This window comes from Balaenoptera borealis (genome assembly GCF_965194805.1).
Source record: "Balaenoptera borealis genome assembly, chromosome: 8".
NCBI classification, from domain to species: domain Eukaryota; kingdom Metazoa; phylum Chordata; class Mammalia; order Artiodactyla; family Balaenopteridae; genus Balaenoptera; species Balaenoptera borealis.
In genome coordinates this window covers 35564896-35636984 of record NC_138865.1, presented here as the reverse complement: position 1 = coordinate 35636984, position 72089 = coordinate 35564896, and the positions used below count along the sequence as shown (strand labels likewise).

General features: G+C 43.5%; 1 long non-coding RNA gene across 2 annotated transcripts; it reads left to right on the top strand.

Moving 5' to 3' along the window:
* Nucleotides 1-42598: 42598 nt before the first annotated feature.
* Nucleotides 42599-59485, top strand: LOC309633561. Of its 2 annotated transcripts, XR_014247614.1 has the most exons (5): nt 42599-55887; nt 57536-57767; nt 58058-58174; nt 58424-58556; nt 59275-59485. It is a non-coding gene; the product is annotated as an uncharacterized lncRNA (long non-coding RNA). The 2 variants fall into 2 exon arrangements; XR_014247613.1 differs by lacking the exon at nt 58058-58174.
* Nucleotides 59486-72089: the final 12604 nt, after the last annotated feature.

Sequence of the window (72089 nt, the reverse complement as noted above, 5' to 3'; positions counted from 1 at the left end):
CCTTACTCAATAAACAGGAGCTACTATTATATAAAATCTGGAAATTGTAGAAAGAAGATGTGGGAGCAAAGATTGTGCTTAATCTTTCCATCCAGTCATAATCAATTTTAATATTTTAGTGTATTTTCTTTTAGTTTTTTCTCTGTGCATTTTTGTTGTTTGTGTATGATTGAGATCACAGTGTGGGTCTGTGTGTGTGTGTTTATACTGTTTTGTCACAGAACGAGTCATAGCATTTTCTTATATTCTTAGAAACACTTCACAAATGTCATTTTTAATTGCTGCATAGCAGGTATCCTGCGGCTATACAGAGTTTACTTAACCAACCCCCTATTGTTGGCCCTTTGAGTTGTTTCCAGATTTTTTCACAATTATAAATCCCATGCCTACTTTTAACTGCTTACAGGTTGCCAACCCCTTAGCATGCTGTTGTGTGGAAGGAATGCAGGATAATTTATAATTCAAGCACAAGACCAATGTTTAGATTAAGAATTTACCCCCCCAAACAGGCAGGGAATAAATGGCCAGAAAAGACCCCAATCATCCTTATGGTGGTTGACCCAGAAGATGAAATCTTCTAGGTGATAGAACAAAGAACCAAATCAGTGAGGCAGATAGAAATGAGAAGCAGAAATAGGACATTCAGTGCAAACTCTTCAGGGCAATTAATGTCGTGCCAGCAGAGCTCCCACTGGTTGCTGAACAGACTCTTAAGCAAATTAAGCAATCACATGTAGTAAGCACAGACCAAGGGAACAGCCACAGGAAGTTTTTTTCAGGAGTGAGACGGAAGAGACGTTACAGCTCTCACTCGCACCCTTACAGAAAATGGCATTTAAAACAGCTCAAGCACAGCTACCTGAGAGCATGGCCAAGCCTCCAGTCCCTTTCACATCACAGCTACCGCCCCTGGAGTGCCTGCATGCCCGGTGTGTCACAGCAGGTTTCCATACTCCTCCCAGCAGCCCCACCAGTTTGTACGATGTTTTACAGATAAGAAAACTGAGGCTTAAAGAGATTAAACAACACACCCAGAGGGTAAGCGTCTAGTTGGTAACAGGGCTGGGCCTCATCCAATTCAAAGCACCTGCTGCTCCCAGCGTGGCCCTCTCTTCCCAACCCCAGGCCCAGGAGTTCATGCTGGTAGCGTGACATTGGCCATAAGCATAGTAGAATGTGCATATAAATACAAAAAAAAAAACCAGAAGATCTCCAAAAATTGTTAATAGTGGTAATCTCTGAGTGGTGGTATTTTGGTGCTATTTTTCTTTTAACGAAGTTCTATGTTTTCCAAGTTTTCTGAATTGTAATTGGAAAAGAAGTCTGAAGTTGTCCACAGAGGGGATTTACATCATGGGAGGAAATGCTACAAATCAGGGCTTTTGCTGTTGCTGAGAGCCGGCTGTTCACCACTGCACTCCTGCCATCCTACTAATTTGGTGTGTCCATCAAATCAATGCAAGCTTTCTTTTCTTTTTTAATGAGGAAAAGGAATAAGACAGAAATGAAGGCTTTGTCTATCCGGTGGCAAGACACCAACCTGATTACATCAAATCAAACAACTGATATACTCGATTCCTAACCATTAAGATCACTGTCGGGTTGAATTCACTGTCTAGGTCAGTGGTAATCAAAGTGGGGTCTTCAGATCAGCAGCATGACCATCACCATCACCTGGGAGCTGCTTATAAATTATTGATTTTAAAATTTAGATATAGTATCAGGTTAACTGGTTAAATAGTGGGAAATTCGGTTAACCAATTTGGTGTCCACCATACTGAACTACAAGTTTCAGCCACCATGTGGCTAAACTGAAGGGCTGTTATAGCCAAAGCCGAAGGGAGGCTGGAAGAGACAGAACTTCTAGAATCTTCAGATATACTAGTGTATGTGAAGTCCTTGTAAATGATAAAACAGTTGAAATCTATTCAACCACTCCATCAGCACGCATCTATTCAATATTTTATGTCCTGGACTTTGCCCTGAGTGCTGAGGAGCAAAAGTCGGCTTCAAGGTCACCTCTTGAAGCATCAGGAGCTCACAGCTATGTGGTGAGGGCAGCCGTGTTAGAATGTGAGTTGCATAGTTGCAGGATGAATAAAGAACTCCAGGAGCAGAAGAGGAGGCAACTAACTTGTCTGTGTGCAACTGGTGCTGGATGGTGGGATATTATACAAATATCACAAAAACCTGCCCTGGTCTCCTCCATCTTTACATATTTCTCTGTGGATCACAAATACCTGTCATCAACTACTAATAAGGCTGATAGCCAGCACACTGTTTTATTCCGCTCTTGGAAACATTGAAACACACCCAGCAGCACCCCTATTAAAACAGAGAATTCACGTGCAAGATAATGGAGGCAGAGCTGGAGCCACTGATGTTTTTCTTGGAAAGAGCCCTCATTTGGATGGCAGGGTGGGGGAGGTGGAATTTCAGAAGACACATTTTCCAAAGCTAATGTCTACGTCAGGGAGGGGGAGACTGTGTTTCCTTTGTCTTCACGTTGTCATTTTGGGGTGGCAAACCTTTTCCCCATCAGTGAACATAAAGCACACGATCTCTCCACACAGTGCATCACTGCCTTGCTTTTCTCACTCAACCAGGAATGCCTCTGACAAGAGCCCAGAGCTGATGGCAAAATCTTGGGGTAGAAGTAATCAATCTAAGGAATACCACAATAGTATTCCCATGGTTAGTCAAAATATACATATACACACAGCATACATACAATTATGTCATTTAGGTCGTCTGCATTAGTGGCTCCATTTGAGAAAGAATGTAGGGGAAATAACTCCTCTCAGGTTCCATTTGTGGGAAGAAAAATGTTAAACTTCATCTACAGCAGAACATGCTATTCCTCTTAAGTATGTACCATGGAGACAGTAAACATTCATAAACCATTTGTAGCAGAAACCAGAAAAGTGATATAGAGCTCAATCTTAGTTGTTACAATTATTTATAAAGTAGTTTATAAAGTTTATAAAGATAGAGATCGCAGTTAATGAATTTAGCAGAACAATGGAAATAGCATATGCAAATTGTAGTAATACATCAGGGTAGAGCAAAGACTAGAGTCTGTTTAACAAAAATGGTATGGACACAATCAGCAAAGTATCTTTGCGTTTGGCAGTCTGATCATCATCTCAAAAGATCAACTCCCTGGGTGATTCTTCTGTCGCAATGGCTTACTGAGCACACAAATCAAGACTTTTGCTGCTACTGCCATTACTCTCAAGGAATATCACAGTCATGGAATCATGACTCTCTCCATCACACACACACACACACACACACACACACACACTGCTTATTTTTTTCCACCAGTAGATTCCTGGTGATGAAGTAAATCAGGTGTGCCCAACCCCCAGACCACAGACCACTACCGGTAGTGGTCCATGGCCTGTTAGGAAGCAGGCCCCATAGCAGGAGGTGAGTGATGGGCGAGTGAGCAAAGCTTCATCTGTATTTACAGCCGCTCCCCATTACTCACATTACCACCTGAGCTCTGCCTCCTGTCAGATCAGCGGTGGCACTAGATTCTCATAGGAGCGCAAACCCTACTGTGAACTGTGCATGCGAGGGATCTAGGTTGCGCTCCTTATGAGAATCTAATGCCTGATGATCTGAGGTGGAGCTGAGGCGGTGATGCTAGCGCTGGGGAGCGGCTGCAAATACAGATTATCATTAGCAGAGAGATTTGACTGCACAGAGACGATAATAAATCAATTGCTTGCAGACTCATGTCAAAACCCTATCAGTGAGTGGCAAGTGAAAACAAGCTCAGGGCTCCCACTGATTCTGCATTATGGTGAGTTGTATAATTATTTCATTATATATTACAATATAATAATAATAGAAATAAGGTGCACAATAAATGTAATGCGCTTGAATCATCCAGAAACCATCCTCCCCCCGGCCCCCTCCATGGAAAAATTGTCTTCCACAAAACTGGTCCCTGGTGCCAAAAGGGTTGGGGACTGCTGAAGTAAATGACAAAAGAAACAGATGGCTTTCCATAAGCCACATTGAGCTTGCAACTCATAAACATGAAAATTTGAACCAGAAATTACAGAGGAAAAGATAGATGGAAAGTCCTACACTATCTCTTTTCCACAATTCCTTTATTTCTCCACCTCTGGTCTCCTTAAGCTGAGAATTACTCTTCCAAATCTTTCTGAAGTTGATCGTCCACGTGGGTAAATGTGCCCCAGTGGGTGGGCTCTGGGGAGGTGTTTTCACTCATCCATGGTTCCAAGGCACTCATGTATAAATCTCAGGCTCTAGAAGCAGACAGTCCTCAGTTTTAAGTTAGGTTGAACGTAAGTCTGTGCCCAGAATCCTTGTGTGCCATTGCACTTGATCATTCTTGTTGAGGGAGCTTGGATTTGTCCAGAAGTCTGATTTATGCCCACCCAACTTTATTTCATATTTTTTCACTAAATAATTGCAAGCTGTTTATAACAAATTCTTCTTGCTCAATTTTTGCATGAAACCATAAGAATGAACAACACAAAGGCTCTCTATAGACATGTTTCACATTACAAAATGATTTAGGACTCTACAAAGGATGCAAAATATGCAAAGCAACCCCCTGCTCCTTGGGAGGAAAAGGATTATTATTAGATATTCCCTATTGTCATGAAGTATGATAATAGTGCCCAAAGGGAGCCATAGCCCCAGAAAAGCTGACTGCCTCCAGTTGAGCTGTCTATGCCCCAAGCAAAGAGAATGCGCCACCACTAGTCACACCATGGCTTCTTGTACCCCACTACACTGGGAAACTGGGTGACATTTGAAGCCTCCATCTGTACCAATTCCTTAAATGTTAGGTCCCTATTCAGGAGTATCTGCCATTTACTCACTCCAGGCTCCTGTTGGCCCCTAGGAAACAAAATGTCTCAGGGAGGAAATTGCTACCTTTTATGGAACATTCTTTATGTGATGCCATGGGGGTTGGTAATTTATGTCATTTAAATGTCCTAGCAACTCTGTGAGTTGGATATAATCATTTTACGAAAGAAAAAAGTGGCTCAAAGAGGCAAAATTAGGAGCTAGTAAGGAAGAGGAGGAGCGAGGATCCCAATGCAGATCTGCCTGATTCCAAAGGCCCTGCTTGTCTCCTACAACATGAAGACTCTCTCATCTTTGTCACATTCCTTCCCATATCTCTTGCTCCTAAACCTGACACATAGTAGACTCTCAATAAATACTTATTAAAATAAAGCCTGTTAAAAATCAGAAATGAGTAAGCTAAGTGAGATAGAATCATGAACCCAGATTTAACCTATATATCATCTTCAGTCAGAAGATATACATGCCAGTGAATTTTCAGTGAATTTTTAAGTGCTATGAAGGCTTCAAGATCAAACTTTTTTGGTTTCCTGGTTGGGTTTAGATATTTTAAAATGCAGTTTAAAACACTTACTTCCATAGTCTAAGTTAGATCAATCTTCTGAGAACTAAGAGTTGGGTTGCCACAAACAGGTAACAATACCCACTAGGAGCCACACCCAACCACATCTTCAAGACTGGTCACTGTCTGAAATTACCTTGTCTATTTGTTTGATTACTTGTTTATTGTCTCACTCCCAAATGTCATCTGCCAGTCTATACACAGGGCCTAGTGCAGTGCCAGGCACATTACCATTCTACCATAGGTAATGATTGACATTGTACCTGATACAATAACAAATAAGAAGATGGGTGTCTCCGTGCTCAGAGAAGGCACAACCAGACACAGAACAACCCACTACACTCACGCTATGAGGCTAAATCTTTCCTCATCCCACAGGAATGCCATCATCATTCAAAGTGATCAAGCCTGTACCAGTTTGGAAAGACTCTTAACATCTTACTTCTCCTTGTTGGCCATTTTTATTGCCAATGAAGATTGCAAAAAGCAGGCAAAGCCCCATAAGTCTCTCCTATCCTATCTTCTACTCTCCATGTCTTCAGTTTCTTAACTGTGGCTAATTAAGGAAAGAAATTATGTTTATGGAATGGAAGATAAATCTGTCTCTACTTTTCACTCAGCATATATATTATGCATATACTGCGTGCCAGGCACTGTTCTAGGCGTTAGGAATACAGAATTCAGCAAAATCAGGACTCCTGCTCATGATGCTTACATTCCAGTTGACAGGAGATAGACAATAAACAAAAAATAAAGGTATAATATGACAGTGTAACTGAGGAGGACCCTATGGGGGCAGACCCCTTCCCCCCAGATCCTCTGCCTTAATTTCTCTCTGAAGTACCTAGCTGGTAGTATCTGATGCACATTTCCTGAGTTGTTTTGCAGATGTTAAAACCCCCACCAAATGGAAGATGTTAACTACTTGATGACCATGAGCATGTAGCCCCCAGTCCTACTGGAGCCTGAGGATTGACAATGTTAAACCCTGTGACATTACCCTGTTACCTCACCATCAATCAATCAGAAAATTTTGCACAAGCTGATCACATACCCTGCGACTCCCCTTCCTCACCTGGCCTTTAAAAATGCCTCCCTGAAAGCCATTGGAGAGTGAGTTTTTTGAACACTAGTTGCCCTAGAGTCCTTGTCTGGCACCTTACCACAAATGCTGCACTTTCCTTCACCACCAGCCGGTGTCAGTAGGTTGGCTTTACTGTGTGCAGGCAAGTGGACTCAAGTTTGGTTGGTAAAAACAGGAAGTGGTGAGAGGAAAAATCACAAATAGAGGAAGGGGACTGAGAGGGTACTGAGAGGAGTGGGGGAACACTATTTTATCTGGAGGGGTCAGGAAAACAGCTCATTTAGTTGGTTAGGCCTAGGATCTAGACCATTTTGGGGGACCAGGGGGACCTAAGGAAACTCTTGTGGCAGAAACAGTTGAGGGTCCAGGTTTGGCTCAAGAACAATGGGCCAGTGGAAGGGAGGGTGGGTCTGAGCATGCATCATGGTGTCAGCCACTCGGCTGTCCTCAGTGCAGCCCCAGGGACCATTGCTGGGTCCTGGGAGGAGAGGTTGTGATAGTGCCCTAAGCTCAGAGCTTAGGCAACACTGCATATGTGTGTGTGGGGGTGTGGGGGTGGCTGTGGGGCAGGGGTGATGACAGGCCTTTTCCCGGGGGTCCCTGTTGGAGCCATATGTGGCCAACATGTCAAGGGTGTCATGGCGTGGGCATGACAGCCTCTGGGGAGCTTGGGTGGCCTGGGCTTCAGGTACCACCAGGGAGAAATAGAACCTCAGAGGAGGAAGATGTCAAATGTCAGGTGGCACCTGAAAGGGCGACTTGTAGGGGATTCCTCCCAGGGAGACCCTGGCTAACTGGGGTTTAGAGTTCCTCTGGTGGGGGGAGGGCCAGAGAGATACTATAATGTTACTTCTACCCCAGGCTGTTGTGTCCTGGAAAACAAGACCAACTCCAGTGAGAACAATCTGCTTTAAGCTTCAGTTCTGAGGCCACCTGGCTTTGCTGGGGCTTGGAGTATGGGTAAGACTTGCAGCTCCTGGTATCCAGAGGATTCCCCTCCAGCAGGCAGTAGGTCTGATCTAAACTGCCTGCCATGTTAACAATGCCATCATAAGGTGAAAGATTAGGACCTGGGAATTTACATTTAATAAGTAGTAAAATGATCATGAGGAATGCAGTAAAGTAGTATAAATATGTGGCTGGGAGAAACTAATACCCCAAGATAAGTGTGCCACTATCATACTTGCAGAATCCTCATACCCAACCTGTGGACAAAATCTTTAGGCTAAACTATGACCCATGTGGACCTACTTGCCATAACTAGGCCACCAGTCTACAGATTTAATAGGCATCATTTAAAAGAGAGAGCTTGTACCTCATGGCACAGAGGAGTCAGTGCCTTTGATGACTCGCAGGCCAACACCTACCCTGCTCCTTATGCATCAACCCTGTCATTGTGCCAGCTCAAGTCCTTGAAACAAAGCTATTCAAAATTGCTGGGTGGGGACTGGGAAGACATTTTGTGAAATGCAAAAGTAAAATATCACCACGTTCATTCTTTCCGGCCAATGACTGCACTCATGTTTCCTTTGAAAGCCAGGAAGATCTCAAACTCAGAAGCCTGAGGGAGCCAGGCAGAAGCTCTGGATGAGGAGAGCTGGAGGCTCAGGGCCACTCAGAATCCTCTGTCACACGCCATGTGAGCAAGTGGGCCCCTGTTTCCATGTCTCTCCAGTCTCCTCAAGAGGAGTTAGAAAGCCATTTGAAATGTAATTTCTCCCAAGACTTTTTAACTTTTTTTTTTTTTTAAAGCACGGTATGAAACAAGCAAGATAAATATATCTGTGGGCTGGATTTTCCTCTGTAGGCCACTAGTCTGAGGCCTCTGGATGAAAGGATGATTGAGACATCTTTATAGAACACCGTGATCTTTCTGTATTCTTTCCTGGGGCCCCAAGCATCTCCATTAATAATTATTCCAAGATGAAGCAGGAACTCATTTGGCCAGGTTTTGCCTTGGGCCACCATAGGACTTGATCTCCATCTGTGCCATGAATCAGCACAGATCAGGTCAAATTGCAAAACAACTGGACTTTAACTGCAGCTCTTATTCTACATCCTTCAAACTGTGGAGAGTTCCGTGTTCACCAAGGGAGGTAAACATGGCCCCAGGAAGAACAAGAAGTGATGGGACTTCAGCAGCTTGCTCAGACCAGTGATGTCCACCTTTCACCCAATAAGCAACCTGGGAGATGAGAGAAGTACCCCAGTCAGAATTAACTACCTGAATTTGGGCCGCTAGCTCTGTGATCTGGTCCCCCAGTCATCCCAGTGAGGCCCCAGGTATCATGGAGCAAAGATGAGTAGTTCCTGCCAAGCTCTGCCCAAATTGCAGATACATAAGCAAAATAAATGACTTGCTGTTTGAAGCCACTAAGTGTTGGGGTGGTTTCTTACACAACAATAGAGAGCCAGAATAGTCCTTATGACTACGGACCATGAAGGACTCAGGAGCTCTGAGAATCCAGGCACGTACGGCCCCCCAAGCTGGGGGCTTCTCCACCGGGCCCTCTGCCCCCATCTCATGTGGTTCCGACTTGGCCCTGGCCCTTTATGGCTGGGACTCTGCCCTCTGGCTCCTCTCTTTCTAGGTTACCTCGCCTCTTTCTCTCTTTTCTAACAGCATGGCTTTCTTCATGTCCCCAGTTCAAATCCCTCCGAAAGAGGACCTCTGATTGGCTCAGTTCATCATCTTGTGCAAGGCCACCAATGTTGGCTCATCTATAGATTGGTTATTGTCAAATCAGATGCCACCCCTGGTCCAGTCAGCTGTGGTGGGTGCCGCTGTGACCACACAATCGCAGGGGATGCCATTTCAGAAGGGGACATTTTCCTGGAAAGTGGTTTGAAATTGATTGATATGATCCACGTGTCTAGAACAGAAATGAAGGAAAGAACAAATAGTAGTAGAATTTTGTGCAGTGGACAGCAGGTTTCAAATTGGTTACACATATTTTCCAAAGGGCACTCTAACTCTAGATCTGTGATCCAGACCTGGACGGTTTTCAAAGAATCAGCTTGCAATTGCACTCTTTCTAAAATTGATCAGGAGGCATTATGATGGTTTCCTTTCTCATCTTTACTTTTAAAATCGGCCTTCTCCCACTTTACAAAAGCAAGGTATATCCTTACCCTTCCTGAATATTCTCAAGTGAACTGCTTCAAGATGTGAAAAACTTTCAGAGTGCCTAACAAGAGCATAATTCAAATATTGGTGTCCCTTAATGTTCATCCTACATTCTGGGGACCCTAAAATAGCCCCTTCAATCACAGTTAGAGATATATTTCCAGAAAAATGACTTTTTCCTTTTAAAAATGATCAAAATCAATGTGAATAATTCTTTTGATCAATTGTAATAACAATGAAATGACACCTCAATCCAGAATACATTTTTAATTGCTTGAAACCTTATGGTACTAAGGAATGTTTAAAATAAATTTAGATTTATGTTTTGCCACAAAGGAATATGAAAATCATTTTACTTTGAAATGACATTATAGGTTGGGTCTCTGGAAAGGGGATTGTGACATGGGGTTTTGTGTGTACAATGTTCATAGGGGGTGCCCTTGGGAGGGATTCCTGTGGAAAGAAGAGGGAGGAAGCAGGAGTGGCAGAGTGATGCAGACCATGGCAGATTTGGTGACCCCATGGAAGCTCTGCCACTCTAAGGGTTTGTCAGAGTTGCCTGCCCCTGCCCTGTGGGATGTGGGCTGCCTGAGAAAAGACGTGACCTGGGAGAAGGCAGGTCTGCAACTGAGGCAGACCTGACAGGGCTGCAGCCTGGAGTTGGCAGCACTCTGGCAGCAGGTGGCTGGGAGACAGCAAGTCTTTCTTCGGAGGAGGATCTTGGTGGTGTGTCATCACCACCATCACGAATATAGATATTTATAATATGACAGAAATTATATTTTTTCATAACTATTTATACTTATGATGAAAAATTTCAGGTGTAAACTTTAAAAAGCAAGGGGGTACACAGTTTGCAAAAACAATTTTAGAGGGATGTGGGTACAAACTTCTGGAGACCATGGCAGCAGGACTCTCCCGACCCTGGTCATAGTTGGCAATCTTTGTTTGGAACACTTTGTGAACACTGACATCTTTGGTATGTTAAATGTTTGTTAGTCTCTGCCTTTTTCTTTTCCTTTTGGGCACCCAGCTAGACTTTATTTCCCAGACTCCCCTGCAGATATTCAGGGCCATGTGACTGAACTCTGATCAGAGAATGTGGCAGAAGTGATGCATACTACATCCAAGTCTAGACCATGAAACCACCTGTGGACTTCCTGGGTCCCCGAATGACTGCATGGAGCAGAGCCCTCTCCAACCTACTTTGGACTGTGACATGACCAAGAAATAAACCTTTATCATGATATGTCACTGAGAGCTTGGGATCGTTTGTTACAGCACTTATCCTGTGCTGACTAATAGAAAATCTGTTGAAAAGAAAAAAACTCAGTGAACTCAGATGTTCAGTGATGTTTTTGATATCATGCATGGAGGAAAAAAAATGCTGCTTAATTTCCAGGCAGCTTAGTAAAAATCAAAGTGGGAAAGATTTCCTCTGGGTAACTTTCACTGAGAAGGAACCCATCCTGAACTGAATCAGAGGGAGCTGGTCACAGTGAAAACATTGGCTTATTAATGGTGCCTGTGTAGCTGATTCTGGTGAGTGTGGCTTGTGCTAGAGATATGTATCAGTTAGGATTGAGTTCAGCTCTATTTAAAAAGAAACCTAATGACTGAGGCTTAAATAATATGAGGGTTTATTTTCCTCTCATGTAACAAGCTCAGAAGTTTTATGGTCCAAGGCTTTATTAGCTCCATGGTGACATGGAGCTAGAACGTATAGCTTCTTCTAGCTCTCCGTTCAGCCCTTCTTAGGGTGTGGACCTCCTTCATGCTCACAGCTACTAGATTTCCAGCTGTCATGTCTTCACTCTGGGCAGAAGGAAGGAGGAAAAGTGGAGTACACACGGGGACGAGCTGGCTCTGGTAGAGGCTGTGATGCTCTGGCCACGTTCCCTTGAGCTCTCCATTTCAGCCAGCCTCATACAGACTTCCATGCACATTATGAGCATCACATACCAACCATAGTGCAGCATCTCTTTGCTTTGCTGGAGTCACAGAAGACCATCATTCACAAGCCAGAACAACCAGTTAGTGTACTGGAGTTAACAGCCCCAAGATGATCCCAACCAATGGTGAATAGGAGACCCAACCTTCTTGTCCTCCAGTGAGACAGTCATGAGGCACATTCTGCACAGCTCCTTAGTGGGTCCTGAGTAGCACTGAGGCCCCCATTGTAACTGGCTTGTTACTGCCTTCTTCATATGCTCTTCTCCCTTCCTCTTCCCACTCTCCCCTCCATTTGTGTTTCCTGTGATCACCTCCAGAGTAAACCACCTTCAACCAAAGTCTTGTCTCAGGATCTTCTTTTGGAACCAGCTGAGTCTGCCCCCATTTAAGGGGCTTTCCTAAGGAACCCCTTTAACAAACTCCATCTAATCTCATTGGTCAGAATTAGGTTACATGGCTATTCTAAGCTGAAAGGGAAATTGGGAAATATATGTTTTTTAGATGAGCACTTTGGTACCTCCAACTAAGCTGAGATTCTGTTCATATGGAATAAAAGGATGCGTATTTGACAGGCAGCTAGCCAGTCCTGCCACAGACACAGACATCTGTAACAGTGAAGGTGAACATATTGATCTTTTGGTGATTTTTAAGCATTAAATTCGTGAAAAGAAAAATTGGGGAAATGGAATACATAGAAGTACAAACAGGTATAAACAGTACAAAAAGTATAAAAATAGGAACTTTGGAACTCAACCTTTGGTCATTAAGGATCCATTTAACCTGGGAGTGTTCTATATGATAAGAAAAACTGTGCCGTGTTTCAGTCAAACCATTCTCCACGATGGCCCCTTTGATTCACCATTGTGATGATGTCAGCCTTTGACTTCGCTTTGATTAAATGTGTTGAAATAGCAACACATTATTTCTCTCTTCCTTAGCTACCGTTTGCCCCTTTTCCACAGAAAATTTGAGGTGGGTTACAACAGAACACAGTCAACAAAGCAATAGCAAAATGAAAACCAGATCAGGGAGAACAAGAAGATAAATAGGCCTCCCCTGAGGCCATACCCCATGACAGCTATGTTCCGAAGCTGGATCAGTGGTTCCTGGTACCCAAAGCTAAGTGGAAGGTATCATGCTTTACATTATTTGCATTACCAGGAAGAAGACAGCATCTAGACAAACCCTAGAGCAAGTGAATCAATCCCAGCGTGGAATTCAAAAAAAAAAACAAACAAAAAAAACTCTTAGGGGTTACTTTTGGGAGTAGGGAGCAATGCATGGAAATTGTTTTTAAGAACATTTTTACAGCAAAGCCCAATAATGCTTCTCATGGGCTTTGGGTCCTGCTGTGTAAGAGATTCCATAAACGTTTAAGATGCAGCACTAATATTCAACTGGCAGTGATTCTACAAAGGGCAAAAATGCCTCTAGTGATGCAGCAAGTTTCAAGGATAGATCTCAGAGTTTCTAGAGGAGCGGAGAGAATTCCTGACCCTCATATAAGCTAGATGGGATATTAGTAGCAGACAGCCTGAGGCAGTTCTCAGATGAGGCCAGGAAGTACTTGCAATTGGTTTGCTTGTTGAGGTAGTCACTCATAGTTTGGCTAACTCAATGGCTATTCCCAAATTCATTTCTCTTGCCTGTCTTTTTCTATAAAAGCCTCTTCCCCCTTGTTCCTCTTTTGAACATAGATGTGATACCTGGTGCAGTGGCAGCTATCATGAGGCCAAAAGTGTGAGACTGAAAAGCCAACTATTTGAGGACAGTCTTGAGAAAAGAGAAAGAGTGCCTGGGTCTTAGCTGATATTGAACTCTGAGTCCAATCTTGAGACAGTCTACCTACAGATTCTTAAGTAAACAATAAAATAATAATAATAATAATATAATAAATAATAAATATGGTCTCTCCTACTAGTGGTGTGGTTTTCTATTTCTTGCTGTTGAAAGCAGTTCTACCTTTTACCTTTGTGAAGAGGTAGTCTGTGTACTTTAAAAAACAGAGAAGCAGTTGATGAAATTAGTACAACATATGAAAATAAGGAGTCCAATCAGGGATACCAACTCATATGCAAACAAAGGTGGGACTTACATAGAGTCAGAATTTTGCTCAGGAAATAATTTTGGGCCAAACACATTATGGGAATTATTGCTTAATTGAGTTCTCAATGTATGATGCCCTAAAATATGACAAAGGTGGTTTTTATCACTAAAAATTTTAAAACAGAAATAATTAGTCACCCATTAGAGCCATATAGACCCTCAGTATAACTATCTTGGATCAACTGATTTGAAAAAACATTGCTTCTCAGTGAACCTACTGGGATAATTGAGCTGGAACGTATATCCCTGGATTATTGAATTAATTCATCTGCAGCTTGAAATTAGTCAATATAAATAGATTTAATTCTGGAGACTGTATGATTTTAGCTTCCAAAAAAGTTAATACAATTCTAAAGTCATTCTTTCTTTTTTTTTTTTAACATCTTTATTGAAGTATAATTGCTTTACAATGGTGTGTTAGTTTCTGCTGTATAACAGAGTGAATCAGCTATACATATACATATATCCCTATATCTCCTCCCTCTTGCGTCTCCCTCCCACCCTCCCTATCCCACCCCTCTATGTGGACACAGAGCACGGAGCTGATTTCCCTGTGCTATGTGGCTGCTTCCCACTAGCTATGGGGAAGGGTAAAGTTATTATTTCTGAAAAATAGAAATCAGTGCTGGTTCTTAACAGTAAAAGTATCTGTCTCATTGACAAGGTGACATGCATGTAGTTACTTTCAAAGCAGTTTTAAATAATTGAAAAATAATTCAAAGGAAAGGGAGGATGCAGAACATCATAAGCTTGTTTAAAACCAATTAGAGAGAGTTATTCTTTGATGTGCTGATGTCCTGTGAGTATTTTCATACCGATCTTGCTTTTTATGATGATTTTGTGTGAACATCAATGACCAGAAGTTCATGTCATCCTCATGCAACTTGGCCACACACTTGCTGTTATTACTGATGGAGTGTGGAAAGCATTTCCAGCCCTGCTTTCTTCTTTTATATGACCTTGCAGACTAGGTTAATACTTCAATAGAATGCTTTGAAATGCAAAGGACAGCTGCGCTTGTGTGTGCATATCTAGGAATGCTATTGTACTTGTTTCATTTGTTTCAATAACATGATATTGGTCATTTGTGAAAACTGAAATAACAAGGGAATGAGAGGAAAAGGTATAGTAACATTCCCCATGTAAAATTAAGCCATAAATATGCAGTTTGAGGAGACAAAGTGCTTGCTCCAAATGTTTCCAATTATAAGAGGAAAATGAAATTGTTTTTACTATTCTTGGACCTTTTTTGTTTCAAGTACATTGTTTTTTGAAAATGCGGGAGACAGACATGCAAATAACTGTTTTCCTTACAATCATCTGCTATAAAACTCCAAGTTTCTCTTTTGTTTTTGTTGGGTGTAATTTATCATTTCTTAAGTTGTGTCAAAAATCATTGCTGTGAAACACATGGTGGAATGTCTCCTACAGTAAATGAAATAGTAATTCAACTTGTCGTTGTTTAGGTCATGGCGTGTTGTAAGAGACCACTTTTTCTGGATCACCAGCAACATAAACAAAGGGTTTATCACAAAATAAATAAATGTAATCTACAGTTTTCCATTTAACTGTATCAGAAACATTTGGAGGACATAGCCACATGCTCATTCAATTTAGTCTCAATAACGTTATTGGCATGACAAGGCCAACAAATATTGCCAAAGTCAATACAGTAGGCTGGGATGTGCTGGGTGGGTTTCACAAGGGTGGTGAGATTTTATGTCAAGAGCCTCAATGTTCATCCAGATGCGGTCCTGTTTCTGGGCCTCCCAAATAAGGGATCCCCTGTTTCCAAATTAGATAAGGCTTTGGGGATGTTTGAAAGACTGATAGGTTTGGCGGAGATGGGGAGAGAAGGAATGACTGAAGTCAGGGATACATTGAGCAAACACATGTGAAAATTTGGGCCTGAAAAATCAAAGAAATGCCAATAAAACAATGCAGATTTAACTCCCATTAATTTTTTTTCATTTATTACATGGAAAACTCCAGTAATTTTTTAAACCTTTTTTAGACTTAGATTTCTTAATTTCTGGAATAGCTAATGCATGATAATGGCACGAAGTTAAAAGTTAAAAAATGTATATGCAATGAAACAAATCTTCCTACGCCTGCCTTCAGCCATACATTTCCCCTGCCCCCAGAACCACTGTGACAAGTCTATTACAGACACTCTCAGAAATATCCTGTGCACCTACAAATGTACACATACACAGTAGCAATTCTTTCACTTAATGATATAATAATCTTTGAGATCATTCCTTATCAGTATATACAAACCCACCTCATTTTTACTGGCTGCAGAGTATTCCATGGCTTGGAATTTTCATTACATTATTAATTAGTCTCCTGTCATTGGACATTTTGGTTGTTTCAATAGTTCATTGTTATGTAAGATGCTACAGTAAACACCACTGAACACAGATTATTTCATGAATGTGCAAACATATAGAGAGAATATATTTCTGAGAGTGGAATTATAGGGTCAAAAGGTATGTGAATTTTGTAATCTTCAAAGCTTTTGCCAAATTGTCCTCCAAAGAGGTCTAGCAGTTCCCTCTAGAACTGTAGAGGAATGACTCCCCACACCTCACCAACACAGTACATTGTCAAACTCAGTCCAAAATCTGAATGGTCTCTTTTATTCAGACATTAACAGTAAGTCAGAGTCACACTATTTTAACAGCTTCTTTTGCTTTTAGGGACTATAACAGACCCAACAACCATCCATTCATCCATGTAACAAATAGGCATTGAGCTCTTATTAATTCATTCAAGAACACCTTTTATGTACCAGGCATTTTGCCAGGCCTGGGGATATAGTGGTGATACAATGATCCCGGATTTTATTGACAAAGAGAGAGAGAGAGACAAATAATCACATACAAGAGCTCGGAAGGAAAAACAGAGAGTCTGTGAGGGTGTAAAACAGGACAGCCTGTTCTGGTCTAGAGTGGCTACAAAAGCTTCCTTGAGAAATGCTGTCTGAGCTGAAGGATGAACAGGAAATCACGGGGAGTGTGGGGTGTGTGTGTGCACGCACACACAGAACTTTCCAGATAGTAGAGAAAAAGCATGTCACCTTCTTCAAAGATACAGAAGATGGGCAGGATGTGGAAGAAGGCAGGGGAAGAGAGTGCGAGAAAGCTGGGATGGAGAACACTATGGAATAAAAGTTCCTCAGCCTCCAGGGACTTGCAGTAGAAAGGAGTGGAGGATACCCAACCACAAGTGAGTCTGAAAAAGGACTGAGTGATAAGGGCCATCACAGAGGTAAAGCGGTTTCAGTTCCATTGTGCAACTTGCTTGCTTGATTTGCTTATTATGTTTATTTGGTTTTGATAAAATAAATACTGTGATACTTCTTAACTCTTCAGTCTACTTTAATAGGTCAATTGTGTTTGCCTGGTATCCTCTTCTTACCATTTTGTCCTAAAGGAAGGGCCAAGAGATTTAGAAATTTCAAACTCCAGGAGTTTCTACATGTTCTCATCATTGTAGTGAGAGCTGAGCTAAGACAGATGCACAGTCCATCTCAGGTGGGTCTCTAACCTCTCCAGGTCTGTGTTACAGTGCTTGGAATATTGAGACAGATGAGGTGGTAAGACATTCCAGTATTTTGGAATGAATGAGAGGAGAGGTTAAGACGGAGGAGCTCTGAAATTATTTTTAAATGAGTTGGAACCTCAAACTTGGTTTATATTAACATGATATACATACCAGAAAGAAAGTATAAATGAATAAATGACTAACCCTTTGGCTGTTGATATAGTATACTTTTCAAAAAAGTTTAAAACATGACTTTCATACAAATATAAATTATATACACAACAAAAATTGTATGTAACTCATTAATTGATGAGGGAACCAGTAAAATGTTAAGACTGGTTCAATGGAGATTTTTTAGAACAGATGTATATAGTCAGACAATCAAAGGAATGCTGAAATAAACTTGCTAATCGATGCAAAACTGTTTAATATTCCACAAAGTAATATACTGTAATGTCTGGGGGTGTTTGGGGCTATCTTTTCCATCAGATGGAAACCAAATGCATCTCTGTTGGACAAAATTAACTTGTGTTGTAATGAGCAGGAATAGTTTGCATTATTCTCAAAAAAGAATCATTTCTCATTGCTGTCAGTTTTCTACAAGTTCTCATTGCTATCAGTTTTCTACAAGTTAACCTTATCTCTACAGTGCTGTAAATATTTTAGTCAATAGGAAGACAACAGGAACTGCCCAGAAGTACTGCACTGACAGAACATCCTGTAATCCCCTCTGCCTTTAAAAACATCGTATTACAGGGCACTAACTCTGATGAAGTCAGAGCACTCATTTACCCCCAACGATTTTATGACCACATTATAATCCACAAAATGATGTTTAGAAACTAGTATCCTGTCATTGCACCAAGACTGAAGAGAAGTATTCATAACATCACATATTATTAAGAGCTAGAAATTAACACCTGAAGCAGGCTAAACTACAACCTATAATTAATTATTCTCACAGCCCTAGCTAGAAAGATAACTGCTCTTTGAACCACATTTTATATCTCTATTTCTACTACAAACTCCTGACTTTGAGTTTTCAGTCACAGAAAGTAAAACCTTTAAAATGCCTTTAAATACTTTAGTAGCACGAATGTAACATGCAGTTACCAGCTTTCTTTTTGACTAGAGACCTTTGTCAAACATTGGTGAGAAGGTGACAGAGTAAATCTTGTGGTAGGAAGCAGTACCCAAAGATGCCATTTCCAGGACTGGAGGTCCAACGCAAAAGTGAAGGATGAGCAGAAACACTATCTGGTCCATGAAAGAAAAACAGAGTAAGGTGCAACCAGAATCTGATATTAGGGCATCCCAATAGGAAACATCAAAATCTGGCAGAAGAACAAAAGACAGCGTTCAGGGATATATAAATCAGGGCTCAGAGAAGCTGAACCATGATCAATATTATGGAATGAAGAATTTAATATAGAGATTGTACCTTACATGATTGTGGGCAGAGATGGGGGAAGCAAGGATCTGAGAATGGGGGTTGAAATTTGGCAAAAAGGCCCTGGTTTTGGTGTCTGAGTCAGAGTTTGCAGGAAATCTTGCAGGGAAGCACATCCAGCTCCTGCATTGGGGCTGAGACTGGGAGGGTCATTGGCTCTTCAAGGTTACCACTTCCGTGAGTCCACAGCAGTGCATCTGGTGGTGGGCCTGGTGTTGCCACTGAGCACAAGGGCTGGCAGTTGGGAAGGGCAGGTGGATATGTAGTGGGGAGGCACTTCTCGCCCCACACTCTATAATGACCTTCAGGACCTTTCACTTCCATCTCCCAAGTCTTGTATAGTGTCCTTTTCAATCAACTCTAACTTGGAACCATAAAGGGAAGGGGATTCAGGGACATGCAGTTGACAATGGAACAGTCCAGCACACAGCAGGCAAATCTGAAATCATCTGGTAGGAATTAATTCAAATGAAAGGCATAAAATGCCAGACCACATGGCATTTTTAATCTCCAAGAATTCTCTCGGAGAGTACTTATGGTAGACAGACTTCCTTTGAAGAACACAGACCCCACCACTAAAGACATGCCAAGAGTACTGAAGGATCCAGCAGTGACATATATGTCTGTGTCTATAGTCTCCTTGTAAACTGAGGAAATGAATGTTTCATGTCCATCAGTCTTGGGGAAGAGTTTGGACTGATTGAACCATGTGCTAGTGGTCTGATGTGAATCCTCACCGGGACCAATTCACAGTGGCTCATTGCTTGAGAAGGAAAACATCTAAGAAATGCTGGTCTCCATTTGGTTAATTTACTTCCAAGTTCCTACCTCCAAATTGATACAAAGTTTTCATTTCACCTTCTCCTCTCTTTTCTCTCCTTTATTTTTTCTTTCTTTTCTTTTATTCTTGCTTTTTTTTCTCCTTCACACTTCTGCATTTATTTATAGAGCACAAACTAGTGGATGGGTTGATGGATAAGATCAGAATTGATAATAATGGGAAAGAGAAATGGATTGAGAATCAGGAGGCATGGGCACTTCTGTAAGTATGATGACTAAGGATGAAATTCTTAACAGCTCTGAGGCTCCATAGATCAGATTTCCCCAAGATTAAAAAAATAAATAAAAAGTGTATGTGTGTGTGTGTTCTGCAATAAATTTGCTTTAGATATCTACAAGGCATCTTAATTTAATAGAAACTCTGAGACCTCCTACAGTAAAGAAATCTTTCCAACTTTGCTCAATCCAGTGTTTCCCAAACTAGTTTGACTCTGGAACCCTTTTTTCATAATTTCTATTAATATTCTGCAGATGAAATACACTTCGGGAAAATTTCTAGATGATGTCTAAGGTAGTTCTTTCACCTCTACAAAACCCTGAACTTTCCCACCTTTCTCATAAAACTCAGACCACTCTATAAACTGATTTGCTAGTTGAACATTGATCAACCTGAACAGGGACACCTCTTTTTTTTTTTTTTTACTTAAATAAAGATTTCACTGAGGGCTAGTTCAAGTGTCAATATATAAGATGTAATTGGTAAGTTCAAGTGGCAATATATAAGATGTAATTGGTAAAGTGAAAAATGGACCATCTGGATGTGTCTCCAGTCAAGAGACCCAAAGTAAGTTTTCAGTGTTTTTCAAACCCTCACAGAGAATAATCCCATTCAGAAATGTTGTTTTTGAATTCCAACAGCAGTGATATGCAGGAAAATATTACCCTCCCAGTTTGCATTGGACTACATCAGACCTTCTAAATCAGGATGGCCAGCTAGGATTCTAATCTTCCAAGTGCTTGAGATCTTGGATAGATCAACTGGCGGAGGGTTGGACAGCTGTTGGTTCTCAGTGGAAATCAAAACTTCAGTCATCGTGTTATAGAGATCTTTTGGGTTTACCACTAGGGGTCACTAAAGAGAGATGGGAGATAGTCAATCTTTTCTAAGTAATTCCAGACTAGCCGTGGGCTTTGGACAAGATGCAGGTTAGTGCTTCTCTAACTTTAATTTGCATGTGGATAACCTGGGGATTTTGTGCAGATTCTGATCAAGGAGGTCTGGGGTGGGACCTGGGACTTCTATATTTCCATCAAGCTCCCAGGTGATATCCATGCTCTTGGTGCTAGAGCAGCGATCCCCAAACTTTTTGGCACCAGGGACCAGTTTCGTGGAAGACAATTTTTCCACAGACGGGTGTGTATGGGGTGGGTGGTTCAGGTGGGGATGGGAGCGACGGGGAGCGGCAGATGAAGCTTTGCTTGCTCGCCCGCTGCTCACCTTCGGCTGTGCAGCCCGGCTCCTAACAGGCTGCGGACCAGTATGGGTCCACGGCCTGGGGGTTGGGAACCCCTGTGCTAGAGTACATGCTGTTGGGAAGAACTCAAGGTCTCAAGATGGAACATCGCCTCAATCCAGCTCCCTTGAAAGAAATAGAAATGATGTCTCATCCAGGCTGGGTCCATATTTCCTCTTATCCTCCCCTCTTCCTCTACCTCCTCCTCCTGTTCTTCCTCCTTCTCCCTCCTCCTTATCACCCTTATCCCCTCCCCTTCCTCGTCCCTTTTCTGCACCAGTTGTACTTTGAGCTCAGTCATCTTAAAGGACACCTTTCCAAATATTTGTTAAATCTTTTCCTCATGAAATCTAGCTTGGTGGCATTAATACCTATTTATGCAATAAACATTAAAGAACCAGAGGCAATGCAAACAGTTGAATGCTTATTTCTTCTGAATATTTTTGTGTATATATTACATTTTGTGTAAATGGATTAAGCTAGTCTTGAGTAACTCTGGTTCTGGTTGAGCTAGGCCAGAATAGGTGGGTACCTTATATGTCTTTGGTGTTAGAGGCTATTTGATTTTATTCTTCAACCCCAACTATAAAGTTATTTTAACCAATAAGAAATCTATTTGATTTTTTTTCAGAGCTGAGAAAAAAAGACAAATGCCTACATAGAATCCAGTGAGTCTCATCTTCCATTCAGTGCGATAACTTGAAGGAAGTAAAAGTGAGTAATACAACAAATTCCTTTTGGTGTGAGAAATTTGAGAATGGACCTCTATGTAGACAAATATAAAAAAAAAATTTTGTAGACCTTTTTTCCTATTATAATTCAGAAAACTTGGAAAACATAGAACTTCATTTTTAAATAGTACCAAAATACCATCACTTAACCATTGTTAACAATTTTTGGAGATCTTCCAGGGTTTTTATTTTTTAATATTTATATGCACATTCTCCCATGATTATGGAATACAGTTTTATAACCTGATGCTTTCACTTCATGATATAAAGTAAACATTATCCCATTTCCATAACTATTTTTATTTATTTATTTATTTATTCATGGCTGCATTAGGTCTTCCTTACTGCATGTAGGCTTTCTCCAGTTGCGGCAAGCGGGGCTCCTCTTTGCTGTGGTGTGCGGGCTTCTCATTGCAGTGACTTCTCATTGCAGAGCACGGGCTCTAGTCGCGCAGGCTTCAGTAGTTGTGGCACGCGGTCTCAGTAGTTGTGGCTCGCAGGCTCTAGAGCACAAGCTCAGTAGTTGTGGTGCACAGGCTCCACGGCATGTGGGCTCTTCCTGGACCAGGGCTCGAACCTGTGTTCCCTGCATTGGCAGGAGGATTCTTAACCACTGCGCCACCAGGGAAGTCTCCATAACTATTTTTCTACACCATAATTATTAAGGCTTTTGTGATAATCTATCAATCACAAATATTCCACAGTTTACTTAATTAAGTCCCTATTGCTGGTTATTCAGGTTGTTCCTAATTTTTCACACTAATAAAAAAATGCTTACAAACATTGTTATACAGACATATGTGCCCATACATTTCATTATTTGGTTTGGAAAAGTTCCAAGGTGTAGAACCTTCAGGTCAAAGGTTTTAGACATGTGCTACTAAAGAACTACTTGGGAAAGTTGTACGATTATTTGCTGGCGGCACTAGCTGGGTAGGGGACTCTGTGAACGCAAGAGCAGTGCAGAGGGTTACACATAGAATTTGCAGTCAGACTGCTCACATTTGAGTCAATCTTGGAAGATTGTTTAAGCTCAGTGCCTCTGTAAAGTAGGGGTGATACTAACTCCTACACCATGAAGTTGTTTTACAGGCCAAGTGACAGAATATATGTAAAGCTTGACATGGGAAGCAATTAACAAATGCCAGCTGTTTTATTATTATTTTTTTAATTTTTAATTTATTTATTTTATTTATTTATTTTTTGGCTGCATTGGATCTTCGTTGCTGGGCTTGGGCTTTCTCCAGTTGTGGCGAGTCGGGGCTGCTCTTCGTTGCGGTGCACGGGCTTCTCATTGTCATGGAATCTCTTGTTGTGGAGCACGGGCTCTAGGCGTGCAGGCTTCAGTAGTTGTGGCACGCGGGCTCAGTAGCTGTGGCTTGCGGACTCTAGGGCGCAGACTTAGTAGTTGTGGCTCACGGGCTTAGTTGCTCCGCGGCATGTGGGATCTTCCCGGACCAGGGATCGAACCCGTGTCCCTTGCATTGGCAGGTGGATTCTTAACCACTGTGCCACCAGGGAAGCCCTGTTTTATTATTGTTGTTGTTATTATTGGCCAAAAAGTTCGTTCGGATTTTTCCATAAGTTAGTATGGAAAAACCCAAATGAAATTTTTGGCCAACCCAATATTATTATTATTTTCCTTCATGCTCAGCAGTAATCCCAGAGTCTTTAAATGACAACTGATCCATAAACTTGGCTTCTACATTTCTGCCAGGGCCATCTGTTAAGGTCAAGGAGACTGGCAGTGGCTGGGAAGAAATTTGTGATGAGTGGACTTCAGAAGAGGGAGGTGTAATACTGCTCTTCTCCCCTGAAACCTGGGAAGGGGCATTGCAAACCTTTCCCAGAAATGAAGGCTCAAAAGAAATGGGCCAAATGAAAACTTTCAGGGATGCCAGTGCTACCCTTTCACTTCATACAGCATCCTCTGAGGATAAAATACACCAAAAAACAAAGAGAGTAGTTTCTGTGGGAGTGACAAACTCAAGCTACCTTGAAGAGGAGGGTAGTTCCCTGCGGCAGGAAGAACCTGGGAGGAGAAGTAAAGGTGCCTCTGGTTTCCAGTTACTGTGGGGAAGCTTCAGGGTGTCTCTCAGGACAGGAGGGAGTGAAAATTCCTTACGATAACAAGGTGCTACTTCAAAGATACGTTAAAGGGAGAAATACAAATATCTTACGAATTTGTACTGGTACGGTGGGTGGACACACTTAGAAGGAAATTAAACTTCACGGTGATGAAGTATGTCTGATTTCAGGCACTTTAGGAGAGGAGCAGTTGCAGGCTGAATTGGAGCTCTCCCTGCCCCACGTCCCGGCCTCAGGCACTGGGGCCAGAACTCACTCCTCCTTTCTGAAGAGGGAGAGGGAAGGAGGACCCCGGATGGGGGAGAGTTCACAGGAGACATATGTTGGGAGTGAGGAGACGGAAGACCATGGAGAAGAAGAGGGTCCACAGGTAACTCCCCAGGCTTGGGTGCTGGTACTCGGGGTCACTGCAGGGAAGAGAGGAGCCTCACAGCTGGAGAGGGACTCTGTCCCTGAGAGCGCCCTCAAGGGGTTCACATAGCCTCATCGGTCAGCAAAGAACTTCCACCTTCACGGGGCCCCGGGGGGAGGGGGGAGGTGGTTCTCAGGGGAGGTGGGGAGAAGCTCCGGCTCCCGGCACATCAGCAGCCCCTCACTGTGGAGCGTGGATGGTGAGGACCCAGTCTGAAAAGTACTGAGGCCAACTTGCCTACGTCTTTGCACAGAGGTGCTAGAGATGGGCCAGATGCAGCAAAGGCAGAGGCTCCCACAGAGCAGAGCTCAAAAATCCAAAAGTGCACACTTAAGAACAGACACAGCAGGCATGGTAGGACCTTAGAAGTTCACATGGGAAAATGAGGTGGACTTCTTAGAGAACATTTTATTTTTTCACAATTAGAGCAATACAAAAGGTAGCTGAGAAAGATGTGTCCCTATCACATAAGCCAGAGCTCGACAAAATGTTCCTGTAAAGGGCTAGGTAGCAAATGATTTTGGCTTTGTGAGCCATGTGGTCTCTGTTGCAGCTATTTGCATTAAAGTCCCAAAGAGGCCACAGACAATATATAAACAAGTCGGTGTGACTGTGTTCCAATAAAACTTTATTTACAAATATAAGGAGCTGCCTGGATTTGGTCCATAGGTCACAGTTTGCTGACCCCTCCTGTAACCTTCTAAAACATAAGTTCCTTTTTGTATTGGTTTCAGGAATTAATTTAAGAAGCCCGTGTGTGGCACTATGTTATACTGACTTCAGATTGACCTTAAGCATTCATTTCTGAGCTAATATGAGCCTCTTGGATGCCAGTTTCCTCACTGGGGATGTCAGGATCTTACTGAGACATGTGATCTGCAGGGCACATTTCACATGATGTGTTCTTTCTACAAATTCACTTATTCATGTAATGAAGTTATATTTGAAGCATACTCACATATAACCTAGATCTGAGCATCTTAACTCACATGAATTTTAAAAAGCTGGCTCCATAAATTTTGTGACCTAATTGACAAGCAGGGTATGGTAAGAAACAAAGCAAAATTTCAGGTTTTCAAAGAAATAAATGAAATCTTTGCCAAAGATATGGGAGACTATAATAAAATGATAAACAGATTCAAAATCCATGCCACGTGAAAGACCCAAAACTGAAGAACTTGAACCTTGCCTGTGCTCCCCCTTCTTTCCCCAGAGAAGATATGAGATGGGCTCACTTATTGTTTTTTTTTTTTTGTCTTTTTTTTTTTTTTCACACACACACACTGTATTTTATTTTTACAAGAGATAAATAGACTGACACCAAGCATTGTACATGGATGACCACAACAAAAGCAACAATGATTGCAATTACCAAACATGAAACACACTCATACTATGTCATAATATTGACATTCAGAGATGGACTCACTTATTATTCTCTTCTTTAAAATGAAGATGCATTCATTTTTCTATAAATATGCATTCAATACAGATCAAAAACAGCAAAAATAGCTTAAACAAAATGGAAGTTTATTTCTCTCATATTGAAGGAGTTTGAAATTTGACAAGCCAAGGCTGCTATGGAAGTTATTTTGCTATCACCAGGGACCCAGGCTCCTTTCTTTCTGTTGCAACTTTCTAAGCCTGTGGCTTCCACCTCATGGTCCAAGATGGCTACCCAAACTTCAGCCGTCACATCTCCATTTCAGTCAGCAAAAAGGAAGATGGAAGGGGAAGGGTAAAAGTCACTGACCAGAACTTAGTTACCTGGCCACATCTAGCCACAGGGGAGAGTGGGAAATGTAGACATTTTAGGTGGGTAAAAATGTGCCCAGATAAAAGTCGGGGTTCTTTTTTAAATTAGAGGATGATGGATATTGAGAAGCATCCATCCACAGGGGGGAGACAGGTATTAACCTAATAATGATGAAAAAGTATAAATGATTAGTTGTGAGAAGAGCTATGAAAGAGATAAAGAACTACAGGAGTGGATAAAATCTGTGTTTGAGAGAGCGGGAAGTGTTTAAAAAATGCTACTCTTAAGAAGTGACTCTCAGCTGGAACCTGATTGATGGGTAGGTGTCATCCAAGCATAGAAATAGGAGGAAGAGCCTTCCCAGTGGAAAGCACAGCGTATGTAAATCCATGCGTCCAGGAGAGCTTGGCTCTGCCATGGTCCAGCAACTGAATACAGGTCAGCATTGTCGGCCTGGAGTGTGGGCAGGGGAGAGAGGCCCATGGCTGAGCTGGGAAGGTGGGGAGGACCCAGATTACCAGGCGCTTTAGGAGTCATATTGAAAACTGTGAGTTTTGTTTTAGGTACAACTGAAAGCCATTAAAAGATTCTAAGTGGAGGGCTGGCTCCATCTGATTTATGTTTCAGAAAGATCCTTCTGGCTGCCTGCTGCATGGGGAAGGCTGGTTTGGGGCCAGAAGGGAAGCAGGGAGAGAAGGTTCCCAGTGCAGGAGGCAGATGGTGGACGGGGACAGACAGTGGAGGTAGAACGGAGGGGTCTTGGTAAGGACTGGGTGTTGGGGATGGGCAGAGGGTTGCATTCTGGGTACAATGGTTAATGCGGAGCACCGCTGGCCAAGAAGACCCTGTTCTTGGGGGCGTTATTAGCCATCAGAGCCTCAGCCCTTAGGGGACAAGGGGTTCTGGCTGCTAATGAGGTTTCAATCTTCCTGTCTGGAATCAAAGTGAAGAATTACAAAACAATAAGATGGGTTTCTCCAGCCAGGTTTTTTTAGCATTTGTTCCTTAATCACGTTAACAAGGGTCCACGCCACTCGATCATCATCTGGTTGGCTCAGAGTCACCAGGGTAAGACTGGAAATGGCAGAGTGAAGGGAATGGAGTTGTTACGATGTGAAGAGAGGAGATTCATTCCTCAGGTTCACACCCACCTCAGGTGGTGTGCTATCTTGGGGTTCAGGGGACTGAACGACTTATTCCAAACCCAGATTACAACTTATAATCAACTGCATCAGCCTCTGAACTTCCAGCCTGGAAGTTTGGGCCCATCCAAGCAGCCTATGTTACTGTTTGGAAATGAAGCTGTTTTTCTGAGTCCCTGATTACAAGAAGTTGGCCTGTGTCTTTGAGGTCATTGCCGGACTTGGGTGAAAATTACAAGCTTAAGACAGAAACAAACTGTCACTTCCTTGTAAATCAAACAACACTGATGGAGCAAAGCACAAGTTCAAAGGTCAGCACTGACATTACCAAAATGTTTTCTTTGCTCTGTATTTTAATCATGCAAGTATAACTGGAGATGAATAATAAACACACTGTAGTTAAGAGCTTTGTTTTTAGAGAGTTCTGGACGCATGAAATGAGCAACCCCATCATATTTATTGCAAGCCTTGTCAAGAATTGCTGTTAGGGGCAAAAGTGCTAAAGAACGTGAACTGAAGCACATTGTACAGATGGAACATGTGAAAAGTCCAGATCTGTTATTGATATCCTCTCATCACCCCTGGTCAACGTGCACAACTAGATTTATCTTCTTGCAACAGACATATGAAAATATCACATTCCTTTACCATCGAAATGTTGCAACAGCATTAACAGAACTCCTTGGGGGCCTGGTTATCTTGGTAGAGGAATTACTGACACCCAACTCTGTGCTCAAGGCTGCAGGGATGTAATTATCCCATGATAACCCGGCGTACTTTGTTCTCTGGATGTCTCTCATCTATGGCGCATTTTCTGGATGCCTTCCTCTTCCATTAAAGCATTTATGCCCATAGAAGTGCTTTAGAAGTCACCGGGGCTCTAAAAATTAAAGGGAATGAATTTAAAACCACAACTATTTTACCTACTTCTTGAAAACAAAAAATAAAAGCTGACATCTGGTAAGTAAGAAACTTCCCCTGGAACCCAAGTAACTTAACTTTTATTTTCTCATCATGAAAGGGACGGATCTCCATTGGTGGCCTTTCTTATTTACACCACACACATGGCGATGGCTCCGACATCCAGTTCCTTTAGTATAAACAGAAAGGATGGCCTTTTTCTGTGGAAGTTAATGAATTGAAAAACAAAGCTGTTCTGTATACCCACTCCTTCCAAATGAATAAAAGAACTACAGTGTTCTGAGACTTGGGCAAAATAGTTGCATTCAAATTAATTTTGCCCCTTCTACTCTCCCCCTCCCCACTTCCCACCACTCCCCCCACCCCTTTTTAAGGAGAAAAAGAACCATTTAATCACCTTATAAGGGCAGAGAGCATTAAGGGAATAGAGCAAGTCATGAGGCCCAGATCTTATTCTTGGCTCAGACAGGGGCTCGCTGGGCGATCCCAGGCCGTCCCTTAACCACGAGCCTCTGTTGATGCAGCTGTAATATGGGGACACAGATGCATGTGTGTGGTGCTGATGTGGGGCCTTGGGGAGAGGTCCAAAGCTAAATGTGGGGTCCATTTTGCTGGTTGTATGCTGTTTCCAATTTGAAATGGCTGTCTGCCGCTCAGGAATTGCAAAGTAACATGGTAGGTCTTAGAAAGATAACTGGTATATAGATGAACAAAAAAAAAAAAAGGAAAAAGCCCTAGGGTGTCCTTTTGTCCTAGGGCAAAAAGTGCTGCTAGTATCTGACTTTATAAGGAGCTCATCACAATGTTGGACGTTTCTTATCAGTAATGTACGGTTCACAGTTTTCCTCTGAAAAATCTGCGTGATGTTTCCTATAGTGTATTTGAAGAATAAAGGAGTAGGCGTGTTCAAGTTCCACCAGGCAGCACCTGGGATCCCCTCTTATCGTGGGGATCCAGCCAAACTCTGCACCCAGGCAGGGGCCTCCAGGATTTTGCCCCTTCCTCTGGGATTTGGTCGCGTTCACCCACCAGTCACTTGCAGTTCCCTTTTGCAGGCTTCCTTGTGAGCTCAGCAGAGAGAACAGAACCCAGCTGAGGCCACTTTCTACAAACAAACATGCTGCTCTTTGCTTGTTTAGACTTCATGGAAGCCCAGCAGACCTGCCTTTTCATGGCTTTCCCTGCTGCCCCAAGCTTCCCCCCAACCCCGCTCCTCCATGGCTGCCCAGACCTCAGCTGATTATTCAGCAACTCATAATAAATGGTCTTGCAGGAACAGTGGAAAAGATTTGCATTCAGTAGCCCAGAGCCTAAAGCTGAGAAAGGAAACCTGAGAGTTTGTCTTACTTACTGCTGTTGTGGTGGGTGTCTTTGAACTTGGGTTGGGTTAATCATCACCTGATTGCAGGATACTTGGAAATCATGAGTGGTAATGGAGCTTCAGACTGAAGCAAGGTTGTGGAATGAAGGCCTCAGCCCATCCTTCTCTACTCCTCCTTCAGACACTTCCCTTAACTCTATCTGTCCAAAGAGGATTCTTATTCACAAGAGACACAGAGAAGTTCACATTTGATCGGCTTCCAAACATCCCTTTAAAAAGTTCTATGCTCCTCTACATATGTACTTCAGGTGTGCTGGTATTGGGTCGTTTTTGCACACCATACTTTCTTTTTCTTGCCCTCCTCTCCTGCTTCAGTCACTTCCAGAGTGAAACAAGAAATTGGCCATGTTCCCTTTAAAAACCTCAGCCACCGCCCCCTCCCCCGCCCCCTGACGCTGCTTGCAAATGGGGTCCAAATTTCTTTGCACTGCCTAGGAGGCCCTTCTTGATCTGGCTGTGACCCAACTTCATCTCCTCCCTCTCCTCACTCCACCTCTCCCCCTACCTCTTTCCAAACAGCTGCAGGTCTGGGAACACACTGTTCCTTCTCCTGCAGTGCATTGCCTTCCTTTCCACCCTCCTATTTTTCTGGTGAACTCCTATGCATCCTTCAAGACCCAGTTCAAATGTGATATATTAAAGCTTGAGGCTGCTCCCACCTCTGTCTGCAGGCACGGTTAATCGCTCTTTCCTCTGAGCTATCACTGCCCTTTGAGAGTTTCTCTTCCAGATGAAGTATCACATTGTAGGGGAACTACTGCTCACATGCCCATTTCTCTCCCTAAACTATACATTCATTATGGTCAGGGGTAAGATCTTATTCATCTTTATGATACTAATTCCTAGATCAAGGCCAACAGACGCTCAATAAACAGGCCAAGAATACATGTATTCAACTCTAGGGTCTGATAAATATATGTCTTTGCTTTAGATTTTAAAGACATCTAGAAATTGAAATCAACAATACCTTAGATAAGTTTTCTGAATTTTGGAGGGCAGATATTAATGTAAGCTCTCCTTTAGAACTACTGCAAAGATGAAGACACATCTTAGTGTACAGAGCTCCAGGTAAATGAAAAAGTCCTGTTTTAGATAGACTGCATTAGGAGAGAGGTTCACATACACTAACCTGAGTAGTAATAACAGTTCAGCTTTCCTCAGTGTCTACTGTGCACTGGGCACCGCTCAGTCCTCCCTATGCATGTGTATTGGGCTCCTCCAACAACTTTTCAAGGTGGGCATTAGCATTATTATTCCAATTTCACAGGTGGGGGAACTGAAAATGAGGTAAGTTGCCAAGTCATGCAGCTGGTAAAAGGGATATGAACCTGGAGGGTTGATGTTGAAGCTGCTCTGTTCCACGACTGCCCACTGTCCCCACCACCGCCCACTGGCCCCCCTCCCACTGCCACCTAATGAGCAAGGGGAGTCTGGTGGGTTGTGAAAGTAATACAAAAAACAATTTTAGGAAACACTTACCATGCGTCAACCACTGTTCTATGTATTAACTCATTTAATACTGACAAAGACCTTGAGAGAGAGGTATAATTACTATCCTCATTTTACAGATGAGAAAACAGAGACAGAGAAGCTAGCTGTTTGCCCAGAGGCCACGTAGCTAATAAGTGGCAAATCTGGGATAGAAACCCAGACAGGCTGGCTCCAGAGACCTTGCTCTTAACGACCCTGCTGGGCAATCTCCCAGGAACCCTGGGACGAGGATAGCTGTTCAGACAGGATCCAAAGCTGTGGAAGCACGAGGAATTGGGGGTTCTCAGGGACCATCCCCAGGGCCCACCAGAAAGCCCATCAGCTCCTCTCAAGCTACTCTAAAGATAACCTCTAGGTAAAAAAAAATGTTCTTACCATGCAAACACAGGCTTCCCGACATGTAGTCCAAAGGACCACCCCTGCTTCTTCTGGACAGACATTCTGAGATGCATGCTCAGAAGGCTGTGTTCTGGAGGGTTCTGCTATTGCCTGGCTCAGTGGAGTCACTCTGTTTCCTGCAGTTTCCCTCACGCACATCCTCTTCCCCTAGTATAATAGCTTCCCTCTCCCTCCTAGCATCTGCTTATCACAGCCCCAAATTTCCTTGTAACCTCGACTTGGCAGGACCCCTGGTGGCCCCCTTTACGTGTCAACTTGATTCTGTCTGATGAATCTCTGTTCACCTCTCCACTTCAAGCGCAGCTACTAATCACTTTATTCTTCTCAACTTTTCCTGATTCACTTTTTGGAAGGAAGACACTGATAGGTCTGGTCCGTCTTTTCAAACTAGGATGGCACAGGTGGCTGGTCAACCTATGAACTTATTGGCCTTGGCCCAGATATGAGGACTTGAGCCAGCTTTGGGGAGACAGATGGGGACAAGAGGGTAGGGTGCAAGGCAGAGACACGTGGGGAAAGAAATGGCCATGCAAGGCTGCCTCTTCATCAAGGGCTGAGGGCAAGGTTCTTCCCTCTGAAGAAGCTACAAATATGGCAGCCCCTGGGATGGATATGGTGGGTAAAATACCATGGAGTGTGAACAGTCTCTATTCCACATCATAACCAACTCACTCCAGATCCAAGAAATGTTACTCTATAACTAGAGGCAGAAGGGTGCTCCTACCACTTAATATCTGTAAAACTAACTGCTTCAGTCAGGTCCCAGCAGAAAATGGATGGCACAGGCAAGCAGGATAAGTAGAGCGAGTTTGGTGAAGGAACTATTTACAAAGCTGTGGGTGGGCAGGATGAAGGGAAGCCAACAAAGGATGGTGACACATTGGAGAGCCATGACCATCTCTAGGCCTAAAGGGCAGGACAGGGAGTGGTCACTGGGGCCCAGAGACAGCTGTAACCATCACTGTAGCTGTGTCTGCAGGAGACGGCCACCCAACAGCCCTATGGCTTTCAGGAAAGGAATGCAGTCTCTGCCCACCTGTGACTCAGAAGGAAAGGAGCCAGGAAGATCAACACCCCCTCCCTCTCCTCCTGCCCTTTGATCTACTGCCAGGGCCTCTCTCTGGCTGCACCAGGCTGGAGCCAGAGGGCAAAAAGGCCCATGTGAAGATTCTGTAGAGTCTCCTAGTCACCATAGAGCATGGTGGAGAAGGATGGAGAGTGATGCAGGAGGGGCGGGAGAGAACACTCAGTACCCTGAATTCCTTGTCCTAAGGCCTTTGTTGTCCCGAGGTAACCGCACTGACTTGGTGCCCGAGAAAGTAGCATATTCCCTGCTTATTACATTTCACATATTTTCAAGGAAATCAGACTGTTAGAGTACCACATCCTGGAGATTCAAATATGTTTTCCTGGGATCTCATGAGAATTTCCACTTCAATGGACAGTAGCTGAATATTCCCATAACATCAAAAGGGGACAGATGTTGGAGAAAGTGGGACACAACAGACCTCCAAGGACTCATGGTTTAGCTGAGGGCATGTAGCAGTGATGGCAGTGTGGCCTGTCCAGCCAGAGGCAGGTGGGCATGTCCACACTCAGGGGAAGGCAGGATATGATCATTGACAGCCAGGAATCAAATGCAAGTCCTCCAGAACGTAAGGTTCAATTTAGGAGAGAAATGGGAAGATAGAAAATGCTGAAAGGGATTTATTCTGAATTTATTAAGGTTAAGCTTCTGCCATGTGGTGGAATGGGGGCTTCAAACAGAAATAAACCTTAATGTAAAAAAAAAAAAACCTTTTTTTTTTTTTGCACACTTGCCTCTGGGGGTGGCATATTCTATACCCACAGCAAATTCTATTGTTGCTGTTTTGGGTAGACGATTGCACTTCAATCCAGAACTACAGTATAACTTTGGTCCTTCCCATATCTGCATTTCCTTTAGGATAGAACTGTTCCCAGAGGAGGAGTTTGTCCTGAGTTAAAAGGTGTTAATTGATGTAGTGTTCAAGTCTATAAAAAGTTGATGATAGAATAAGATATGGCACTCAGGGAAAGTTGCTTCATTATTTCATCTTTGAAGGCCCAAATGAAGGCATGTTTAGATAAAAAATACCTCCCAGGGAGTTAAAAATGTACTGGCCTCAAGTATATCTCTTTCCCATCACTCATGCATGTTCACACAAAGAGGAAACCACTAAGGGATGCTTGATGTTTAGTTGTTCTAGAAGTTGGTGGGAGGCAGGAGGGTTGAAGGTCCTGGCATGTGCCTCTAATTTATTTCCTTCAACTTTCCCAAGAGTGGGAGAAAAAATATTTGTGAACTTTGTGTTATTAAAAAGTTCATGCTGTCTGCTTAGCTCTTACCTATAATCCTTTCATTTCTCTAGACCAAGAATGAGCCTTGATCTCCAGATTAATTCACTTAGCAGATTCTGATTTTGTGATTCACAAGAAGGTATGAGTAATTTCTTTTTCAGAAAGGCTCTTTTAACATTCTGCTGTGTCTTTTATGTCTTCCTCCTACTGCATTAGCCACTCCACTCATGATAGCCCAAGGGCAAAGGCACATTTTGAAATGGCCTTTCCACTTCCCAAGCACACGCTTGCGTGCTCTCTCTCTCCCTCTTAATCTTTCTGTCTCTTCCCAACACACAATTAATACTTAACAGGTTATGGCTGGCGTTTTCTTAACAACTGAGGACTCTAAGCCTTTGTCACCTACTTAAGATTAATGGTGATTGGACACATGACAGTCCTCCTGGCTAATAACCTCACTTTTGGCAGCTAAGCATTCCTCTTCTAATCTCAAGAAATTAAGATACTCTCCTTCCTTCAGTTATCCTTGGGCAGTAATTTTCACACTGTAGGTCCTGAAATCAATGCAATGGGTCATGACCAGAATTTTTTTAAAACACAGTGAATTAGAATAGAATTTAAAATATCAGACTATGCTGCATACATTAAAACAAATATGAGAACATTGTTTTAGTTATGCCTGTTTGTATATGCTTGTGTTGGCTTGCAGTGTAAAATGTATTTCCTATTGTGGTTCACTGCAAAGTTCTGAAGTCACTGAATTAAGATTACTGAAGGGCAAAGTCTTCAATTCACAGCCAAATTTTTGAAGGCTTGGCCTCGTGGCCTGGTGTCCAGGTGCTCTGCTAGACTTCAGGGTCTTTGCCTATCTCCATGTTTCCAATTTCTCAAAAACATTTCCATTCCTAATTCTATGCCCCCAAGTGCTGCTCTCCTTCTACCAGACCACCCTTCCTCCAACTGAGATTCCAGGCCTCAGAAAAGACATTACCTAGAGAGCTACTATGGTCCCTTCTGGAGTAGACTTTGCATTCTTATGTCTAGGAAACTTGCAAAGGTGGACCTGGGATCCATCTCACAGAAAGACTTTTGTTCTTTCCTTTTCCTTCTGGCACACCCTCTCATACCTCCAGTCCTAGATCCACCAAACCATGGCTAGGGAATCTCTAAAATGGCAGGTGCGAGGGGATTATTATTGGGGTCCTGGGCCAGAGAACTCTCTAGAGAATCGTTATAATCTTGTCTGTTCTGTACATTCTTAGATAACAGTCTACTGATTTTTTAAAAAATAGATCTTTATTGGAGTATAATTGCTTCACAATACTGTGTTAGTTTCTATTGTATACCATAGTGAATCAGCCATATGCATACATATGTCCCCATATCCCCTCCCTCTTGAGCCTCCCTCCCATCCTCCCTAACCCACCACTCTAGGTCATCACAAAGCAACGAGCTGATCTCCCTGTGCTATGCTGCTGTGTCCCACTAGCTAACTATTTTACATTCAGTAGTGTATATGTGTCAATGCTATTCTCACTTCACCCCAGCTTCCCCCTCCCACCCCGTTCTGAGTCTATAAGTGTTTCCTTTTCTGTGGTATACCCAGCCTAGTGCCTGCCTCCTGGTATAGTGCCTGACACAGAAAAATATTGGCTCAGTAAATGTTTGTTGAGAGAATGTATGATTATTTGGTGGAATTTTGTTGAGTCACTGATCTTTTCAATTTAAGTTTAAATTCTCTCTTGGGTTTGAAATGATGGGATTTCAAGCACTTTTTAAAAAGTCAAGTCCATCATTTCAAGCCCAAGAAAGAATTTAAACTTAAATTTAAAAGATCGGTGACTCAACAAAATTCCACCAAATAATCATACATTCTCTCAACAAACATTTACTGAGCCACTATTTTTCTGTGTCAGGCACTATACCAGGAGGCAGGCACTAGGCTGGGTATACAACAGGAAAGGAAACACTTATAGGCTCAGAACCCTGACTCTAGGGCAAGAAATAGCTACCCTGAAAAATAATTATCATATGTCACTTGTTTTCATAGATGTGGTGATAAAATGCTGTAGTTTCTCAGAGCAAGGAAATGTCACTTGACCTGGGGAAAGATGGGGAAGGTTTTACAAAGGAGGGGCTGCTTGAGCTGAGTCTTGAGGACCTGGGGGCATGGAGCTGGCTTGAGAGAAGGCTCTAAAGTAGACTAGGGCTGGATTATAAAGAGCTTCATATGCCAGATTTAAGAGGATGGATTTTCTGAAGGGCAACAGGGAGCCAGTAATAGTTTTAAAGCATTGGATTGATATGATTCAATTTATAAACAAAAATGTTTAATCCAGTTCTGTTTGAGATAACAAAACATTAGAAAAATAATCAACTGATCGTAATTAGAGGGTATGTTCAGTAAATCATTGAGTATCTATACAATAAAATGTCTCCCCTCCACAAAAAATATGATAGTGCACTTATATTCATTAGCATAAAAAGAATTCTTGTTGGAATTTACTGAGTTTTTTTTTTTTACATTTACTACTGTAATACTTTCTCTTAAACTCAGATTTTAAATTCTGACTTTGAATAGTTTTCAAGATTGCCTAATAAAAGTCCTGTGCAAAATAAGAGTCTAAAATAAAAGGAATAATAGGAAACTCCAGATCAAAATCTTCTAAGTCCATACCTAGGGTCATTCTTTGAGCCTTACATTGATGGTAATAAAAAGATACAATTTTTCCTTCCTTTTCCCAAATTTCGGCCCCAGGTGATGTCCCTGAGGCTTCTGTCTGTACTGCCATCCTGTTGTCACAGCCTTTTGCTCCTCAGTGTTCAGTATTCTGCCCCCTGCTCACAGAAACCTCCTTCCCACCCCAATAGAGATGCTTCTGGGAGGCCTGGCTGAGCTGACAGCCAGGCATCTCTGTCACCACAGCATCTACTGTTCTACTCAGACCAACATGGTAACAAGGAGGAAAGAGTTCCTCTGCTCTTACCTGGCAAGTCAGCTATTCCTTTCCAGCTGTGATTCTCATACAGCATTTTGCTGAGGGTTAGATTCTATCATAATCTAGATTTTTCATTCACAGCTAACATATTCCTTTCATGGGTTGGACTAGAGAAACTGAAAAATGATGAGAATTTGTGTACTATTCCAAGTGGGTAAGAACTAGTACAAAGATAGAACAGAATATAAACTTCAGAACAAGATTCTAGTATATGTAAGAATTTAGTAATACACTCTAAGGAAAAAAAATATGTAAGTAGTGTATTTACAAATGAGGTACCATCCCAAAGGTAATGCAAATATATATCCCATGCTGTACAGTTTTTGCACAGTCACATTCAAAGAAAAAATACTCAATTTAATACACTTTGCAGAATGATAGAAGTTTTACTACAGATTTTCTTAAAGAAATTCATCCTTAGAAAACTTCCCAAAGATCTTCTCTAGAAGTATTTCCCCTTCCCAAAGTTCAATGCTCATAGTAGCTACCAAATATCTCTCCTTCCTGTCAGCCATGCAGCTTCCTCATTGCGTCTGCATTCTCTTCTTTAGCAGCTCTGTTCCCTTCTACCCTGTACTACAATGGGCTACATCACTGGCCACTAGGACTTCTGTTTTCCCCTGGCCCCTATCCTAGACCTCTCTGGGACAGCCACAACCCAGAATGTCTACACTTCCTTATCATCCCTTGCTCCCTGTGGACAAAAGCCCATGGTCATACTTTGGAAATGGAGCTGTTTTCTCACATCAATGAAAAATCCATGGGCATTTGGGGGAATAAAATTCTCTACCTTGTTAACAAATCATAAAGGAAGGGTTATTCAGTAATTGATGGCTGACACTACTAGCTAACTATTTGTGGAAAACTGTTAAACTTTCTACCTCACACCAAAATACATTCCAGAAGGTTTGAAGAGTTAAATGTGTAAAATAAAAACCTAAATGAACTAGAAAAATAAAGGTGGATATTCATCTAGTCACATAAAAAACATAAAACTAAAGACCTTGGCTATCACTTCATAAAAATACAAAATTCTGCATGTCATGAAATGCCATAGAAATGTTTAGAAATGAAAAGAATATTTGCAACAATTACGACAGATCAATGTTTCTTCTCGCTAACTTCTAAAAACTACTCTTACAAATCAATGTGAAGAGACAAGCATATCAACAGGAAATGGGCAAAAATTGTAAACAGGCAATTCACAGAAGTCTGGAAAGCCAAAAAATATTGGAAAAAAAAAAAAAAGATGTCCAGCCTTCATAAGTTAACATCCCTTTGAAGGGATGGTCTTGCTCTGGTAGAAGGGGCAAGGAAAGCTATGGCTTATGGCCAGTGAGTTGGGTGATAACAAAATCTGTCCTGCTGACATTTGTTGCTGACTTGGACCCAGGAAGTTGTGAGAACAGGTTTCTGGAGGTGTATCCTTGCAGGCTTTTTCCTTGTGAGGCTTTGGAAGCTGAGTATGTGTCAGAACAATCACCTCGACCATTGCTGCTGCTGCAAAATGCCTCTGCTCAAGCACTCTGAGCAGCTCCCCCAGGATTTTCTGGCTCCCGCCTTCCACCTCACCAGCACAGGCATCTCCTCCCCTCCTGTATCCCACAGCTTCTGCAGGACAAAGTCTACTGTGGCCTCAGGTCTCAGCTCCTCTTGTCCCTGGGCAAGCACTGGCACAGAGGATTCCTTGCCTGCCCCACCACCAGCAGCTGCCCACCTCTGCAGCCTCTCAGTTCTGCTGGAGCCCCTCCATTGTGCCTGAGTAATGGCAGTCCACCCCAAAGAATCACTCTTGATAAGAACAAAGCAACAGGACACCCTTCAGGACTCTGACCTGCATTAGCTCTCTGGACAGGCCTCTTGAGCCAGCCGGGTCCATCCAGTGCCCTTTCCTGCACTGACCGCCTTTTCCCACACAACCTCTGATATGCAAAAGGGGAGGGACCTGGAGAAGGAGGATGGTGTTGGATCTCCAGCCACTACCAGCAGGCGGGATGCTCCAGCTTTCAGGCTGAATGGGTGATGTTAGTTGAACCTCAAATACTCTAAAGGTTTCCCCCACAAGATATTATCTTGTTGTCTAAATTAATAAGGAACTGAAATTGGCAACTTATTTGGCATTCAGAGCCATTTGGTCCTTGTGAAGGAAAAACTCTGTTTTCCTTTACACTGTACACAATATGCTGAAGACTTCTGCATTCCAAATAAGTGGGGTTTTCCCCACAGTAAGCAATTCTGCAACACCAGCTCATTGTCCTACAATTTAACCCAATAATTCTGATACAATCTACCTGGAGATGGCATCAGATCCCACAGGTTAACGGCTCAGTTCCACAAGACAGCTCCCATCCCACTTCAGATGCCAATCCCAAGTCCAGGTTGTCATCTGTGCTTCTGACTGACTGGCTATAAATCAGAGGTTCCCATGACCGCTCCCCCCCGCACCCCCCCCCGCCACCTTGGATTTCATTAATTTGCTAGGGAAGCTTACAGAACTCAGGAAAATATTTATTAACTAGATTATTGGAACAGCCAGATGGAAGACATGCATACGGCAAGGTATGTGAGAAAGGGTACAAAACTTCCTTGCCCTCTCTGGGTTACCACTCTCCCTGAATCTCCACATGTTCGCCAACCCAGAAACTCTTCGAATTTGGGTTTTTTTTTTGAGGCTTCCATACGTAGACATGATTGATTAAAACATCAGCTATTGGTGGTTGAATTCAATCTCAAGCTCCTCTCCCTACTCTGGAGGTGGAAAATGAGACTGAATGTTCCATTCCTGTAATGCAGGGGTCCCCAACCCCCGGGCCTTGGACTGGTACCAGTCTGCAGCCTGTTAGGAACCGGGCCACACAGCAGGAGGTGAGCAGTGGGAAAGCGAGGAAAGCTTCATCTGCCACTCTCCATCACTCCCATTACCGCCTGAACCATCCCCTCACCCCCGCACCGGTCCGTGGAAAAATTTTCTTCCACAAAACCGGTCCCTGGTGCCAAAAAGGTTGGGGACCACTGCTCTAATGATTGTTGCTTCCCCTGACCACCAGCCTCCATCCTTAGGTTACCCAGGGCCTTTGCAGTAGTCACCTCATTAACATAAACTTGGATGTCATTGAAAGGGGGTCTACGAGTACCTGGACACCCCATTCACCATTATTGTTCTGAAGCAATTTCAGGAACTGAGGACAAAAGTTCAAATATTATAACAAAAGATTCTCCAATTGTTCTTGTCTCTTAGGAAATTCCAAGAGTTTTAGGAGCTGTGAGCCAGGAATGGGACAAAGACCAAATATATATTTCTTATTATAAATCACAATATCACAGTGCTGCAAACGAACTTCTGTGTGTGTGAGTGTGTATGAGTTTGTGTGTGTGTGTGTTTCCCAATAATTAACATGATTCTGAGGTTCACATTTATATGTTCACCTCTCTATGTGGACTGATTATTTTTTTCCCTTATAGCTAACTCTAGGTGGATTTGTGCAATTTCTAGAATGATAAGAAAGTGTGAATTCATGGAATTTGTTCAGTCTTTCAGATATCTACAAATTAGAGTCAAAAGTCAGCCTTGTTGGGCTTCCCTGGTGGCGCAGTGGTTGAGAATCTGCCTGCCAATGCAGGGTACACGGGTTCGAGCCCTGGTCTGGGAAGATCCCACATGCCGCAGAGCAACTAGGTCCGTGAGCCACAACTACTGAGCCTGCGCGTCTGGAGCCTGTGCTCCACAACAAGAGAGGCCTGCGCACCACGATGAAGAGTGGCCCCCACTTGCCGCAACTAGAGAAAGCCCTCGCACAGAAACGAAGACCCAACCCAGCCATAAATAAATAAATAAATAAATAAATAAATAAATAAATAAATAAACCCAAAAAGTTAAAAAAAAAAAAAAGTCAGTCTTGTTACCCATGAAATCTGCTTCTATATTTACAGGTATTTTTTGCTTGCTAAATCCTTTTATCATTTCATGGCAATTCCTCTCTATCCACTGGGCTGCATTTTAATGCTTCTATTGCTAATTAGCACAAATGGTAGTCATTCTAGCTTTTGGTCCGTATCCTAGAAGAAGATTTTGCCATTGTGCATAGTAAATGAAGTGATGTTTTCTCCTTTCATTAACCATGAAAAGAAAATACATGTTGTTTCTAATAAAACAGATGTTGAAGCTATATAATTGAAAATGCTTGTAGCAATTTAGGAAGTATATTACATAAGAACGTTTTTAGCTCTGGTTACAAAATGATCTTAAATTGAGTCTATAGGGGCCAAAAATGGCAACAATTCCTTGGATCTACGAAAACTCCCTCTGGTCTTGAGAAACCTCATTGGCTTGGCCCCTGGATGAACCAAACCTTCCCAAAGGCTATAGGTATCCCAGGGGGCGCTCATTTTGGGCTTTTGCATTACTGTGACTATCACATTTGATCTGATGCTTTTGGTGTCTCACTGGTAACTCGCATCCCCTTTGTACTCAGCTTTCTCCACTGCACCAATTGCACCTGTGGCTCTGCCTGAGGGTTTTCTCAGCTGCAAGAAAGTGCTCTTTGTGCATTGCAACCCAGGTGATGTCCCCTAGGTTAACATGAATTTCTTGGTCTATCAAACACACAGGTGACTTAATTCCATGTCAATGAATAGAAGAACCTCATAATTATAGCTAGTTTCAGATCCCCGCAGCTAACAGAGCTGAATTAGGTGAACATGAAAAAGAACACCCAATGGTCACAACCAAGACAGGACCCGGACATAACCCCCTGAACTCTTGTCTCCTCCCCGCCAAAATCTCTGCTCCCCCTGGAGCTTTTCCATCCCAGTAAAGAGCAACCCAACGCTCATTGCAAGCTCCACCCTGGGTATCTCTCTTGACTCCTTCTTTCCTTCACACACTCCGTGGGATTTATCACTGAGTCTTGCTGCCTCCATCATCAAAATACAACAGCAGTCCAACCACTTCTCATCACCGCCTCTGCTGAACTCTGGTCAAACTCACCATCATCTCTACCTGGATCATTGCAAGAGCCTCCTACTGGCCTCCCTGCTTGCACCCTCAGCCCTCTGTGGTCCAAGACAGGCATCAGCAAACTTTTTCTGTAAAGAGCCAAATGGTAGATATTTTAGGCTTTGCCAGTTTTACAGTTCCTGTCACAATTATTCAACTTTGCCCTTGTAGCATGTAAAGAGCCACAGATAATATACAAGCAAATGGACACTGAAATTTGAATTTCAAATAATTTTCACATGCCACAAAATATTACTCTTTTTTGACTTTTTTCAAATGTTTAAAATATAAAAACCATTCTTATCTCTTAGGCTGTACAAAAACAGGTGGAAGACCAGATTTGTCCCACAGGTTTGCTGACCTCCTGTGCTCTAATCACGTAACAACAGCCCAATCTGTACGACCTGCCAGATCATGTCCTTCCTCAGCAAGTAGCCTTCCCTGTGCTTCTCACCTCCCTGAGCTCAACAGGAGACGCCCATCACTGGCACAAGGCCATCGGACCCTACTCCTTCTCCAGCACCCTTCCCTGCCTCTTCCCCTCTTGTGACTTCTCTCCACCCCCTCTTGGTTCTCAGGCACTCTGAGAATGCTCCTACCTCAAAGCTGGGGCACTTTCAGGCCAGCCCTTGAATTCCCTTTCCCTAAAGGTCTGCATGCATCCCTGCCTCACCTCCCTTGAGTCTCTGCTCAGGTGTCACCTTCTTAAGGTGAGGCCTCCCCCAGCCACTATATTTAAACAAGCACACCAACTCCTACTCCAGGTGGCGTCCTTGTCCCCTTCCTTGTTTTGCTTGTGCCCATGGCACTCACCACATTTTGACCTACTGTGTATTTTTCCTGTTTCTTAATTGTCAGATTCCCTGCACCACTCCCCCAAACACTAGAATGAAAGTTCCATGAAGCTAGAGATTTTATGTCCCCCAGAAAAGTGTCTGATATGTAGGCACTCCATGAAGACTTGTTAAATGAATGAATGAATGGATGAGTGAATAAGTGGATGAATGAGTGAATAGTTCCCCTTCTGCTATTCTTTGATTGGAAATCAGTACATGCACTGCTGAATGTCTCAGTTTAAACAGCATGGAAATGTTCAGTTCAGCCAATTAACTCTCCACTGGGGTTCAGACCCGTCTGAGACCTGAAGAAGCACACTGCCGTCTCCTAAGATCTGCTCTTCCAAGTGTGATATTAGTCATGGCGACCGAGAGAAATAAACATCGTCTCACCATCGGTGGTGTATTTGACTCCAGGAACAGGACCAATTATTTAATACTCTCCTCTGCACACTAATATCATTTTCAGTAATAATCATTCCTCATCCAGGTTTTCTTAATTTGTTCTTTAGTTCTAAACCAGTAATTTAAAAAGAACAATCAATTTCAATTTAAAGGTATGATTCATGCTCAGTAAGTTATTTCATGTATGAAGTAAAATCTACAGTTAATGAAAAGACATTACTCCTCACAATTTGTACCAGGAGTTGTAAATTTTAAACACAAAAACTCCAAGTGATCAGCTGGAGTAACGTAATTAAGGTAAAAAGTTCTGGTCCTTCATCTTTATAATCGCAGGCCTACCACTGTTTGCTGCAGGTCTGCTGCTTATACGCAGGAATATGGAATAGCGTGGGGGCCACACACGTGAGCTTCTCTGGACAGGATGCTGTCCAAAGGATCGTGAAGGAAAGACGAGGGCTGAGCCCACACGTGTTGGAGGTCTGCTGTGTAGGTGGGCGTGCTGCAAAGTGACCTCAGGTACAATATAATGTTATCAAAGGATGAGTGCTAACAATGTGCTGATTTGAAGCTTTCATCTATATTATTAAAGCTCAATGGTAATCACAGCAATAGCTTAGAAAGACCTTCCAAATTTCCCCCTTCCCCGTACCCCAGGAGGAGTATTTTATCACTGGCGATGTTTAGAATGCTAGCACATGACGAAAATAAAAAGCCAACCAGAACTGTGGTGGGTTTTATGGTTGTTTTTAATTTCTCTCAAGCAATCTATCCCATTGTGTGCTGGGCTGGACCACTCCCACCGCCGCGCCCTTGATATGCTACCGCTTATCATTTCTCCCTGTTTGGGTAAAATCTCTAATCCTCAGTTGTCACAAACAGCTGCCAAAGGCACATAGCATGTTCCTGCATGCCTCAGCTTCAAACTGCAGTGCTGATCTGTCTAGTAAGAACTGAAAAGGACCTAAGAGAGAATCTACTTAAAACCTTTCATTTTACAATGAAAAATTTTATTTACCTGATTTTTAAAAAAATTTCAAATGCTTTCGCTTATTTTGTTTCTCAACCAAACCTTTTAAGTGGGCAGGATAAGCATTATTGCTGATTTGGATGAGGGACATTTGAGGCTCTGGAAGTTAAATGACAAGCCCAAGGTTACACAACCTAGTAAATCCCAAAGTCTAGTCTTAAACCCTCAAGGGCCTGTAGGGCCTATTTTGCTTTTTATAATTATGTTGAATTCAAGGCCATTTGTTTACACAACCAGGATTAGAAGTCATTACTCTTAGGGAACTCTGAGCTACAATTTCAAAATGCACAGTGTAGCTGTGGAAACTGCAGTTTTTTGCAGGAAGCAGCTAGGTTTGATACATATTTGTGTTTCCAGGGCACATATGGGCACTGGGTACATGTTTGTTTCATGGAGGAATGAAATCTTAGGAGAGCCTCAATATCCAGTGCAGACCAGTCCACACTGAACCCTAGTGGGGTTGGTGGTCATGATGGGATGACTCGAAGATCATGTCAACAAAAAGAAGTGTAAAGACCTATGTGCTTTTATTCTTTTTTTATTTTTATTTTTTATAAATTTATTTATTTTGTTTATTTATTTATTTTTGGCTGTGTTGGGTCTTCATTGCTGCACGCAGGCTTTCTCTAGTTGTGGCGAGCAGAGGCTACTCTTTGTTGCGGTGCGCGGGCTTCTCATTGCTGTGGCTTCTCAGGTTGTGTAGCACGGGCTCTAGGTGTGTGGGCTTCAGTAGTTGTGGCACCTGGGCTCAGTAGTTGTGGCTCACAGGCTCCAGAGCGCAGGCTCAGTAGTTGTGGCGCACGGGCTTAACTGCTCCGTGGCATGTGGGCTCTTCCTGGACCAGAGCTCGAACCCGTGTCCTCTGCATTGGCAGGCGGATTCTTAACCAATGGGCCACCAGGGAAGCCCGACCTGTGTGCTTTTAAAGAAGAAAAACCTGAAAACAGCCTCTAAAGCTATCCGTAATAGTAATAATTGCCATTTTTGAGTACCTTCCATGGACAGGCAGTTTCCCTTCCACACTGTGGAAAACTCTGCCAGGTTGTGAGCAGTGTGTACAAACATGTTCTGCCTACAACTGAGGCTGTGTGTGCACGGTTAGCATAACGTCTGGAGGTCAGGATGCTAAGCTAGATGGGTTGGGTGAGGAAGGGGAGAGTGGGGGGCACCAACCATGTGGGTCACAGGATGAGGTGCAGGGCGAAGGTGCCAAGGAAAGTGGTGTGTTTACTGAAACCCATCGAGAGGAGGATGAGTATATACAACGGCGCTATCAGGGCCGTGAGCAGCTCTGCTCACTGGGTGGGGAGTGACAGGATGGGCAGTCAAGGGAAGACTATATTAATTATGAAAAATTATTTTCCATCTTTCCAAATTGTGCCGCCAACCTGTTAATTCTTTTGGATGTGCCAAAAAAAGTATAGTCTTTCCAGATGTGCTGCAGATAAAGACAGGTCGAGAATGACCACGTTGGGTATTTCACACATGTAATTTGTAATTCCTACAATGACTCTACAGATACGAACTCTCATGGGGTTTAAGAGCTCACCCCAGTTCACGGTGTGGGTGGCTGGGAATTGTATTCAGTTTAGGTAAGTCTCCAAAACCCGTGTGTTTCCCTCCTTGCCTGTTCCCTCACACCTATGGGACAGACTGTCTTGGGAAGAAGAAAGTGGTAGCATTTTGAATGGCAAAACTTGGACCAGTGGCGGGCTTCAGGGAGGCAGCTCTCCAGCCAACCTAAGGGGAGGAGTGCTCTGACAAGCAGAGCTGCCCGCGAGTTGCATGGGCCTCCGAAGAAGGCTGCAGGATCCTCAGAGGGGGAGAGTCCAAGCAGAGGCATGGGGACCCGCGCGGTCAGGATCTCCCCGAAGAGGGCATTCGGAGGGTCTGTCAGCCTGCCTCTGGGATGGAGAGTCAAGATCTTACACGGAGACTGATCAGGCCACTACCAAGGTCAGGCCACAAGCCACGTGCCGCTCACACAGGGGCTAACTCAGCTGCCCCTCGAGGAGTAGTCCAGGCAAATACGACAGGGACCCAATGAATATCAGACCCAATGACACAGGCCAAAGATGGTCAGTGCTTATTGCCCTAGCTGGTAACGGAAGTCATGAAACGGAGAAGGGGGTGGGGAGAATGGAGGACAACAGGGATGAGGGAGGAGACGGCCACGGGCACTGTGCCGGAGGGTGTGGGGTCCCTGATTTTGGCCAAGGAGGAGTCAGAGAGACTGCAGGTCATCTTGGGCGGAGACGGGCAGCCCCGCCACCCTGTCACCTACGGAAGGCCAGAGCAGCACCCTGCCACGTGGTGGCAGGCGTTACTGGAGCAGGAGAATCCGGGTCAGAAGGGTTGAAATCCGGCTCTGCTGTGAAACCTCCGGAGAGACAGGACTTTAAGCTCTCAGTTTCCTCGCCTGTGAAAGGGGTTCTGCCTCCTTCGGGACAATCAAGAGGGAGTGTTTGCAACATGCTTAACGGGAGGCCTGCCTCCCACTGAGCAATCACTAAACAGCAGCTGTTATTATTATTTTTCATTACTGTTGTTTTGAGTTTAGGACTTACAAAAGCCTATTCTACAAAGCCAAATGCATTCCAACTCTTCAACTCATTTTTGGAATCAGGGAATGGGAAATGATTTGTAGTCAGAGAACATTCTGGAAAGTACTTTGGGAAACAGTCTTCCTTGTTCAGGCTGAGATCCTCTGTAAAACGGGCATGATAACACATTTTAGCACGGTGCCTGTCCCATAGAGAATCCTCAAAAATGTTAGCAATTATCTTCATTATTTTAACTAATCACATCATCGTCGTAGCTCCTTTTTAACTTTTGGAGCGTGATGTTAGCTTTGTTTTGCTTTTCAAATTTATTATCAAGAATTGCCTGGTTCTTGGTTTACTCACTGATTACCATTTTTCCCAATGAGACAATCTAATCAGAATTTGGTTACTGAACTAATAAATGTTTCTGAGGGTCTATCTGACACTGCTTTAGTATTGTGAAAGCGCTCCTGTTCTTATTAGGGTAGTTCATGCATGGCTCTTCAGTTAATTTATATTTATCACAGAATACAGTGGGTCTTCACTGGGGATGGTTTTGCCCCCAAGCCATATCCGGAGGCAGTTTTGTTTGTTACAACTGAAGTTGGGGTTGCTACTGGCATCTCATGGGTGAAGGTAAGGGATGCTGTTAAATATCCTAAAGTGCAAAGGCCAGGCCTCCACAACAGACATACCCAGCCCCAAATGTCAGTAGTTTCGAGGCTGAGAAACGCTGGTCCGACATCTATCTTTCCTCCTCTCTTTGCTTGAGAAATGCCAAGAGGACCAGGGGCAGATGACTTTGTGGTGCGTTGCGCCAGGCACTGTTTTTGAGAAAAGTTGTGGGGACTTGCAAAGCCTTTTTTTTAGCAAAGAGCAAAGTCACAGATAGCCAAAGCACTAAGAGCATGCCCTCCTGCTGGCTAGGTGTCCCCCCTCTGGCTTCCCTGCCCTGGCCAGGGTGTGAGCATCGCCTCAGCCAGAGGAACATTTTCAGTGTGAATCAAACCTCCTAAGGAATCCATAGAACATGAGCACTGCGGACTGTTTGCCCAAGACTAAGAGGGGGAAGGGATTGTGTTTGGGGGGCTGATGATGCTGAACTTTCAACCCTTCTTAGCAATGTTTGCTGGCCAGAAAGCAAAGCCAGCTGTATTTGGACAGCACTTTATACAAACAGACAACACAGACTGTTATCTCCTAAATTGGAGGCTTTCTACAATGTCTTCTCATGTGGGCACTGGACTCAGGCGGGAAGACCACCCACAGGCAAGCACGCAGCACCTCCCAGGGAGGCCCTCTAATCACTCACCGTTCTCACCACCTGTTCTGGGCTGTGTTATCAGATGTGAAGGAGCCAGCTAATAACCGTTTATAAGCTATAAATGGAAGTGGCTATGGCAGGGAGCTGATAAACATTTTGAGGGCAAATTATTTGTGTAGCTGACTGTCATTTGCACCCCTCTCAACTGCTTAAAAGGACGTGTTTCAGGTTACAGGATGTCTAAATGGCTGTTTGCAGGGCGGATGCCTATTGCAGTGCTGGGTCTGTGGTCTCGATCCAGGCCACAGGTAATGACAACAGCCCTGGATATTTTCAGCCTTCCTGGGCACCAGGTCTTTTTTCTTAACCCTGTTTGGGGGTGAAAAGGAAATTCCAAAGCTAGAACCCCTTAAAGTATCTCATGTGCTTTGAAATCTCAAATCTCAGGGTGGGGTTGAAATGCATGGACAGAGTTGTTTAGGAAGTGAGCTTTTACACACTCCATTAGTTTGCGTTGGGTTTTTTTTCGTTTCTGCTAAAAGAAAGCAAGGATGGGAATGCTGTATGTAAATGGACATCTGACTGTCTGAGGCAATTACAGCTCCTGAATTGTGTTTGTAGGGCTTAGCACAAAAGAAGCGTTTCAGCAACGCAATACGGTCACAGCCGAGCCACTATCGTGCCTTGGGTTGGTGGGTTGGTAGCTATTGGATTAAAAGGCTGAAGGGGGAGTTTTGGAAATGAAAATGGTGTGAGGAATAGGGAAGAAGGGCCCTGGACTTTTAAATAACAAAGTGACACCCTGTTTTTTCACCAGGGGCATGGGGGAGTGGGCAGAACTTGCTGCCCAAGCCCAACTTCTACTTTTATCTTCCCAGGGGAGCCACAGACTAGAGTCTGTGTGTGACCAGAGTTTCCAGAGGCTCTGAGCCACTAGTGCAGGACCTAGGGATCACTAATTTCATGCTGTCTTAGGATGTGGGAAGGGTGCCAGGGGGCTGCCTGCAGAGCCGGGTTCCAGACCCCTCTGCTCTTGCTGGGCTGGGGGATCTTCAGCAAGTGTCTTGCCTTCTCTGCACCCATGTGTTTATTTGCCACAAGGGATGCTTATGGCTGAGGGTGCTGCTGGAAGCTACAGAAGTTTGACTAGAAACCATCATCAGGGAATCCATAATTGGGCTGGAGACAAGACCTTTTACGGAGAGATCTTCAACCGTCCAAGGCCACAGAGAACTGGCAGCAGTGCCCCAGGGGAAACGGAGAGCAGGGAGACTCTAAGGAGGACGTCTGGCTTGCGTTGGCCTCCAGGGGTGGTTGGGTTCGGTCGGGGACTGAGGGAGGGAATGCCATGGCCAGAGGCGCAGTGGAGGGCATCCACGCTGTCCGTCAAAGGCACAGTTTATCTGTCCCAAAGGAGCAGACTGGAGCCTTGCAGGTTGACATTAGGGAAGCAGGTTAGGGCCACATTGTGAAGGCAGAGGTCAGTCTTTTCCTGGTAACACCTGAGCAGGAAGGGCTGGAAAGCAGTGATCTGAGGCAGGTGGGTCTCGTAAAAAGGTAAGACACCTGAGGGAGAGACAGCGGCAGCCCAGCATCAGGGGTGGGCAGCTCACAGGCAGCTGGAAAGGAGAGACGGGGAGGGAAGAGACCCCAGAGAAAGAGCCCGCTGGACTCAGGAGGAGAATTAGCAAGACCCTGCTGGGGGTGAGGCTGAGCCTGAGTCACCAGGAAAGTGACATACCTTCCACAGAAACTAGCACATCCTAGAGACTGAAAGGAGAGCTTTGTTTCCTACACTTTGAATTTGGGGGAAAAGCATCCAAGTAGAAACACCCCGCAGGTAGTTGGAAATACAGACCTGGGGTTGGAAAGGGTGCATTTGCTTCTCTAGATCCCAACTCGGTTGTTATCACTTCAAGGGCAGCAGTGCCATCCCAGGACAGTGGACATTGTATTGGGGAACAACTATGTACTGAATTATCAGCTGAAGGCATGTTCTTGTCAAGCCACAGCCCTACAAAAGCGGGATTATGATGATTGTTATATTCAGAAACAAAGGTTCAGAGAAGTTAAGAAATTTATCCAAGATCACACAGCTTGTAAGCAGCTGAATTGGGATTCACACTCAGGTCTGGCTGATGGAAAAGGCCATACTCTCCCCATTCTCCCTCATGACCCCCTTGACTTCTTAATGTTGGAACTCTTTCATGTGGAACTTCTGCTTCTCTACAACTAATGCAATGCCTTGGGCACAATGGTTAATTTTTTGATATGTGTTAAATATTAATCTTTCTTTCTGCTACCACATTTCTTACAAATAAATATCAAAATTTTATTAGTCCACGAGTTTGAAAAATAAAACAAAAACAAGAACAAAAAAATCTTGGCCTCTTTCTCTTAAAAGCATCCAGTTTAGAGACATCAAATTAATCACAGTTATTTGCTGAGTCAAAAATTATATACTCCCTTTTTCTTTTTTTGCAAAGTGAAGGAAATTTCTGAAAGGCAAAGGAGACAATATAAATTTATCCTTAACTTTATTACAAAGCATTTATCTAGAAGTTTTTGTTAATAAAATTCTTTGGCAAAACTTTAATAATTTTCTAAAAGTAAAACTTAGCTGCGTCTCTTCCAGGTACCTATCAGGCCAAATTCATCCATATCCATGTTAAAATATCATTTATATATTTGGGGAAGGAAAGTACACAGATTGTGCAAGGTCTCACAGTGACTAGAAGTTGGAATGTAAGATGACTATTTACCACTTCTACTCTTAAAGTCATGCCAAAGCCAGGCTACCTCCCATATAGTTTCAAGGAAAAATGAAATCAGAAACCTAGCTATGGTGATTTTTACTGCGTTGAAGTTTTTGCCAAATTTGGGTTCTTAAAGGAACCAGAGTGTTTTGGCAGGGACCTTGCATTTTTTTCAACTGTCACCTGGAGCACTTAGCTGGGATCCTCTACTGTACAATGAGTTTGCCTCAACCCTGCCTGCCCTCTTCTTTAATTTAAATCAGAGTAAACAGTATATGAGAGTATGTTACAGTATATATTCGCTACTGACTACATGTTTCTTCCTCCATAACCCACTGGCAGGCAGGAAATGGACAGTCTTCATCAATTTCCTGGAGAATTAGCATTTTCTGTCAAGTTGCATTGCTCTTTCACCCAAGGAATTTCTGAACACCAGAGAGAAACCCTAGGCAAAGTGGCCCATTGGTGGTTTGGTGAAACCATTGTTTCTGTATTAATGATCCTTTTACTCCATGAGCCTAATCATAAAAATCTATATGTCCACAGAGGTCTAAAGCAAATTAAGTTAAACTGTAGAGAAATGGAAAAATATTACTTTTCCATTTTGTTTTATTTCATTTTTAAATCAAAATGATTACACTTTTTCATATGGTTGTTACAGACAAGGCTTTATGTCTCTGTACACCAGCAAGGGAAAAAAAAGCGAGAGAAAAACAATGAAAAATGTTTGTTTGGATAATACAAATTTTGCAACACAGGGAGAAAGTTGTGGAGCTTCATTTTATTTTTCAGCCTATGTATTAAGCTATAGGAGTCCATTGTAGAAGCAATACGCACTATTTCTTAGACAAAGAAAAATTAATAATTGATTTTGATGCTGAAATCAAAATCTACTTTGTAATCTTCAATCCTGGAATGGTGGCGAAACCAAAAAACTGAGCATGTGCAGGCCAACATCCCCACACTGCCCTCTGGTGGTGGCCTGCCTCTTGGCATCTTTGCATTGATACTAGGGGTCAGGCAGCTGGGAGCCTTTTGGGCAGTCGAGGTTTGACTGTGAAGAAGGAGGTCATTGCAAATATTTTACAGTTTTATCTTTTTGTGTGTACTTCACCTTTATCACATGTCCTAGTTTTCAGTCATCTCCTGTTCATCTCCCCACTGGCCTGCTAGCTACTTGGTGACAGGACACTGTCATCTTCATCTCGTGCACCCACTTAATAGAACCCAGTGCCTGTTGAATGCATGTTAAATGTGTGAAGAAAGGGATACCTCATTAAACTAGAGTGTGGCTAAATGATTGTCCCCACCTCACCCCCAAAGAAGGGGACTGTACTGTTCTTAGTTGTATTTACCATGTGCCCACAGAACTGAGCTGGAGTGAGGGCACCTGATTATTTGGGACCTGACATGTGGGCACCTGCACCTTGGGGAGCTAGTGTGTGGGCATGTGCATCTTGGGACCCACTTTAATTTCAGCCTCAGACCCTGGCCTGGCTATGTAGCTGACATCACTCTCTCTCCATCACTGATACAGCTGAAGTGACAGAGCCAGCAGGGCTCAGACACAACATTTGGAAAAACATTTGGAACACCAATTTTCTCTTCTCATTTCAAATGCAGGGATACTACAATGCAAATGTGGAAAGACATAACAACTGTTAGCAACAGTTTGACCTACATAGCTTGTTCACAGTGTTACCAACCTCTCAGAAACAGTACTTCCTGATGAAATAACTTAGTCCATTTTTTTTTTCTTTCTTCTTTCTGCTCTTCTTTCTGCCCTTTCTGAAGGGCAAATCACTTCACAGGGCCTCAACTATGAAATTAGAGCGTTGATTAGCTAGAGCCTTCCAGCTCAGATATTTCCTTAAATCTAGTCTCTTATAACTTTTCTTTATTTTATTTGAATTCATTAAAATTTAAAAAGTGATAACTTAGACATGTTTATCTCTTTGCAGAGAGCTCCCTACTCTGCCCTGCTTGTCCCTTATTCCCACCAGAATCTCTAACCAGTCCATCCTTGACACTTGCCTTCACTGGAGATGGCCTTTATAAAGATGGGCTTCTGCTTTTTAGATCTTTTAAAGAAAGCTCACATGTAGAAAAATGTTCATAGTAGCATTGTTCATAGTTACCCAAAGCTGCAACCAACCTGGATGTTACTGTATATATTCTGGAATACTATACAGCCATGAAAATGAGTGGGTTACACAGAGGCATATGAATGTGTGGTGTGATGACATGCCTGCTCAAATACCCAGGATTGGGGAGTTAAACAAAACATACAACAACAAGAAAATAGGGCAAACACTTTACATTGTAGATTTCCATTTTTTTCTTAAATGGGAAATTTTGCAGAAGCACACGTGAGAGGAACCTGAATTGACATCTCAGGGCAGAGCTTCTCACAGTGTGATTGCAAAGCCCGTCAGGATCATCTGAGGGCCTTGTCAGAAACAAAGATGCCTGACTCCACATTGGCTCTCCTGCATCAGAATCTCCAGGTGGGACTGGGGAAGCATAATAAAGTCCCCAGCTGATTCTTATGCACAGTAAACTATGAAAACTTGTTCTAAAGCTTGGTTAAATCTCAAGGAGGATGGTTCTTCGTTAACCTCCGAGGTTTCTTATTGTCTCAAATATCACCAATGTCCCCTGACAGTCTAAGGCAAGGACCAAGCCCAGTAACATTCAGAATTGAGGGGGATACATGCCGCCCCCATTTTCATGGGCTGTTTGAGAATCAGATTTACGAAGACCAGCTGGCCAAAGAGAGAGTGCCAAGCAGCCCAATACCCCTGAGCAGATTTTAGCCAAGATTTTGGGGGTCAGAGAGAGGCCAAGAATGCCACTCTTATATTAAGAAAAAGCCAGTAAGCCAGGGGATGTGGTTGCATATTTATGATGAGGTTAATATATATTGAGCAAAAGACAAATAACAATAATCAAGCTTAGCTGGGGTGCTTTTTTTCCTCCCCTTAAAGACATTAAACTCAGTCCAAAAGCTGACCTCAAGTTCCTATTTTATTATTCTAAGCCATATCATTAGCTACAGGAAATATCCTGTTGGTTGGAGGAAATACTTAAGGAGCAGTTTTCTTTAGGCTTTGCCAAGTATGTGATGTAGCGGGGAAGCTAAATGCAAGGCACGCTTTATGTTCACCTGGTATTAACATGCGAAATAATTGATTCATCATCTTAGAGATGGAGACACCTGCTGGATCAAGATCATAAAATGAGTGACTAGGTCTTTATGGTCCATGACAAGGGGGGCGGATTAAGGCATAATGTGGATAATTTTAGGTAAAGGGGAAATAGCGGTTTTATTTCCTCTGCAATCCCTATGGTTTTGGTGTCGACCCACCCTCTTTTTGTCATTGAAAGTAAGATTCATTTCAGAATATCTCCCTGAAATTGATTAATTGATGGGTTGAGTTGTCCTTGGTTACTGTATGTTGTTTTCCATAGCAGTTAAGAGTATGGACTCCGGAGTCCACTGACTAGGATCAAATTCCAGCTCTGCTACTTAGAAGCAGGGTGATCTGGGCTGGGTAACCAACTGTCCTGATTTGCCAGGGACCAAGAAGTTTGCTGAGATATGGCACATTCGATGCTGAAACCAGGCAAGTCCCAGGCAAACTGGGACAGGCTGGCCATCCTAGAGCTGGAGCAAGTTATTTCACCTTTCTGTGACTTCAGTTTCCTCATCCGTGAAGTGGAGGTGCTAGCACAGCAGCCCACCCTGTGGAGTGGTTGGGGAATTCCCGGAGGCAATCAGCACTTGGAACTGTGCCAGGTGCACAGCAAGCACCAGTGTGTTTTGTCACTTTTAACTAGAAATGCCCTGTTCCACCTCCTCCCGGCACAGAGAACTAATGTGGTATGATGACAGATCTAGACCGGGACCCAGACCACGCACGTCACTTATGGATATTGTGAACCTTCCTTCGCTGTGTGGTTGGCTGGTTGAGATGCTCACGAAACAGGTATTTGGTATCTTCCACGCAGTAACAGGCATGACATTTGGGGCCTGAATATCCTCTACGCTTCTCTGGGTGATTGTGACTCCACTCGTAGGGTGTTGTGACCACACACTCGCCTGTGAGCCATGGAAGCAGGAGGCCATGGCTCGTTTCAGGAAGCAGGCAAGATGGTCACTGCCCCAGGGCGTGGATTGAGATGGGAGAGGAGTGGGGACCAGGGCTTGGGGGAGGGGAGATCAAGCTTGGACTTGGAACCTTGAGGGGTCAGGGACCTTAAAGGCCACCTGGATGTAGGAGTCACATCAGAGAAGGAGAAGAGGCCAGGTCTGTTCTCTGATTTCCTCAAAAGTTCCTGGGAAAAAAAGAAAAGGATGGCAGGAAGGGCAATCAATAAGGAAAAGCAGGTTGAGGAAATATATACCTGCATGGGCCAGTTTACAGTAAATATTCTATTCATTCAAAACATATTTATTGAACACCTACTATGCACCAGGTGCCGTGTGCCACCTGCACTAGAGGTGTGTCTCTGAACACAACAGGCAGCGACCTTCTATCCTAGTAGGGCCACCCCTTCTTTCAACATGCAGTTACTGAGCACCTACTATGTGCTGTGCAGTGTTCTAGGCACCTGCCTTGTGACATTCACAGACTAATAAACAAACACATATATAGGAAAACATCAGGGTAATGAGAGAGAATAATAACAGCTAATGCTCACTGAATGCCTGCTCAGCAGAGAATTGACCAGCCCAAGATGTCAGTAGAGCTGGTGTGGAGAAGCTCTGCTCTAGAATGCCTGGGGAGAGAGAGACATTAGGCAGGGGTCACAGAAGCCTCTGTGATCTTCTGTATTTGAGCTGAGTCCATGACCAGAAAGCCAACAGCTATGCACACACCTGGGAATAGCCCATGCAAAGGCCCTGAGAAGGACAGGCCCAGGCTTGTGCAGGGAAGCCAGCGGGCTGGGAGTAAGGGAGTGAGGAGATGAATGAGAGAGATGAGGGCAGAATAGGTAGGGAATTGCAGCTGAAGTAAGAGGCCTGGAATTTATGCTAAGCACAACCAGAAGCCACTGGAAGGCCAAAAATTCTGAGATTATATGAGCCTTTTTAATCTTCTTTTTGCTTATCTGTATTTTATGACTGTTATGGGCTGAAAAGTGCCCCCCCGAAAACTCATATGTTGACATCCAAACCCCAGGACCACAGAACATGACTATATTTGGAGATGGGGCCTTTAGAGAGGTGATTAAGTTAAAATGAGGTCATAGGATGGGCCCCAATCCAGTAGGACTGCTGTCCTTATAAGAAGAAGAGATTAGGACACAGACATTTGCATGGAGGGAAGACCATGTGAAGACACAGGAGGAGACAGTCATCCCCAAGCCAAGGAACGAGGCCTCAGAAGAAACCAATCCTGCTGACACTTGGATCTCGGACTTCTGGCCTCCAGAACTGTAAGAAATGAATTTCTGTTGTTTAAGCCACCCAGTCTGTGGTACTTTGTTATGGCAGTCCTGGTAAACTAACACAATGACTATGCTCCAATGAGAGAAAAATGTGTACACAAACACATAATTAAAGAAAAAAAAAGTAAAATTTCTTTAAAAAGAATAGCTAAAGGAGACATTATCAACATGTTTGAGACTCCAAGTAGAAATGAAAGCTTTCTTCAAAAACTAGCTGTAAGGATAAGAGGAGAAATAAATTTAAAGAAACATGGGTACCTCAAGAAGAATAGAAGTAGGAGGTGTCAGTGGCATCCTCCCCTAAGAAGCCAGATGCCTTAATCTTGTGGTGGAGGCCACACAATCTCAGGACGTCCAGGCTTCAAGGGATTCAGTTTGGTGAGAAGCACACAGGGCTGTGGGGAATGCACTGTAGCCACCACCTGCCTCCCTCTGATGAGTTTTGTAAAACTGCTTTGGAAAAGTCAGCTGAGTTTACAAAGAGCATTCAAGGTTATGAGAGGGGTGGCATCATAGCAAAAAGGAAGGAAGGAAGGAAGGGAGGGAGGGAGGGAGGCAAGGGAGACAAAAGACATAAGTGATTCAAATGTTTAGCAGACAGAGTTTCAAAATGGCCACTACGGTTGGATGCCAAAATAGAAAAGGGGAGTTTTAAAGAAAACATATAATAAAATATGCAAAATGCACTAAAGAGGAGGGACCAGGAGGTGTATGTCAGCACATCTTACTTTTCATTTGGATGCTTTCAGAATAGTGTTAGTTTGTAGACCACAGACATAACACCATTCAGTTTATCTGTATGTCCCATTATGAATGGAATGTGACACAGACCACAGCCATCCCCCAATTCCATGCCCTATCAATTGTGGAATTGCCTTATTTGGATCTCAGAAGGAAAGCTCAGTTGTATCTTATTCTTTGCAATGCAATTTGACTTGCATAGACCGGGCTGGAACGGGGCTGTTAGAATACTCTTTATTGAGAATCATCCATTATCACCATTTATCTGAGAGCTTGTAAGAAACCGTCCTCTCAGCAAATGCCCCATAGCAGTGAACACTGACCAAGCGTTTCCACTCATCTTCCCTGTCGGGGCCTCACTTCTCAGTTCGACAAATGCTTCCTGTTCCAAATTCCCTGTAGTGAAAGCTTCCCCTCCCCAAGTCTCAGTGGGTTTGGTAGGTGTTGGGTCTGGCTGGGGCTAGGAGATTTGAAATGGAGTTGTAAACAGTAGGGTAAGTGACAGCTGTGTGATCATGTGGACCCGACTGTGGACCCAATGCGGACCCTCCAAGGGAGGGTGAGTGATGGGGATCTCCTTGGTTAACTTCACTAAGAGAAGAGAAACCTGGAGGAGCAGAAGGAGGGAGAGAATGAAAGAGCGCCCTGGTGTTCACAACTAAGGGAATCACAGGGTGGAAATGGGCTGTATTGTCACTTAGTAGAAAACAGAGTGCCAGGAACCCAGGCAGCAAGACTCAGAGAAATCCTGAACGCAGAGTCCAGGGTCCTCAGGGTAGGCTGACTTTGAGGACGGCTCACAACAATTCCCACCTCCTGGTAGACACACCCTGATGCCATCCTTGCCCTGGGCGCAGGCTGGGTCTGCTGACTTGCTCTATGTTTGGGTTACAAGATTGCAACTTCCATCTTCCTGGCACACACTCTCTCTCACCGGCTTTGATGAAGAAGTCGCCACGTTGGAGAGGCCCACGTAGCAAGGGTCTGTGGGTGGCTTCTGGGCAACAGCCGGTAAGGGGCTGAGGCCCTCACTCTAACGGGCCTGGAGGAACTGAGCCCTGTGGACAACCACCAGTGAACTTGGAAGTGGATCCTGCCTCAGTTGAACCTCTGTTACAGGTTTGCAGGTGAGTGGAGCCAATAACTCCATCACAGCCTGTGCATGACCCTGAAGGAGAGGACCCCTCTAAACCATGCCCATGCCTGACCCACAGGAACTGCGAGATTTGAAAAGTCACTGTTTTAAGCTACTGAATGTTGGGATAGTTTATCATGCAGTTAGAGATAACCAGTACAGCCCCCAGCTGAGACTTGTGTGCCCTCACACAAGAGCCCCAGTCAGAGGCGAGCCTGGTGCCACCCTCATCCACTGCACAAGCTGGAGGAGGGAGACTTTAACCTTGAATGTCCCTTCCAGGTCTGAAGTGTGAGAGAACATGTTGGCATTTCCACTTTGGTATTTGACATTAGCTGTACTTCTGTGCAAAAGCCTTGGCCTTCCTTGCCATTGCAGACCCAGGCTCAGAGCGTCCAGGTATGCTCTGATGCCCAGAGCTGGACACTGAAACACTTTGTAAAGGGGGTGAACCATTCTTAAGTCTCCTGAAATTTGTAGACTCAAACTACTGGAGGCAGAGGCATTTCAAGAATCCTTCTTGAAATAACCTTTTTCCCTTGCTCTACTTTTTCTGTCTTTCTCTAACACTTACCACCTTCTAATACATTTTATAATTTACTGATTTATTATGTTTATTGCTTATTGTCTGTCTCTACTGACCTACAGGTATTTGAAAGAAACACAGCCAGACGAAGATCTTTGTTTTATTCACTGATGTATTCCAAGGGCCTAAAACAGCACTTGACACACATCATGTGTTCAGTTAATAATTGCTCAATGAACGATTGCCTTTTTGGAGGTGAGGTGGGGTGTGGTGAGGAGGGGAAGGTATTAGGATACAGGTCACAATAAACTTTGAACTATGCTGTCATATATTTTTTAAATTACTAAATGGCCACTTTGGGCCTTAAGTACCAGTATTATGCCCTAAACATAGAGATTCCCGAGATCTGACCCCAACACAAGTTATTGCTTCTCGCAGAACTTGGGACATTTGGAGTCCCTGGCCAATCAATCCTACAGCAGCCTCTGCCGGGATCCCAAATTCCTCCCCCACCCTTCCGCTTACCCCAGGCTGCCTACGCACATTATAATTCTTATATGTGAATTAAGATATACAAAAGTTGCAAAGCACTGGTCCCGTTAATCAACCTGAATTATGAAGTTCAAAATAGACCAGTTGTGAATATTAGTCTGTTGATAATTATATGCTGAATTGGGCACAATTGTTTTCCTGCCTAGGGTTTATTCTCCCTTCTTTTAATCATATAGTCCATATTTTTCTAGAAAAGCTCTTACTTCTCTGCTCTTAAATCTCTGACTACCTTCATGTCTGGATCCAGCGCTGGGCACCTGCCCCAGGCCTGGAGGAATGGACCAATGCCCCCCCCCACCACCACCATGTCCCAGTGACTGGTCCAGATTCGTGTATGTGATCCAAGTCCAGCTCAGAAGACTCAAATAGGGGATGTTTGTTTAAACTGTTATGACAGAGACTTCTTTTTCTGGGGTTTCAGGGAGGGTGAAGAATAAGCCTGAACCTCCTAGCATCTGCCCCCAGTCGTGAGCCTGCCTGATAAAAGAGCCAACGTGGAGGAGAGCTGAACTGAGAGGGAAAGAATGAGGCTAAGTTCTGATAGCATCAATGGAGTGCCTGGATCCAGCTATGCCTGAAGATAGATAAACTTTTCAGTTACATAATTCAATAAATTCCCATTTTCTTATTAATACTGGTTTGAATTGAAAGTGTCCTGACTAATCAAATAATACATAGAGGAGATAGCACACAAGCCAGCCCATCTCATTTTCCTTCTCCTTGAAGCAAGACAACAAAAAGATGTTAATGTGCATATTATAGATGATTAAGTTAATATTCTTGTATCTACAGCAGCATTTTGAATGATGCAAGTTCTCTGTGATTCCATAGAAGAGGAACATTTGGGGCAGTGATGCTTCTGACTGTTATCCCACCGACAGGACTCACCAAGATGCCAGTTTATCTAGTATTTTTAATTGTGCCACTTTGTAAACCTCTAAAATCTAAAGTCTGAGGGTCCTGTTTGTTTACCTGCCTCAGCTTGCCCAACGTCTTTAAGATAGTGACAAGGTCATCACCAATTCTTTGTTTCTCAATCAGATATACAAAAGTGAGCTGCGGGGTGGTTTCTTTAGCGCTAACACAAAGTATGAGCAGTGAATGGCTCCACTCTCAATAAGCATATAAAACTTGGGTTTTACTAGTTGCGAGCATACAATACAGTATGTTTGTACTCTGCCACTGCAGGCCATGGCAGACCTAGCCACATGCAGGCCTAGATCTGAATGACAGTAAAGTGCAAAGTCTGCGCAGGCGGCTGCAGTGGTGGTTCTCTGCCCTGGGGAACCACGCGGTGTGTGGTCCAGGAGCTCTCCAATTACGCAGCCCCACCCCCATTCCGACAAGTCCCCAGGGGGCAAATGCTCTGTAAAGCTTCCCGGGGAATCCCCTGCGACTCCCCCCTACCCTTCCCCAGGCTGAGAATCAAAGCTCTGAACTGCCTTGCAGTTTGTTGAGAAGTCTCATCTCCCAGGATCTGGTCAGGTGAAGCACTGGACTTAATCTATAAATACCTTATCTTCAAAAAGAAAATATTTTCATGATTATCTAAGTAAGCAATATGTTTATTATAGAAGATTAAAAAATACCAGAGGGTATAAAGAAGAAAAAAATCCACGAATACCCTTGCTAGAACCGCTGTATCATAACCTGGGTGCTTGTCAGCAATGCCCTACTCCAGAACTCCTGAGTCAGAATCTGCATTTTCACCAGACCCCAAGTGGGTTCTTTGCTTATTCAAATTTGAGAAGCTTTGAGCTAGCTAATCCCAGAACAACTTTTGAGTGTATTTCCTTGTAGTCTCCTATACGTTTACTAAAGCTGGGATAAATATTAAATGGTCAATATTGCAGTCGCCAACTTTTAAAAGGTTATTTTAATTTTATTTTAATATTATTCGGAGGTTCAGTTTGTGTCCTGATTTTCTCCTTTAATTGCGTACTCTGTCCACCATCACTTCTAGTTGTTTTGGAGGCTTTCTTAAAACCTCGTTTCTTCATTCTTGGGTGAAGAATAAAATGGCAGGCGGCACACGAAGGGTTAATGTCTACTCATTGCTGTGATACCCACCTAAAGACCCCGCAGCCACCGCCTGCCAAGCCCAGATTTTGCAATATTTGCCATGCGCATGAATCATGTTGAAAGATGGACTGAACGGAGATTTCTTTTTGTTTGCACGTACTTGTGTGTGTGTGTGCGTGTTTCTCGGCACAGTCTCCATGTGTGGCCTCCTCCGGGTGAAAGCGCAGTGTTCCCACTGTTGCTTGTCCTGAAGGCTTTCCAAACCTCCCTCCCGCCGACAGCCGGTGTGGGGTGGGGAACACCCCTGAGGAGAGAAAGGACAGTGAGAAGCACAGATTTCTCAGTCTGTTCCTGCTCAAGGAAGGCAGGCGAGGGAGCCCCCCTTCTTAAAGACCTCTTTTAAACCCATTTCTTCTTAGATACATAGTTTTGGAAGGTGCCCAAAGGACTGGCGACCGTGTCCCACCCTTCTCCAGCGGCGCTGGGAATACGGAAGAAGTGACTGCTGCCGCTTGCCCAGAGGAAGGAAGGGCTGAGCAATCCTGGGGCCTTCGGGGCCTGGAAGCCAGTGGCAGGGGGATCAGGGTGGGGTGGCGCCTTGCAGTGGCCGAAGGGCCGAGACAGACCCCTCAGCCACAAGGAGGGCGAGGGGAGTATGGAAGTACCGTCCACCACTCCCCAGGGACCGTCACCTCACTCAATTATTCCCCCAGCGAGAATCGTTTGATATCTCGGTCGTCTCTCTCTCTCTCTTTTTCACACACATCCTGGGAGCTGCTTCTTCCCCAGCTCTGTCCCCTCTCACATCTTCACCCCATGTCCTGCCCTGGTCTGCTGTTCTGGGCCTCGCCCCTTTCCTTTCTCTGTAACAGGAGTCTGATTTTACGAGGGCTCTTTGGCGGGCGAGGCCCGTCATGTTTCCACGTTTCCCGGTGGGTCCAGAAAGCAGGCCAGCCACGCTGAGCAGCTGCTCTGAAAACAGCACAACACCTCTCACCACCACTGTCTCCCGCGGAGCTGAGCCCTCCTCCCACTTCCATCCGCGGGTTCCCTGGGGGCCTCTGGGCACACTCTTCCCGGCAGCCGTGGTTGTCGCCACAAGCATGTCAGTCATCCTGAGCATCGGCCCTGCTTGAATTCTCCAGCAAGCCCAGGCCACAAAGACCTTTGTTTGCAGCCTTGTCTTCCTCCCCCCATTCCCACAAACCCGCGGTCCAGGGAAAACACCCAGTACAAAAACTTCCTGTTTGCATCTGGTAAATTTTCCACTAAAAATTTCAGCACCCAGGTAAATGGGTTCTAGATCCGACCTCTCTGAGTACTGAGAAGTAAAAGAGGGCGTTTCGTGTGCGCTTGGCGCCCGCGGAAGCCGGCAGCCTCTGGGGGCCCAGCGCAAGTCCCCGCTGGTGTCACCACGTGCGCAGCCCGCCTGCTCTGCTGGTTTTCCTTACCTTGATCTCAGCCACCTATCTTGTTGTCTGAAGAGAAGGGCGAGCTGTAGATTTCTCAGCGCTCACGATGGTTTTTCAGATGACTTGCGCCAACTCCCGAAGGTACTAGAAAAATGTAGACAGGTTGGCCACCTAAGGAAAAGCCGTCGATGGCATTTTTCCCAGCCTCAGCTGAATTCAAACCACAGAACACTTGTGTTTTCTACAACTTTCCTAGCTAACAAGACTGGATGGATGCCTCTGAAAAAAATAACATTTCAAAATAACATTTTAAAACCTGGCATTATTTGTTTTTCCCTCTGTAAAGGCCAGTCTATCGTCATTTCTCCGTAGCATGCTTCGGGGAAAGGGGTGGCTGATGGGCAGAAGGGACGTGACATGGTAACTAGGAAGAGCATGAGACATGAAAGAAACAAAAATCCTTTGTTCAGATGTCTATTCAGCCACCTACCAGCACAGTCACAATCTTTCTGGGTCTCAGTTTCCTCCTTTGGAGAATGGGAAGAATAATAGTATAGGCTCAATTACCTTACAAAATGATTTTTTTTTTTTTAAATTTATTTATGGCTGTGTTGGGTCTTCGTTTCTGTGTGAGGGCTTTCTCCAGTTCCGGCGAGCGGGGGCCCTTCTTCATCGCGATGCGCGGGCCTCTCACTATCGCGGCCTCTCCCGTTGCGGAGCACAGGCTCCAGACGCGCAGGCTCAGTAGTTGTGGCTCACGGGCCCAGTTGCTCCGCGGCATGTGGGATCTTCCCAGACCAGGGCTCGAACCCGTGTCCCCTGCATTGGCAGGCAGATTCTCAACCACTGCGCCACCAGGGAAGCCCACAAAATGATTTTATGAATCATACGAGCTAGTGTTTGTAAAAGCATTTATTCACCATAAAGTGCTACACAAAGGTGAGTTATTGTGCTTTAAAAAATAACTTGAAAGAAGTATTGAGTTTCTGGAAGCCTACATACCCAGAACCCTGGGTCGTGTGTTCTCAGATGGCAAATGGTGGTCCCTGCATGATCCGTCCAATGTACCCCAGTTGCTTTCTCGAGGTGTCAGGTTTTGGGGGGACTTTCCCATGCAGTAAATATGAACAGTAAGAGCTCTAGAAACTCATTCTTCACTTACCTGTTTCTTTGTCTTAAACCATCACTGTTAGCACAATTGTTAAGGGTACACATGGCACTGGAGCAGGACTGACATAGCTTTGAGTCTGGCTCTGCCACTTAACTTGTTTAACAAGTTACTTCGCTTCTCTGAGCCCAGTTTCCTCACCTGTAAAATGGGAATAACAATAATACTAATATTATTATTATTATTATCAATACAATACATAGCTTACAGATTTCTTGTGAGATTAAAAGACAGTGCATCAAATTGCTAACTTGTACGGTATCTAGCACATTGATTAAATGAATGTATAATGATGATGATAATTATTTTAAAGAATCTGAAGGAGAAAGTTTCCATTAACTGGTTCTTTTGCACTGAGTCGTAGAACTTCCTATTGGCCATGCATTCATTAGACAAGCGTTTGTTTAATACCTTCTATGAGCCCAAGCATACCTTGTGGTTCAGTTTAATGAAGGGTTACCACCCTGACCAAATACCTCCAGTAATCTAGCACTGAGAACTCCAACTGCAGTGTACAAAAGGAAGATGAATATAGGGAAAGTTAGTACTTGGTGGATACTGCAGGAGGACCTCTGTGGGAGCAGAGCTTTGGCATTTGGGGTAGGTTGCAAACATGGTAAAAATGATCTGGAGCAGTGATGCATTCAGATACAGGATAGATGGCAATAGCAAAGAGACTCAAATATAGTGACCAAAATAAGGTAGAAGCTTATTCCTCTCTTACTCAGGGACTGGGTAGGCAGCCCAGGGCTGCAGGAGTGGCCTGATAGCATCAGGGAGCCAGGCTTCCTCCCTCTTGTTACTCTGCCTTCTCCCAGGGTGTTTGTCAGGTCCATTGGGCTCCCTGACATGTATGATGGATTTGCATTCCAGCCAGCAGGAAGGAGAACAGGGAAGGCACAGCCACTGCCTTTAAGGACATGACCTGGAAATTACACACATCCCTACCATAACTTAGTCACATGATCACAGATAGCAAGGGAGACTGGGAAATGCAGTCTTCATGCTAGCTTGCCATGTAACCAGCTAAAATGTGGGGATTCTAGTACTACAAGAAGAAGGAAAGGATAGCAATACAGTAGACCACACAGCAGATGAACAGTTTTGCCAAATAAGGGAGAGTGGGTCATGAAAAGCCAGGAGAAATGGCTGATAGACAGGGGGAACTGAGCCACAGACCACTGGGGACTCTGTGGGCTGTGTGGTTGTAAGAGGGCAGTGTGGTAGGAGGTGGCGTGTTTGTGCAGGTGGCTGCAGTATGGTGGGCACACTGACCATGTGGGATCGTAGAAGAAAGTATGATTTGAGGACTGGCCCATCATCACTTAAATGTCTTTTCTGGGACAGCCTGATTCAGTCTGGGATTTTTCTCTGCTACTTGAATTATTTGCCCATTCATTATGGGGTCACTTCACTGACTTTTCTCTCAAGTTTCTACTTTCTTATATGAGCTCTATCCACTAATCACTACTGTCTACAGTAATGGTTGGATATAACAACATCAACAAGGAAAAAGATAGGATTACACTAAAGACTTTCTGAAGTGGTTCAGATGCTATCTCACCTGGGATGAGAAGGAAGGATGTGATCCCCTTTCATGATCTTCTCCAAATTTACAATCCTTAGACCACTAATTGAGCTGGTGAAAACTCAGTCTAAGAAGTCAGATAGATTTGAACTTGTATTGAACAATGTAGGGAAGGTATATCAGTGTATATGATTTTAATTTTAAAGTTCTCATCTCCAGCCTCATTTTCAACAACATGATAACACCAAGCTAAAAGTGATCCTTATAAAGATGTACTTCTTGTGTTTATTATGGTTTGGATTTTTTTGCCAAAAAGACATATGACAGGGCTGCCATTCTTCCCAGCTAAATGCACGTGAACATGTGTTCTTGCATTTTCATCTGTGTCTCTGTGGAGAAATCATTCACTGAACCAACAACTCGTTTGGCGCAGTATCTTATGACTTCAAAAGCTTCTGTCTGTGAGCCACCAAATAGGCATTCATGGTGGACATTCTTTGCTCTCAGCTTGAACCTCACTTTACAGAGATGTGGTTCCTCGGCTCAGACACGGATGGTGCGTCCAGGGTGCCCAGAGGGTTGCTAGAGCCTCTGAGACTTGGAGGAAGAGAAACATGCTAAATGTGTCTGTGCAAACTTCACTTGTGTCTGCCAAGAAGCAATATAGCTTAGTGAATTACAGGAGAATGTGGGCCTGCCATATTGATCCTTGAGCACTGACTTTTCAAGAAATCTCCAGGAGTAATGGATATGAATGAAGTTACCTGGCTTCTGGTTTAACCTTGTCACTCAAAAAAACTTTGGTAGTTCATTATAGCTCCAAGTACCAGATACTTATATGTTGCTAAGGATAAAGGGTTGGATGTGATAGACCTGTAAACACATAATTACTGTATACTGTGTGAGTTGTAGATTGAAAGCTATAGGGCTACAGCCAAATTAGGGCACCAAAGGTGGGATTTGGTGCCCAAGATCAAAGCCCTCTACACTCTGGCATTTCAGGATTCAAAAGAACAAAGGCAGGCTCCCCTCACTCAATAGTGAAACTGTCAGTCAAAGCATGTAAGTGGTGCTTTACAATGACATTGACAATGGAAACATAAAAACACTAGAGACTGAGATGACAGAGAGACAGGGGAGAAGTGGAAAGACTTGCAGGTAGGTGGGCTGATGACCTCGTCTTACAAAGTAGGGAGACAAGAGATTTCATCTTTAGTTGATGGAAAAAAGAAATAATTGCATTTACAAACACAAATAATACAGAAACCAAAATAGTGATGCAACTTTATTGACAGGAAGAAGCAAGAAATGGAAGAGGAGCTCAAGTGAGCTGAAGTCAATACATGGGGTCTAAAATGGATAAACAGAAAGAAAATAGAAACATTATTTAGAGATGTGGAAGTAACCAATTAAAAGTGTACCTCTGGGGAGATCAACTGGGACTAAGGAAGCCTTAGGGTATGTCACTTGCTTTTCATTATAAGCCCTTCTGTACTGTTTGATTTTTAAGTCTTCTTGCATTTGCTAGAATTAGCTTTAGTTTCATGACAGACTACTCACAATAACAGCAGTGTAAACAAGAACAAGGTTTATGTCCCTTACATAAAATTAGTCCAGGGGTAAGCAGTCTTCGATGGTGGCTCTGCTCCCAGGAGTTTTCAGGACCACAGACTTCATCCAACTCATGGCTCCATAGTGCCATCTCTAGGCTGTGGTCCTTAGCCTCCTGGCTCCGGACGGCAACATCTGTGTCCCAGGCAGAGAAATGGAGGCAGGGATGAAAGAGAGGGCATAGGGAGTGCCTCTTAGGGAAGGATCCTGGAAACTGTCACATGGCACTTCCTGTTACATTTTATTGATCAGAACTTAGCCACATGGCTACACCTAGCTGCAAAGGAGGTTGGGAAATATAATCTTTGTGTTAAATTTTCATATACATACACGTATTTTAAATTTCTACTACAAAAAGAGAAGAGAGTATATATTGTGGGACATTTAGCTGACCCAGCTACACTTACCTTGATATAAATAACAACAAAAAACATGAGCATTTAACAAAAAAGCTGTTTCCATAAGAAAATGCTGGGAATAAAAATATAAAGAAAAATAGAATGGATTGATGAAAGGAGAGAGCGATGAGTAGATAAACTGATGTGTGATAAAGCAATTCTAGTGATCATTGTAAAATCTAGGTTGTGGGTGTGTTCACTGTACAATTTTCAACTTCTCTATATATTTGAAATTTTTATAACAAAATGTTGGGAGAAAATAGGGTTAGGGAATACAAAAAATTAATTATTTTTTTAAACTATTTTTAAATGTCACAGCATGTCTGACCTGAGAACTTTGGTTTCTCCCACCCCTTTACTCAATTCCACAAGTTTTATACAGAACTCCTCTAATTCTCCATATTGTAACTTACTGTCCCTTACCCCCAACTCCTTTTCCTCCCCCATCTGTCATTTCCTATTCTCTTTACTTTCTGTTTTTGTCTAGGTCTGTGCCTGGGTCTTAATATATGGCTTCTGGTGTCTCAGGCTTGAATTGCCTGCTTGGGCTTCTCCCCATAGGCTCTGCCTTAATCTGATTATAAATAAGAGAGAGTCCTGGCCCCTCATGGACCAGCTTACTGGATTGACTGCCGGGGCAGGCTCCCCTCCCCCTTCCCTAGGCTGGGGAAATTGAACCCAATATTTTGTTCAACAACTTGGAGGAATATTTTTTCTCCCTCCCTGCCTCCCACCTTCCTTCCTTCTTTTTAAATTTTGTGCCACTTAGCATATAGCAGGTAGGTTGAGGTTGTGGTCACTCACTCATTCATTCATTCAATAAATATTAAATGCCGACTATGAACCAGACACCATATGGCTCTGGTCATTGATTCATCCTAAACACCAGTCATTTGGGAAACAACTTAGCTTCCAGACGAAAGCAGTAAAAGGGTCTTGCTGTTACACCATCCTTTGGGTTGCACCACAGCTGACCTTTTAGAAGAGGCTGCCTGATCAGGAGTCCTTCTGGTAATTCAGTAACTAGGCACCTTGGACGGGGGCCAGAAAGGCCTGCGCTAGAAGCACTCTCCCCCGTGTGATTTAGGCTGAGAGCGGCTTGCCGTTACCACCTGCCCCGACCCAACGCACAAGCGCCTCATGATTTGACCTCGCAGGTGTGTTTCATGCTTGGCAAAATCTGAAGCAAGCAAACTGCACAGACTTTCTCTCTGCATGTCTTTCTTCTCAGCTGGATGCATAAATAGTTCATTTATTTATTCCATGTCAACAATCATCGTTTGCTTCTTCCTACTCCCTGTTATATGATGCGAATAACATGTCACTGCCCAGATGGGTCTTTCATTCTGTTGAGACTTAGTTGTCCTGCTAATGCTTCCTTTATATTTGGCCTTTGAAAGCAGCAGTTATGAATAGATTTAGTGCATGCCCTTCGTGCGATGTTTTCTGCCTACTTCTTCATTTCTGTAGAATTTGGCACTGAGTGAAGAGGAGAGATAATAAGGAATGAAAGGGCAAAATAAAGCCAATTGTTCAGCTGAAAACAAAACGTTCTGCAATCTCCTTAGCTAATTCAACCCCTTGGGAACAAAACATCTTAACCTGTTCACATTGTTTTGACTTACCAGGTTATAGTGGGTAAATGTGGTGACTAACAGCTGGGAAGGTCGCTTCACATCTCTGCCCTATCAGTCTAGCCTAAGTGGCACTGGCTTCTTTCTGCCTAAAAATATTGATAGGCTATAATCAGATACATTTAATGTGAATCAGGATAGGTCCATTGCCCTGCTGTCTCTTTGTAGTAAAAAAAAAAAACAAAACAAAAAAGGATGGAATTAATAACCACAATAATAAGAATAATTCCAGTGCATTTTCCCCTGGCTTCCTGAGAACTCATCAGTTTGGGAGCGCCAAGAGGATAACCCCTCCCTCATCCACCCGGAGTAAGAGAGCTGGGTGGTGGCCCTTCTGTTAATGCCTTTGGTACAAACCTCGCAAGATATATGAGAAGGAGCCTCTCTAAATGCGTGCAGGTGGCTTCTTGCCTCCGGTAACAAGTCTCATTGTCCCTTTGTGTCCTCACATTCAGTAAGTCTCTCACAAAGCAATAAGTGACACTGTAGAAAAGGCAGGAGAACAAATAGGGATCCCTAAACAAAGAAGGTAGTTTGGGAGGGGGAAAAAAAAAGAAAGAAAATCCCTTGAAACATCTTAAAAGCAGCCAAGCCTAAGCATGATCATGTGAAAGAAACGTTCTCTTTTATTTCACCATGTCGAGTTGAATTTACTTTCGGGCTTTTTTTTTTTTTTTCTTTAAGAGATTTTGTGGCACAGATGAAGCTCCTCCAGCAATCAAGACAATGGTCACTTCCAAAGATCCACTGAAAGGAATAATCCAATTCAAATGGACATTTCAGATTATATTTTAATAATACAGGCTATATAATAAAAGCAAGAAGAGTAATAATCAAAAACAATGCTTTCGGTGGAACAGCACCTTTCTCCAAGGAGCTCACGGTGATTTATAAGCGTTGTTAATTCACAGGCAAACACCTCGTCAACTGACTGAACAAGCAGCAATGACTGCCCTTCTGTGCAGATAGGGAACTGAGGACCCAAGTGATGTCCTCAAGCTCCTGGCACTTTGGCCTGAATGTACAGGAATGTTACAGGCCAGGCTGATCCTGCTCGGTCTTCACCCAAGCTGGGGGGCCACAGCATCACCGGCCAGCTGCTGGCCAGTGCCCCATGGAGGCCACCACCCCTGGCAGGAGAAGGTGGTGGTGGCCTTAGCTACTAGGGCCTAGATTCCTCTGCCTGTAATCATCCCCTATTTCTCAACTCCACAGTTGCCACCAAATCTGGCTTTGTGACTTCACCTTGCTAACTAATCTCTTGAAACCCTGGTTTCCTGATTTATTAAACTGGAGCAATAACACACACTTCCCAAGATGATTGTAAGAACTTGAAAAAAAAGTAGGTAAAGCACATAGCACTGTGTCTCCCATATAGGAGATGTATGGGAAAATGTTGATTTTTAAATTTTATTAATAGGTGGAATTGGTGCTCTGCTGCTTTGCAAATATCAGACGAGCTCCCCTCTGAGAGATGCTTTCCATTTTGAAGATTACCTTTAATGTAAGTTTTAAGCTGATTTTTCCTAATGGGGAAAAATGTGATTACACCTCACTCCTCTAACACACATGCAAACACAGACACCAGATCTCCCCAAAGAGAGCTTGGTTATACTTTTTGCAATTTGTACTAAGTCCAGCCATTAAAAAAAAAAAAAAAAAAAAAAAAAGATGTTCTATGAAGAATGAGCACATTTTACTAGTCAGGTTACAGCTTCATGAAGGAAGCTGGCAAACCCAGGTTCACTTCTGAATAGAAAAGGTTTCAGCCCGAATCTCTCCAAACAACTGGCAGATCCTCCTTCCAGGGAGCCAGTAGGCTTTACGGTTAGTGTAGGCTCTGGAGTCAGGCAGACTTGGGTGTGGGCTCCCCCAATTCTGAGTTCTCATCTGTAAAATTGGGGACAGCAGTACTCCCTGGCTCACAGCTCAGTGTAAGAATGGAACTAATGCAGAGGAGATGCTTAACACTGTTTCTGGGCACTACTGGGTAAGTGGTAGCTGCAATAGTTCACAACCATTGTACAGAAGGTGAGAAAAATTTGTAAATTCAGTACAAGCCAAAGTTTTCCTTTAAGCCTGAGCTATAGAGCTTTTAGCAACTACCTTTGAGTGTACACCATGATCAGGCTCCAGGAGGAAAGGAATCTTAACCAGCTAATTGGTTAGAGAGGAAAGACAGAGATATATGGAACGTACACCAGCGTGAACATTGTATTCATGGGTGGATAGAATTGTTAGAACATTTTAGAACAGCTGCTGGAATTTAGGCTTCAGGGCTTCATCTTGCTTTTTTTTTTAACTTTGAAGAGTTTTGTGGGGACTGAAAACACTTTAGGATAAATGTCTACATGCAAGGCTTTTGGCAGAGACAGAAAAATTGTCATTCTGAATCCAGGTTTGACTTGAACAGGGAGTGACTTTAAAAAAACATCAGGAAGACAGAAATTTGTGAAAATTGTATTTACTCAAGGCTCAAGAGAAGGTTTCTGTCTAGTCTAAGTGATGTCATGCAAATTAAGAAGCGAAATGCTGAGGGGATACATTGGACAGTGTTTCCCAAGGTGTGTTCCATAGAACTCAAGTCTCATGAGTTGATTGGTGACAAAGGAGGTCTGTGACCAGATAAGTTTGGGAAACTGTACATGAACTCTGCCTCTTGAGATAAACAGTGTACATTCACATATAAAAGCTTTCAGAAGTCCTGGAGTAAAGGAATCTCTCATGGTAGACCCCATAAGTAGCTTCCAAATAGCCATTCCTCCTTTCTTTGCCATCAGAATTGTGATTTTGTTTGAGAGATAATGGGCCCAGCTCCAGGAAATGAATCACAATATTTCTATGGCAGTAACAGAAACTGTGATCTCCTTTGCCAGGGGTGAGTATGGGGTGAGCATGTGACTCAGTTCTTCTGGTCAATGAGACTTACTTTGGGGACTCTGGAAATAAAAAGAGAAATACAGGGAGAAGTTGCTTTTTTTCTGACACCTCCTTGCTTTCTGCTTTTGCATGAGGTTGTATGAGAGAATATGATACCTGGTGCAGCGGCTGCCATCTTGTGACCATGAGGGGAGGACCCTGAGAACTGAGACAGGAGATGCCAATCTAGTGCCAGATACCGCAGAGCAACTGAGCTTACCCCAGAGCTGCCCACCGCCATAACCTTGCTAATGTCAACAACTGTCTTGGACAGTTGGTTTGAGACACTGCTGGTTGGGAATGGAATGCAGCTTACAGTAGCCACCTTTTCGTTTTGTTTACTCCAGCTTTTCTCAGTATATGGCTAGGCCGGATTAGTAGCTTCTGAATACCCGTTCCTCTTTTTATGTGAAGGTGCACCCGTTTATCCCAAGATGCAGCATTAATGCGCAGCTGTTGGACCACAGGTCTGTTTTTTAGGTCTCTCTCCATCCCTCACCAGCAGTGCGTACTCCATGGAGCACACTTTGAGAAATGCCTGTGG